Here is a 72,089-nt window from a genome sequence, read left to right on the forward strand (position 1 = left end):
TGCTACGAAGACCACATTTTCACTAGGTCTGTAGAACAAGTATCCAAAGAAATTCTGTGGATAGCCGATGAAAATACATTGCTCACTTCTAGGTTCAAGCTTTGCGTGAGTCTCTCGTCTAACAAAAGCTTCACAACCCCAAACCTTGATATGTGCCAACGAGGGAACCTTCCATGTCCACATCTCGTGAGGTGTTTTGGCAACCTTCTTTGTTGGGACTTGGTTAAGAATATGGGCGGCAGTATCTACGACATACCTCCAGAATGATATCGGAAGCAAACCTCAACTCATCATGGAACGAACCATGTCCACCAAGGTTCGATTATGCCTCTCAGCCGCACCATTAAGTTGTGGTGTCCTTGGAGATGTCAATTGTGAAACAAATCCACATTCCCTGAGGTAGTCGTGGAACTCGATTCTAAGATACTCACCACCCTATCGGATATGAGCATCTTGATCTTCTTGCCCAATTGATTTTCGACTTCATGTTTGAATTCTTGAACTTTTCAAAGGTCTCTGACTTATGCTTGATTAAGTAGATATATCCATATCTACTATAATCATCGGTAAAAGTCACATAAAATCGATTTGCATTCCTTGTGGTGGATCTGAAGGGCCTACACATATCTGTATGTATGAGATCCAACACTCCTTCACCTCTTTCACAAGAACCAGTGAAAGGTGATTTAGTCATCTTTTCAAGCAAACAAGACTTGCATGTTTCATCTGACCTTAAGTCAAATGATTCCAACACTCCATTCTTTTGGAGTTGGGCAATGTGTTTCTTGTTGACATTTCCAAAACGACAATGCCACAAGCATGCTTTGTCTAAACCATTAGACGCATCAATTTGTAACACACTATTTTCTAAATTGTCTAGAAGCATCACCCATTTTCATATACACCATCACAAGGTAATGCTTCAAAGTAAAATACACCATTATAATAAGAATTAATAGAACCATTCTCATTATTACAATAATATCTAAAACCTTGTATGTACAAACCATGAAATGAAATAATATTCCTTAACATTTCTGACGAGTAGCAATAATTATAAAAATCTAAACTTAACCTACTACGAAGCCCTAAAGAGTAAATCCCAATCTTGGTAACAGGTGACGATCTCCTATTTCCCATAATCAGGTTCATCTTCCCATGCTCCACATCCTCACTTCTACTTAGCCCCTGCAAGTCAAAACAAATGTGAAAACCACATCCTGTATCAAGGACCCAAGAATTAGAATGCGATGAGTTTTTAGATTGAATAGTGTAAATACCTGTCGAGGTTGGCTCGATCTTGCCATCCTTTATATCTTGCAAGTACTTGGGGCAACATCTCTTCTAGTGCCCCTTTTCATGGCAGTAGAAGCAGGTAGCCTCTTTAGGATCAGAGTTAGGGGGAGCTTCAGAACTAGATTTTCTTTTAGGGTCATTACTAGACGACCCGACTTGAGACATTCCCTTCCAGTTTTGTTTTAAGGGAGCTTTCCTCTTCTTCCCCTTCCCCTGCCCAATGTCCAGGACGGAGTAGTAGCAGCAACAGCAGGAGTGGAGGCAATACTTTTTCCCTTCATTCCAATCTCAGTGGTTCTCAGCAAGCTTTGGAGTTGACTGGATGTGACTTCATCCTTGTTCCGATGATAAGCTATCACAAACTGATCACAACAGGAAGGCAATGAGCGCAAGACTATGTCAATAGCCAATTCCTCATCAAAGTTCACATTGAGCTTCAAGAGACAATCCACATATCGTTGCATACGTTGCAAGTGGGTCGTGACAGACTCTCCGTCCTTCGTCTTGCTGGTTTTGAGGGACTTCACAATTTAATACATCTCTTGAAGAGCTCGTTGATGGTACTTTTCCATTAAGTCCTTGTTCATCTCATATGACCAATAGTCCACATAGAAACTCTGAAGCTCGAGAGTCATAGTGGCAACCATGATTCACGACACTTTGGTCGTATCGTTGCAATGTCTCCTATTCTCAGCAATTTCTTCAGGGGTAGCTTTTGTTTCATCGATCTTGTTCAGTTCTTTTTCAAGAATATATTCCTTGTCCTCGAATCTCAAATCTATATTGATGTTGTGAATCCAATCATTATAATTGGATCCATCAAAGATGACTTTTGAGCAGATGCTCAAGAGCGAGAAGTGGTTGGAATTATTGTTGGAAGAGCCAGAAGCGTTATTGGAAGTAGACATCTACAAAAGAAAGACAAAATTTTGATTAGATTAGGAAATCCTCAATATAAAACCCAAATGAAATATTAAGGCTAGGATCCAACTAAATAATTCACAATTCAGAAGAGGGATGTCATAATCCAATTACAAATTATTTAAAGGTAGGTAAATGACGATTTGCCAATTTCACCACGAAAAACGAAATTTAAACGAATTAGGTTTTTAAAAGAAATTACTAAATCTTTTGAGATTCAATGAACTATTCAATGGCATGTTTAATCTCGATTATGCCCTTTCCATTTGTGACTGGGATACCGAGGATCAGAAACAAGGTGTAAATAACCATGCAAATTAGCTTCGTACTCTCGATGTCATTTATCACCTAATTAATGGGTCGGTTAACCACACACGCTCCATTAACCATGATAATTTTGAGCTACCCATTGCTACCCTTTATTAGTCTATATTAGTGTGTCGGTTAACCACATACACTCCACTAACGTCTTTTATAAAGTTCAATTTGCAATTTCATGGATTAGCATCAAATTCACATTTTACTAAAGTAACTAAGATTGGGAATTTTATGAAAACATTTGTTAACTTTATTTATTTCATTATACTTATTAATGACAGTTTAGTGTCCTATCAAACCCGTTTGGTTAACGACCCTCCACCAATCAAGGGAACGGTAGGTGAGAGTGGACATGTAACACTCATAAACTACGGTCCAAAATTTTCATTTTTAAATCATTAAATAAACCATAGTTGATAAAATCATCTTATCAAAATAGAAACCATAATATCTCAAAATGTCATAATCGGTATATCCATATCAAAACACATGCCAAATCTATATCAAAGTAACATCCCAAGCTAAACATCATGGTGTGTGTAATGCAATCATCCTGAGCTCTTTCCTCTGATACCGCAAGTACCTGAAACCAAAACTGAAAACTGTAAGTACGAAGCTTAGTGAGTCTCCCCAAACTACCACATACCATACACATAACATACAACTAAAAGATATGGGCCCTGCCCACACTCAAAGAGATATGGGTCCCACCCATTCTCGGATAACAGGCCCCACCCTAAGAAGTACGGGCCCCACCCACGCTTAGTAAGATACGGGCCCCGCCTACACTTAGCTATCTAGGAGATACGGACCCCGTCCACACTCGGCTGTCTAAGAGATACGGGCCCCGCCCACACTCAGCTAACTGAGAACACATAAAAGTATCACACAGACAACAAGTATAACCCAATCTACCAATCCATTCCATATACATACTCAAATAATGCTAAGATATGGGCCCTACCCACACTTAGCTACTAATCAGCACACTTAGCATACACGGGCCATCATTAGTGCCTTCCACCCATTAAACCCAGAAGGAAAACTCACCTCAAATGTCGGATGATAGCTGAGATTTCTTTGTCCCGAAATCAGCTCTACTCAATCCCTGAACCAAGTGATCCATCCATCAAAATCCCAAAATACCCAAAATGCCCTCAGAAGTCAAACTTGGTCAACCATGGTCAAAGTCAAGGGAAACAATCCATGTCTTCAGAATAACGAGAAAACCCTAGCCAACTCATCGAGTCATCTCAACAACTCGCCGAGTTCGCTTAGTAATCAGAAAGGTCGAGGACCACGATCCAACTCGTCGAGTTGGATAAGCAACTCGTCGATTTTTCCTAGTCTTAACTCATTCAGTCACTTCCAAGCTAGTCTAATGCCTCCAAACCATAGATATGGTTCCCTAGGGCTGAGATACCACGTAAAGTTGCTAACTTTACGTCCATGCATGGTATCAAGAGGCCAAAAACACTAAAACTAAGCTTCATAAGGGTCCTATAGTATGGAGGAGGGCCAAGACTTGATAAAGGTGGCAACTTTAAGTCTCAAAAGGCCATGAATGTCTAGATATGAAGTCATAACTTCAAGATATGCTCAAATCCAAGAATAACTCTAAAATAAGCTACTAAAGGCCATAAACTTCTAAATGAATAGATATATCAAATAAATGGTCAAGGTATCGACTTTATACCTTAATATGGCTGTCAAAACAGAGAAATTCCTGGATCCAAATCTTCTCCCTTCAACTAAGCAACACCAACTTCAAGCTCCTTCAAGAAAGCACCAAAGAAAACACTCTTTACTCTCACACACACTCAAAATTATAGAAGGCACGAATTAGGGTTTTACTGGATGGAGGGAATGATGAGGGAGGCCACAATGAAACATTAAGGCCTTTAAATATGGTACAAAACCCTGAAAATTAGGGTTTCATTTCTGCTAGCCTACTCATCGAGTTGAGGCCTCCTAACTCGTCAAGTAGGTATCTTAACCCGCGTCCCAAATCATCTCTACTCGACGAGTCTGGGGCTCCCAACTCATCGAGTTTCTCTACAAAAGTGAATAAAGTATGATTTTAAATACATACCAGGAACCAGGTGTTATAATTCTCCCCCACTTTTCTCAGACTTCGTCCTCGAAGTCTTCTGTCTCTAATAATTCTGGATAATGCTCCCTTATCTCCTCCTCGGGCTCCCATGTCCACTCTGACCCCTTGTGGTGCAACCGTTACACCTTCACTAACTGCACAACCTCGTTCCTTAGGGTTTTCGTCTTTTGGTCTAAGATCGCCACTAGTCTCTTAATGTAGTTCAGGCGGTCATGCATCTGAATATTCTTTAAAGGCACAACTGCAGAATCGTCCACTAAGCATGTCCGTAGCTGAGAGACATGAAAGGTGTTGTGGATCTGACTAAGCTCGGCTGGCAGATCCAGTCGATATGCAATGCGACCCACCCGAGCCAAAACCCTAAACAGACCGATGTACTTGGGACCCAGCTTGCCCTGCTTCATGAATCGGATGAAACCTTTCCAAGGTGACACCTTCAGGAGAACCATATCCCCCACCTGGAACTTTAAATCTGATCGGCGCTTGTCGGCATAGCTCTTTTGCCGACTCTGAGCAGTCTGGAGTCTGCTCCGGACCTACTGGATCATCTCAGTGGTCTTGAGTACCACCTCAATACTCCCCATGACTCTCTAACTGACCTCACCGCAACAAATTAAGGTCCTACACTTCCTCCCATAGAGCATCACGAAGGGAGGTCGATCTTGATGGGTTTTGGCCATAAGAACATCCTATGTGCTCATACAAACCCTAATGCTTGGATCTAGGTTTCTCTATTGTACATGCAAGTTATCCAAGACTATAAACCCTAATTCTAGCATACAAGTAATCATATTAACATAAGAATGGGTTTAAGATATTACCTTGATTGTTATGTAGCAATAACAATCACAATTCCTCCTTGTGATGACTTTAGAAAGCTTAGAGTCACAAATGTCACTCCTCTAATGGTTCACAAACACCAAGAGCAATAGGATGAAGAGGAGAAGATAAGGAGGCTGCCTAAAACATGTGGAAACCCTAGAAGGAAGCTTGTCCACTTTTTTGAGCCTTAAGGGTTCTATATATAGTGAGGCTATTAGGGTTATCTAACAAGGAAACCCTAATTTGGATGCTTAAGCCCTAAGCAACCCATGGACTCCATTCCTTAAAGGCATTGGACAATTTCTAATGGGTTTCCCCATAGAATTCGTCCACTCCTTAATATAAGGCAATCCATAGCCCAAATTAAAATTATCTTATAATTAAAATTCCAGTCCCTTATGTTTAATTAATCTCTTTTAGTCACAAAATTAATTACCAATTAATTATTGACTAATATTAATTAAACAATATGATTTCTCCTTTAATATATTATTCTCGTAATATATTAATAAATCATATTTAATCCTTTTTCTCCATAATTCATCCTATCAAGTTGCTTTGGTGAAGGCAACCCAAAAGGACCATGCACCATCGGGTCAAGTACATAGCAAAATAGTTATGGACTTAGACACTAATCCAACAGTCTCCCACTTGGATAAGTCTAATAACTATTATGCGTATGACTTCAGATCCTGATCTGCAATCGTAGCTTTCCAAAGCCGCTGTCAACTCTGATCCTATCAGATACGCGTGTCCTTTAGATAAGGGATCATATATTCCTCCATTCTAGATATCGTATAAGACATGATTTCTAATCATTCTCTCTGTACTATTTCTCGACTTCCGATTTATGACGACTGGCTAATTGAACAAATCAAATTAGCCCTAGCCCAGCTGAGCATTTACGTTTGTCATCACTAAATCATCGAGGGGCCCAAAGATATCGCTTTTATCCTACTTTGGATAAAAGGAACGGATAAATTTTAATACAATGCTTGCTTGCACTCACTCACCGAGTTACACACAACAATATGTTTTATAACACCAAGTTACTGGTGCGTTTACATATTATCAATGTGCAACCGATTTGCAAGATACAACTCACACATCTCGGTTTCAAGAATATAAAATGTTATCGTCTCACCAATCACTCGTGACACAATCCATGGAGTGATCCAAGTGAGCTTGGGTTTAATCCAATGCTCAAATTCATATTCATAATCACTCATGAACGTTGCAGCAAACATTTGCTTATGTCTAATACTCTTTTAGACATTCCACAAACCAATTCATGACAGTCTTCATTCATACCTACTTCTAACATATGAACGACTGTGGCCCGTTCGAATAATTTGATTGTTCTTAACCAATTAAATTATTCAGGAAGTCAAAACATGCAAAGTAAAACACAAGAATAATACTAATCTCATATGACCTCAAACCTTTGAGCATAAATAAAACACCTTTTATTTATCACCATATCGATTACTCATTATTTTTCGTTTCGGGTAATCAACTTCTTACTTGAATTATTACACTTGTCCCATGCTCCTAGCATGGACACAATGTTTACCTATGGTTCTTACTTTGTGAAATAGATCACATTGACATTTCCAATCATACTCATTTCACAACTCCAAATCCTTTTTCATAAGTGAAAGAATATCAAATTCTTGCCACTTATAGAATATGCTAGATTCTAACATTTTATGCAATGATCCTTTCGTATCACTGCACCAAAGTCACAAAGACTATTGCCAATGATATTACAAAGTTCTCTATCGGAGATTGTTACAATACAATTTCTTAGATATGATGTCTCTCACTCAAAGAACATTCCTTTGAACATCCTTTTGCATAAAAGTTTCTAATCTACACATAGATTTTCAATATTCAATTCTCAATATGGACACGTTTCCATATTTTCCATATGACAACTCATTCTTAATAGAATCTTATCTATTCATAATAATGTCGATATGGTTAATCCAATATCATACTTCCAACTACTCACAAGCGACCAATCCTCGGTGAACTTTGGATTGTCCTTTGATAGTTGTTTAATTATCTTAGTCAAAACCGATTCTTGTCCTTTTTCCCTCTAAATGCGCTAGACATTTGGAAAATTTTAGAATGATCAAATATTATAGCCTACACAATCGATCCTATACCCAAAGCGTATGGGACACAATGCATAATGTCTTACATAAAGATTTGATACTTCATCAATCTTCTGCCATAATATTTTATTTGCTATGTTCTCAAAATTCGAATTGTGAAGAGGAATGCCGTAATCATAATCGAAATTTTAAGAACACACTATGTACCCTTGACTAAATTTATTAACATTCCACAACCTAAGCCTTTAGATTTGAAATGAAGCATAATATTCTCTCCCATAATTATAGCAAAACAACTTTACAACTCTTGCGACTTTGCAAAGTATAACTCTTGTTTTCTATAATTAATATTGCCAACTTGCAATACTTTCCTTAATAATCATACAATCATAACATTTATGCTCCCACTATCATGATGATTATTATAAACATAACGCTTATGCTCCCACTAGCTTTGACATGTATTCAGAAACCAGTTTAACTTCCAGAAAAACAATACTCATTGAATTTCTTAAGTTCTTGTTTCTAATACCTAATACTTTGATAATCCTTTATCTAAGCTTATACACCTTTCCCTTAGATAGCTCATATGTGTGTCTAAACAATTAAGACTAATTGTCAAATCTCACAATGCAAATTATGGAGAGGGATACCGTAACCATAATCGAATTCGAGAATACAATTTCACAATTACTATCTTCTAAAAATCTTTCTTAATGAAAGTATTTCCTCACAGTCATTTTCATGAAGGATGAACTCTTATGACACTTAGATTTTAATGGTGTATGTGTTCCTATCCATGTGAATTTGTCAAAACCAAAGTTTACGACAAATTCAAACTCATATGGACCGAACTTTCTTAATCTTGACTTCTTTCCTTATGGTAGCACAATTGCACACCATGTCTTCCAAGTAGTTAAGCAGCTCAACTTTTCCTATCAATGTACTTTCTATTGATCAAGGTGCATGCCTTTTATGCATTCAAATGAGAACTCATAGAACTCATATGCATAATTAACTCAACTGGAACAGCACAGAAACAAAATAGTGTCAACACGATAGGTTGTAAACCTCAACTCGTGTGCTAGTGATGATCGATAAGGTTTATTTTGATTTGTTCTTGAAACCTTTCAAGACTAATTAAAACTCCCCCTGACTCCTTGACATATAAGATTCTCTTGTCAATAAACATTTCTTGACAAACAAATATTCAAGAGTTAGTGTAGTTTTTATCAAAACACTTCATAAATTGGTCCTAGTTGGTCTTTGTCTTATCCAAGACATCACAACTTTCCGCATTTGATGAATGTTATAAACCTTCTTAATACTTATCACTCAATGTCACAATCTTAACTCTAAGACTTGTTTTGGAATGAAGTATGATTGACTTCTTGATTTAACCATTTCTTCAATTCTTGAATCCTCTTCTTAGACATGCAATTGTACTAAGACTCTCTTAGAGGATCAATTGAGATATGGTTCTTAATCATTAAGACCTATCATAAAGCATAAAAGGTACTCTCCCTTCTTCTTAGAATGGAGAAACTTTTATCTTTCTGCCTACTTGATTCTTCTTATTCGTTCTGCTATTGATTTAAACTTTTTCAATCAATTCAGAATTACACTTAATCTTGTAAGTATAATCATATTTACTAAACCTTTAGTAAATCATGACGAATATTTTTGTTATTCTTATGGTGGACTTGATCAACACGCAACTTTGTGTACTCGATCTCCTAGTCCTTCACTTGACACTTTGTCAATGAATTAGTCTAATTTCCAAATATGAAATTTCTCATTCATCGTGCAACCAAGTTGCATGATTCCAAGTTTCTGTCCAATTGAAACTTGGGCGATGAGAAACTCTCCCTATTTGGTAAATTCTCGACTTTCCATAAACATCATAAACAAGAATCATATCCACTTGTTGTAGAAATATGCAAACATCAATTTTCATAACGATTTCATTGCAAGGAAATAAACAAATAAATAAATAAGTCAAACCAAAATTTATTTTATTTATAAAAGCAACGGAAAACATTTGTCCTTACAATGCAAAATCCATTGAAAACTATGTAGTCAAATATTCCTAACAATATCCTATCATAACTATCTAAGCTCAAAATCTAATCTTCAAGTCCATGCGATCGAGATCCATTTCTTTGTGATTAGATTCATCTTGCTCTTTCACCAAGCTTCCTTTCTTTTCACCGATCCTGCAAAACATTCAAATGCAATCTTATCACATCATGTATTAAGAATCAATGAATAGGAACTTAACGGAGTTAGATAGTGGATTTTACCTGAAGCGCAGCCATACTCTTTGACTCTCCCATCTTCTGGACTCTTCAGGCTCTTTGGGCAGACTTGTATCCAACGCCCTTTCTCTTGGCAGCATACGCAGGTCGGTTCTCCTAGAACGTACTCGGAAGCATGGTCGGTTGACTCTCCCAACAAATACGCTCCATTGCTTTGCCAAATCATTTCTGATCCAGCAGCAATGAGCATATACGTTAGGTCAATGAGGTTGTCGTCATGATCCATCATATAATACTTTCTTTTGAACTCATTATATGATTCAGGAAGTGACTGCAAAACCCAGTTCACAGCCAACTCATCCGGGAATGACACACCCAACATTATCAACCTATCAATGTGTGATTTCATTCCTAGAACGTGGGCACACACGGGTTTACCATCTTCATGTTTCATTTCCAATAGGGATTTAGTGATATTGAACCTTTCAATTCTTCGATCTTGTGGGTTAGGGAGAACAATTGGAGGAGGTGGAGGAAGTGAAGCATGATTTCTTGTTCCTCGATCGAATTGTGGAATACCATCTTCATGTGGAATGCTTGTTCCACGGGATTTAAGAAGACCATAGTTGTCAAACCTTGACATCTACAAAACGGGAGAAAACGAATTCAAGTTAGTTGATTGATTGAGTCCTTAGTAAATCACCCAAATGAGATACTAAGGCTAGGACCCAACACAATATTCTACAACTCGGGAGAGGGATGCCGTAACCCAAATTGCAGAACATTTGAAGGTAAGTGAATGACGATTCACTAATTTCCACCATGATAAACGAAAAAAAGAAATTTAAGTTTTAAATCTATGAAAACTCCTAGATCTTATGAGATTCATTGAACATTTTAATGGCATGTTTAAATCTCGATATGCCCCTCTTGTTTGTGACTGGGATGCCGAGGATCACAAAGCGGGTGTGAATAACCACGCAAACTACATGGTGCCCCCACATGTTACAGTCACCTATTCGATGTGCCGGTAAACCACGCACGCTGCACCGAACTATGACAAACATTGAGTCACCCTTTTCTACCTTTGCTTAGAACCATTTAGTGTTCCGATAAACCACACACGCTCCACTAACGTCTTCGCAAGGGCACAAAGTGTAATTTCATGGAATTGCATCAATTCACTTTTGCCTAAGTAACTAAGATTGGGAATTTGTAAAACATTTAGTTACTTTTGTAATTCATTATACTTATAATGGAAGGTTTCGTCCTATCCTACCCGTTCGTCTAATGACCCTCCACTAGTCAAGAGTGCGGTGGGTAAGAGTGGATACCCATTCAATCGCCATTTTATAGGCAAATTCCTTAAACACCCCTCATAGACCAGCTTCATGAATGAGGCCTACTAACAGTAAGACTGACTTTTACTCATACATATATATAATGTTAGACTTTTAATTTAATATATAGTATAGGGTGTATTTTATACTTTTTAAAATACTAGGTGGTCTAATTTAACAATTATACTTTTAATTCAATTAAATTGTAAACCAAAACTTTTATGGATTTATTAAACCTCTTTTAATTATACACCTTAATTAATTAATAAAACCATAAGGGTGTGATTTGAACTTTTCAAAACAATATTAGGGTTTTAGAATTTAACATTCCTAAATTAAACCTTTAATCAACTTTTGAATTCCAAAACTTGAGGACAAGTTTTGAAACATTTCAAAACATTAGGGTTTAGAATTTAAATACACATCAAAATTTAACTTTTAATCAAAATTTAAATTCCAAAACTTGAGGGCAAGTTTTAAACATTTCAAAACATTAGAGTTTAGAATTTAAATATGCATCCAAATTAAACTATTAATCAAAATTTAAATTCCAAAACTTGAGGGCAAGTTTTGAAACCTTTTTCAAAACATTAGGGTTTCAACTATTTAAATTTCAAAACTAAACTTTTGAGTTCAAATTTAAACTATAAAACCTAAAGGGGAAAATATTAAACTTTTCATAACACAAGGATCAAATAACAAATAATCTTAATTAACATTTAATCACATAATTATCCATATTTGATTTATTTAATGATTTCTTGCAAAACAATCTACCAATTTAATCAAAATAATTAATCAATTATCACATAAGGAAACAAATATTTTATTAATTGATAAATATCTTCAATTAGATCAAGAATATAGTCATATATATTATAAAATTGGATTTATATTGATCTAATATGATAAAGGCAAGTATCTCAAAGATAAACAGCAAGAAATCCCGAAAATAGCTCCATCTGACGCTCGAACTCGCCGAGTACCCCCATGGACTCGCCGAGTAGGGGGCAACTCGCCGAGTCCATAGTGGGACTCGCCGAGTCCATCATTCAGGACCACAAAAATCGAATTTTTTTCAACATACAAGGCATCAATACAATAGAAACCAATCTAGGCTCTGATACCACTGATGGGTTTTGGCCATAAGAACATCCTATGTGCTCCTACAAACCCTAATGCTTGGATCTAGGTTTATCTATTGTACATGCAAGTTATCCAAGACTATAAACCCTAATTCTAGCATACAAGTAATCATATTAACATAAGAATGGGTTTAAGATATTACCTTGATTGTTATGTAGCAATAACAATCACAATTTCTCCTTGTGATGACTTTAGAAAGCTTAGAGTCACAAATGTCACTCCTCTAATGGTTCACAAACACCAAGAGCAAGAGGATGAAGAGAAGAAGATAAGGAGGCTGCCCAAAACATGTGGAAACCCTAGAAGGAAGCTTGTCCACGTTTTTTAGCCTTAAGGGTTCTATATATAGTGAGGCTATTAGGGTTATCTAACAAGGAAACCCTAATTTGGATGCTTAATCCCTAAGCAACCCATGGACTCCTTTCCTTAAAGGCCTTGGACGATTTCTAATGGGTTTCCCCCATAGAATTCGTCCACTCCTTAATATAAGGCAATCCATAGCCCAAATTGCAATTATCTTATAATTACAATTTCAGTCCCTTATGTTTAATTAATCTCTTTTAGTCACAAAATTAATTACCAATTAATTATTGACTAATATTAATTAAACAATATGATTTCTCCTTTAATATATTATTCTCATAATATATTAATAAATCATATTTAATCCTTTTTCTCCATAATTTATCCTATCAAGTTGCTTTGGTGAAGGCAACCCAAAAGGACCATGCACCATCGGGTCAAGTACATACCAAAATAGTTATGGACACAGACACTAATCCAACAGATCTATGCTAGCATGATAACTGTTGTTATACGGAAATTTCGCTAACAAAAGATACGTATCCCAACTCCCACCAAAATCTAATACGCACGCACGCGGCATATCCTATAGAGTCTAAATCATCCTCTCACTCTGACCATCTGTCTGAGGGTGGAAATTTATACTGAAGTGAAGACGAGTACCCATCTCGTCATGAAACCGCATCCAAAATCTGGAAGTGAAACTAACATCTCGGTCTGATACAACCAAAACCGGCACTGTATGACGTGCCACCACCTTGCGCACATAGATCTCGGCTAGCTTGTCAGCCGATATACTCTCGTGGATCGGGATGAAATATGCACTATTGGTCAACTGATCCATAATGACCCAAATCGATTCTACTTCACGTGCAGTCTTGGGAAGCTTTGTGATGAAATCCATGGTGATGTCTTCCCATTTCCACACGGGAATCTCCAACGAATGCATATTGCCGTGAGGTCGCTGGTGCTCGGCCTTGACTTTCCTGCAAGTTAAGCATCTCTCTACATACCAAGCTATGTACCACTTCATGCAGGGCCACCAATAATCAGAGCGAAGATCCTGATACATCTTCATCACCCCTTGATGAATGGAGAATCTCGACTTGTAAGCCTCCTCCATCAGAACTTGGCGCACACCACCCTAGTAAGGAACCCAAACCCTACAATGCAGGGTCAACAACCAACGGCTGTCATAATCGAAAGAAGCCACTTGGCATACAATCCGCTCACACTTTAGGTGCTCTTCCTTAATACCCTCAACCTGAGCCTCCCGAATCCATTCCAGCAACGAAGTAATCACTGTCATCCTCTGACATATATCTCGAATCGGAGATGCAACCGCCTTATGGCAGAGACCATCGGCCACCACATTGGCCTTCCCCGGGTGGTAGAGGATCTCACAATCATAGTCCTTCACCACATCTAACCACCTACGTTGTCTCATGTGCATATTCGACTGGTCCATCAGATACCTCATGTTCTTGTGGTCCGTGTAAATGGTACAACAAACCCCATAGAGATAGTGCACTAAATCTTGAGGGAGAAAACCACAGCCCCCAGCTCCAGATCATGCGTTGGATAGTTCGCCTTATGAGGCTTCATCTGCCTCGACGCATATGCAATCACGCGACCCCGCTGCATCAGCACTGCACCCATACCCGTGATCAAAGCGTCACAGTAAACCACGAAATCGTCAACGCCTTCCGGAAAAGTCAGAATCGGTGCCTCACACAACCGCTGTCTGAGAGTCTCGAAAGCTTCTTGCTGCTCTGGCCTCCATTGGAATGTCATTGACCTCTTGGTCAGTCGGGTCAAAGGAATAACAATCTTGGAGAAATCCTAGATGAATCTCCGATAATAACCCGCTAGACCAAGAAAACTCCAAATCTCAGATAGAGACCTTGGAACCTCCCACTGCATCATGACCTCTACCTTGTCCGGATCGACCAGAATGCCCTTCTGGTGGACAAGGTTTCCCAGAAACTACACCTCTCACAAACAAAATTCACACTTAGAGAACTTTGCGAAAAGTCTCTCCCTCGTCAATGTGTCCAGCACCTCCTTCAGGTGCTCCTCATGCTGCTCCTGAGTCTTGGAGTAAACCAAGATATCATCAATGAAGACTATCATAGACCGGTACAACATCGGTCTGCACACGTGGTTTATGAGATCCATGAATGCAACAAGAGCATTGGTGATCCCAAACGGCATCACCACGAACTCGTAATGACCATAGAAAGTCCGAAAGGTTGTCTTCAACACATCATCATCCCTAACTCACATCTGGTGATACCCCGATCGCAGATCAATCTGGAGAACCAAGATGCACCCTGTAGCTGGTCAAATAAGTCATCATTCCTCGGGAGGGGATACGGTTCTTCACCGTTACCTTATTCAACTCCCGGTAATCTATACACATTTGATGTGACCCGTCCTTCTTCTTCACAAACAGGATCGGGGCTCCTCATGGCAAACTGCTCGGCCTGATAAGTCCTTTGTCTAACAGCTACTAAAGCTATGTAGACAACTCCTGCATCTCGGGAGGAGACAACCGATATGGTGCCTTGGCTATCGGAGCCACACCAGGAACTAGGTCAATCCTGAACTCTACCTGCCTCTCCGGAGGTACCCCAGTCAAATCCTCCAGGAACACGTTCGGGTACTCCCGTACGACTGGTACATCATGCACAGTCGCCTTACCCTTCTCCAGGGTATCCATGACATAGGCGACATAACCTGCACAACCATGTTGAAGGTAGCATCTCGCCCTCGCTGCCGAACACAAAGTCGGCCCACAGTACGGCCTCTCGCCCTGAATCACTAACCCTCCCCCACTTGGGGTCCTAACTCGTACTAGTTGTTGCTCGCAGTTGATCACTGCCCCATTGGGGCTCAACCAGTACATACCCATGATAACCTTATTCCCTCACAGGGGAATAGTGACCAAATCCATGGAATACTGCTCATCGAACAACTGCAGTGTACATCCCTTGCTACCCGAACGGTCCTATCATCCGCAATATCTACATCAAGGGGACAGTCCAACTCCCGTGGAGCTCCAATTAATCACTTGCTAAGTGCAAGTGATACAAAGGATTGGGTAGCCCCGAATCGAACAATACCAGAGCAGAAGTACCTGAAACATAAACTGAAAATCGTAAGCACAAAGCTTAGTGAGTTCCCCAAGATACCACATGCCACAGATACATGAATCACATATTGGGACCCCCCGCCCTCCATCGGTCCTCGCCCGATATCGATTCCCACTCAGCCTCAGGCCTCGCCCGGCATCGAGCCCCTTTTGGATTATAGATTTGTCATTCTCCAAGCCTCATCTGACATTGGGCCCCGCCCGATACTCACATAATCATATAACTATATAATCATATAAACATATAACCTACTAACACATGCAATAATCACAAAGACTATAGCATACCATATAATCATATCAAGCCTCGCTTGGCATTGGGCCTCAATCGATAAGCATAAAAACGGGTACTAATAACTAGCATACGATATAGTCATCAGTCCCCACCTGGCATCGGGCCTTGCTTGGTAACCATACCATCATACAACTAGACCTGGCAATGGGGCGGGTTTGGAGAAAATCGACCTTGATCCAAACCCATTTAACAAATTTCAAAATCTGATCAAAACCTGCTCCGTAACCCGCAGGGTTTTGAATAATCAAACATATACCCTTATCCACCGAATCAGTATATATCCAAACCCGCCCCGTAACCCGTAGGTTTTTTGAATAATCAAACACATTTTACTTAAATCATAAAATCACATTTATTAAATAAAACTAAGTTTTGATTTAGAAAACACATTATGTACTCGAGGGCTTTCTATTGGAATTAAAATCATTATTTTAGTTACTTCCGATTGGTTTTTGACCGTCGATTGCATTGATAGAGAATAGCAATTACATACTTTCTTCCGATTGATAAATGACCTTATTGATTTATAAATGAAATTGGTGATTACATGATGAAATATAAATGAAATGAAATCATGACTCTTGGGAGAAGACTGGAAGTCTAGAAGTTGAGTCCTCGAGTCCTATGTAAAAACAATTTAGTCTTCGGCCTTTTCTCTTTGGACTTCTAATTGGAATTTAATGTAAACTTTAGGCAATATAAAATATAAATTTATATTTCTAAAACTTATATGGGGCGGGTTATAAACGGAGCGGATCGGTGATGATCCATACCCGACCCTTTTAATAAAAGGGTTAGCGGGTACGGGTCGTTAACGGGTAAACGGATTAAAAACTATGCTCCAAATCTGTATACTTATTATGGGTTTGGATCGGATCAGGGTCAAAACCTGCTCCATTGCCAGGCCTACATACAACACATGCAAGAGTCACGCAGACAACTAGCATCCTAAGATATAAATCGTGGGCTGGCATTGTTGCCTTCGACCCATTAAACCCAGTGAGGAGACTCACCTCGCACTGCTGAAACACTCAGATAATCCTTGGCTGCTGGCAGACAGATCCCCGAACTGTCAATATCAAAAAAATACCCAATCAACACTTGGGTCCCAAACCATAACCATAATTCCATTATTATGATAAATAACCAATCTAACCCTGACCTAATTTGGACCAAGACTTAGGCCCAAACGTAACATCCAAAAAGGCCCAAATACAAAAAACCACCAAGGCCCAATCCATGGCCCAATTTTCCAAATTGGGCCCAAACCCATTATAGGCCTTCTCAACATAATTATTAGTCCAAAACGTAATGGCCCAACAGAGCCCAAGACAACTAAGCCCAAAAGATGGCCCAAACCGAAGCCCAACATGTATAATCCTTCCTGACGGAGTACGCAGGGCGTACCCATCTGTACGCTAAGTGTACTCTTTGTTTGGCTTGTATGCTGCATGTACAAACTTGTACGCTCACCATACTCCTCCATTAAGCCAAACCCTCCATTAATCTCTTAATGCCTAAGTCTAGAAGTCCAAATCATAGATCCAAGTCCAAACAAGTGTCTAGAACCATAAAGTCACTCACTTGGTGACTTTGCATGCCCCAAGAAGACCCAAACTCAAAATATAGCATTCTACTATCATGAAAAGGATCCAAACTCATGCATGGGTGGATTTAAACCTTAAAGGTGCCAACTTTATGGACATTGAACCTCAGAAACACCAAGAGGGGCAACTCAAAACTCCTGGAGTGGCATCAAACCAATAGATCATATCCATGGGGCCAAAAAGGAACCAAAAATCATAAATGATAGATCTAAGACATCCATGATCAATATCAAAGCTTTTTACCTCAAACAAGTTGTAAATAAAGCACATAATCCAGAACTATAAGCTCTTCTATGATCCACAACCTTGCACCAAACTCCATCTTCTTGGAAATGGCCCAAAAACACCAAAATGCACACCTTGAGCACAAAATCACAACGATGGAGGCTTAGATATGATTTCTAGGGTTTTGGGAACTTGGAGGCTGGTAAAGAGGCCAACCCTAAAGACTTAATGAGTTTATATAGGGTACACCTTCAAGATTTAGGGTTTTCACTTAACCCCTCGTACACTCCACATACTCCTCGTACGCCTAGCGTACGAGATATCGCACCCCCGATCAAACCCTCGCAGTATGCTAAGCGTACACCACATTACGCCCAACATAATACCCTTCACACCAACACGCCCGGCGTACTAGGGTTCCCACTTAAACCCTTAAGCACTCTGAAGGCCATAACTTCTTCGATATAAACCTGATTTCGACGATCCATATATCCATGAAAAAGGTAACACTAAGCTCTACACTCTAGTAAAATCATACCTACCTTACCATATCCCGATTAAACACCCATTTTCCATAGAATCTCGAGATGACATATTACCAAAATACCCTTGGTTCCAAAGCACAAGCCGAATACCCGGACCATCCAAAATACATCTTTCATCCCAAAATGATTCCAAATTACAATTCTTCAAGAGCCCTAAGTTTGCTAATACCTAATATTTGATCACCACCCCAAAATGGGAAACAATTCGAAATAGTGCGTTACACTTTTTCTCCATTAACAGAACTTTATGACCACAAAAGTCCCATAATAAGCTCTAGAGTTTCTCCAAACTCCAAGAGCTTCCAAGAAGGGACCAAAACCACTCATTTGAGACCTTAAACATGAATCTTGAAAGAACAAGGCCAAGGTGAAAGCTTTTTACCTCCAAAGTACATAAGCTTGAAGAAGATGATGGATTTAATCTTGCTCAATGCTTCGTTTCACCAAGAAGGAGTTCCTTTCTTCACAAGCTTCATTAAGACAAGAGGAACCCCTTCAAAATCAAGTCACCAAGCTCATAACCATGGAAAAGGGGCTACGTTTTCGTTTTGGGGAGATGGAGGCTAAAGAGGATGCCCTAAAGTGTGAGTTAAGGTGCTTAAATATGGGATAAACCCTAAAAGTCCATGGGCTTGGGTTTCAACGCTCGCCACGCCGTGGCCATTCTCTTACCACGTCATGACACTCACCCAAAACACACATTTCATAAAATACATGCCACATCATGCCACTCCATGTGTCACGTAGTGGCATATGGTTTTCCTCAAAAACCATGCCTTAGACTCCTTTATGGTTTCCCAAAAACCTTACCTTGATCCTTCTAAACCCTCAATCGATCTATTCACGAAAACTTGTGTGTACATATATATATATATATATATATATATATATATATATATATATATATATATATATATATATATATATATATATTATCGTTATATATAAATATATATAAACACGTATAAGCATCGAATGATAAGAATCCTAATATTTTTTGCAGGGTATCTTTGGTAACCTCACCGCTTATGCAAAGATGGTGCTTCAAAGGAGGTCGTGAAAGCATGTATGATGGAAAATGAGACATCTCAATTTACAACTTTAAAGTGAGAGATTCGTGAACAATGGTTTTGTAAATCCTGGACTTGGGACTTATACATGTCGGAAATGGAGAAGTTAGGGTATACTCTACCTCCTCCACATAAATAGGAAATACCAAACGAACTGATGATCATGTTACTCCCTTTGTAATTGTATAATTTATGTTTGAATTTGCCATTCTAAAAAAATTATAATTACTTCTTAATAATGTATACAATCGAGTTTACTGTTTTTATGATAAAACAAAAACATTACATATTCGAAATATGAGACATTTTTAAGAATATTCCAAGTGCTTCGTATGCAAAGTCCTTCAAGTCACTTTGGAATTTGTATTGCTCCTTAGCCGCCTTGAAAATATCATCTTTATCATTATCTAGATATGCATTTTCAATTTTGTGATAAATGCATGTAAACATCGTCCCCTTTCCTTTTTAATCCATAAATTTTATGTTGAGTTGGTAATGTGTACGATAGTGTTCATGACCCATTTCATTATGAAACATATGTGTAGTTCGCATCCAAAACGATCTTACTAGCCAACATATGAGAACGATGATATTATCTTCCATAACCATATTCCAACAACATACCAATTCAAGCTCCTTCCTTCATAGTCTATGGAAGTGGTATAGTTTTTGTCATTTTCCGTGAAAAGGAGGAATGAAATTTAGGATAGACTAAAGACATTTTGAGTTGAATACATGAAGAAGATGTAAAAAAAATAGTAAAGGCTAATGGGTATTTATAAGAGATAAAAAGTAGAAACTCACTTGCCACTTACCACATACCAACTTCAATTCACCATTTATAACCTTCAATATACCACATACCACCTTATTTGTGTAGTATATAAAGTGGTAATTATAAGAGACTCTTATATACTTTAATATGAGTTTATATAAATTTGGTGTTTGGCTTTGTGAAAGTGAAGATTGTTATGTTTTATCCCATATTAACCAATTTTGTGAAGGCTCGAATGAACAACTACCAAATAATATGCATGATGATATTTATGAAGCAATGCCCCGAATAAGCCAACCAAAGGGACATAGAAATGAATTTGATACTTAACTACCGTTCAGACATTTTTTCAGTGTATGTGAAAGAAAGGGAAAACTAGGTAGCTAAAACTAAGAAAACAAAGTAAAAGTGGTTTGTGGTGTTGATACAAAGATTGATAGACATTAAGTAAAACATGACTATCGTGCAGATGTTGTTAGAATTAAAGGATGTTTTATTGACCACAAACAAGCAATGCATCCCTTATAATTTCCAAATGTGTGACCCGAAATTTAAGTTTGTAATGAATGGATTGACAATGTAATAACTTTCTAAGGTTCTCTTAACTAATGAAAGCAAAAGGTATTGTTATTCATGAAAATCATAACAAGTTACATATTATTGTTTAAAATCACTTTAAGTTTTCTTTGTATGTGATACCCATGATTAATTGGGACTTGTATACGGTGAAAACAAGCGATGTCTATATGAACTTCAAACAACTGCATGTAGCTTTCAGTTAAGCCGAATGTAATATTGATCATTTCAACCCACTCCTCAAATGTTGCATTCTCCCCATGTGCTTCTTAGATTCTTTGCATCAACTTGAGAATATCTTGTATATCTTCATAAATTGTAATCATGATCATTTACATATTATAGAAAGCGCTAACTTTATGCACTTCTTAGTTTCTGAAGGTCGGGATGAGATTTGAAGCACTAACAATTGCGCTTGCGCATAGTGAAAATCACAAATAAATTATAATACAGTCTTATCAGCAAGCCTCCCATTGTCTAAACTCAACACGTATCACTTTATATTCCATTAGCGGAGGTGGTGTAGCAATGTATGTTGTGAATAAAAGGTATAATTCTTTAAAACAATCATATGGTTCCAAAAAAAATTAAGATTATAAAATAGTAACGTCCTTTCCCCTACTTTTCCCATGTTGATGAAATCTTAAATTTTGTTGCTAGTTTGGGGTATTGCCCAAAGAAAAATCAAGTTCCCATGTCTATAATCTATGGGGTTTTTTTGGTTTATTTGAAGGCTATAAACGATAAGGTTTTCGAGAAAATTTATTCATTCTCCTATGAAAATCATCTCTAATAAATGAAGATAATTTTGTCATATGTCAATCTCTAATGATTTTGACACTTGTCATTTTGTGATATTTTTTAAATAAATAACATCCACATGTCAATTTATGTTTTTTTTTTAATTTTTAAAATTAAAAAGCCACATAATCTTATATATATATATATATATATATATATATATATATATATATATATATAACGGTAACTAGTTCGTGGAGTTATGGACATCCAAAAAAACATGCTACATTAGTATAAAATAATAGCCTTCTTAATGATTAACCCACTCCTCTCTTTAAGAGTTTTATCTGCTTTCAATTTAGCTTTAACACTCTTCGATGTCATTTTTACTTTCACGATTGACTTTGGTGGGTGTGGCTTTTTTTATTGCCACATCTGATGTTTGTCTCTACAAATAAAAATGTATATTTTTAGTATTATGAAATACGAATATAATAGAAGTATTCAAATTTGGACTTACCTTAAACGGATATAATTATGAAAGTTTTTGTAGGTGTGTCGGCCATGACTAGTGCTACGGTTGTTGCTCGATGTGGCAATATGAAGAATGGTCGGAGAGGAGGTGTTGTCGATGTGAGCCGAAACAAATGGAGGGAGAGAGACATTGCTCTTTTAGCATTAACATTAAACGTGTCTCGACAAAAGAAGGAAATGGAGACCGGTGTCGACTGATGGTAGCAAGGTGATCATATTTTGCCGATAATCCATTAATGGTGTAGATGATCAAGTATTTGTCTGGAACTTTGAAATTAACATCAAGATTTTGTGATGCTCCAGAGCTTGGTATCTAATCATCAATTGAGCTTCCTTCTTATCGCGAAACTACTTCTCTAATTCAATCCGAACATCGCGAGCAAGGGATTTCTCATTGATGACCATATGTAGAAGAGATTGAGACAACATAGATAATATCCACATTTTAACAAAAGCATCAATCTTTTCCAATTGGGGTCGGTGGGTTTGGCAGTCTGTGCATCGTATGTGGAGTCGATAGTGTCATAAGCTTCACAGTGAGTTAACACACAGAGCCCTCCACGAGTCATAGTTCAAGCGTTATGAGTTAAGTACAAGAGGTATATGAGACTTGATATTAGTAAGGGTAAAAGCTTTATGAATGAGAGGTGGTGCTTTGTCCATAACAAAAAGAAAAAAGTGAAAGAATTTAGGTTTTAATGAGGATAAGGAGTAGCAACAGATGGTAAGTAAGGGAATTATCGAGAGGAAACGAGAATATGAGGTTAGGTTGATATCATATTAACGAATATTAGGGAAAAAATTTATTGCCTCATACAAAGGTATATATACAATATTATATGGGTCGAGTATACAAGATACAAACATGGGTTAAACCTACATAATATAATACAAACAGTAGGTTCACATTTATATATGACCGGACCAAACAAGCGTGCTTGACTTGTTTTTATTAGGTCTAAAAATACCATATTCTAGACAAGCTGGTTAGTTTTAATTGTTTTTTAATGTTATTTTAAGTTTTAGATTAAAAAGTTGTTAATTTAATCAAATATCCCTTATAGAGTTTATAAAATAGGGTGAAGGTATTTTTTTAACAGCAAATATAAATATATAATTTATTCCTAAACTAACACCTAAGTTCACGACAAGACTTGAACCCTTGACCTCAAAGAGAGAGGACATTATCTGATATCGCTAGGCTAGAAGCCCTTTGATAGATGAAAGTGTTAAAATGAACATTTGGATTATATAGTGGTCTCAATTAAAAGGTTATTAGTTTAGTCTCAATTAAAACAAAAATAATGGTTAAAAACAAAAAAAGTAACTATTCTTTTGGTGTTAGTAGGGATGAGCATTTGGACCGGAGAACCGGCCGAAACAAATACCGGTACCGGTACCGGAAATGGAACTGGATAGAACCGATCGGGCTGGGACCGGGACGATATTCTTGTGGATTTTTGGAACCGGAAACTGATAGGAAACGGAATTGGTAGAACCGACAAAAACCGGAACCATATATTGTTATTTCTTAAGAACCGGTTCCAACATTGAAGACACGACAAGAACCGGTAAGAAACCGGAACCGATAGAATCGGCGGTTCAGTTCGGTTCCTATTTTAATTATTTCTAAAAATGGTTCGTGTGTTAAACAAAATTATAATAACATTATGATACTTAAAATTTATAATAACATAGTTTAATAGTTTAATGAATGTACACAATTTAAATATTTATACACATTAAAAAGTATATTTTAGATTCTAAATTTATTATTATTATTATTATTATTATTATTATTATTATTATTATTATTATTATTATATTTTTTAATTTATGAATTTTTATTTGCGATTAAAAGATAATCAGAACGCCATGTTTCGCACCTTCAAGCCGTTGTGCCTAAAAACCACGCAGCTTCTTGTGACGCTTCCTGCGTAAAAGAGCAGAGCAGAGCAGAGTACACCACTGTCGATGGCGGCGAATGGCGTGAAATCGGCGGTAACATCTCAGGCATACCTGGAGGGATCTCAGGTCAAACAAACTAAATCACTCATCTCTGAGCTATGCCGGCTGTTTTACAACCTAGGTTGGGTCTCCGGCACCGGCGGAAGTATCACCGCCAAGGTCCACGACGACTCCGTTCCCAAATCAGAGCAACTCATAATCATGTCCCCCTCCGGTATCTATTTATTTTTTAATCCGGTTATACTTCCATGAAAAACATCTGTATGCTGATTATCTAATTGAAGATTTCAAATTCATTGAACTTTGATATAACAAACTCGAACAAAAGATGAACTTCGGGGAATTTATGATAGGTGTGCAAAAGGAAAGGATGGTAGAAGAAGACATGTATGTATTATCATCAACTGGTGATATTTTGTTTTCTCCATCGCCGAAGCCTTACCCTCATAAACCTCCCAAATGTTCAGATTGTGCACCTCTTTTCATGAAGGTACTTCCTATTCCTAATTCAAACGAATGATTCTCAAATTATCGTTTCCGAATCTCAATTTTGACTTTTGTAACACATGTTCTTGTTCTTGTATCTCCCAGGCTTATGATAAGCGTAATGCTGGTGCAGTCATTCATAGTCACGGAATGGAATCTTGTCTTGTAACTATGATGGATCCATTGGCGAAAGAATTTAGGGTAATACTTAACAAAAATAACATTTCATGCCATGATTGCATCACCGAGCTTTTATTTTAATCTTTCAGATCACTCATATGGAGATGATTAAAGGAATACAAGGCCATGGTTACTATGATGAACTTGTGGTTCCTATAATAGAAAACACAGCTCAAGAAAGAGAGTTAACAGAATCTCTTGCTGCAGCAGTATGCTCTTTCTTTCTTTCTTTCACCTTGTTTAATCACTTCAATCTTCAAGTCTTTATATTTGATTTTCAATTTTTCCTTAATGATCAAACAGATTGAAGCATACCCAAAGACAACTGCTGTTCTTGTCAGAAACCATGGTATTTATGTATGGGGAGATTCCTGGATTAGTGCCAAAACTCAATCTGAATGCTACCATTATCTCTTTGAAGCTGCGATTAAGCTTCATCAACTAGGCCTTGACTGGTCAACTCCAAGTCATGGTCCTAAACCACTTTTATGTGGTCAAAGTCAAACTACAAACCCATCTCATCGTTGTGTTGTTCTTGATATTGAAGGGACAACAACGCCTATATCTTTTGTCACTGATGTTCTTTTTCCATATGCACGTGACAATGTGCAAAAACACCTGGAAGAAACATATGACACTGATGCCACTCAAGATGATATTAAATTGTTACGTTCTCAAGTAAGCTTTTCATAATTATCATCTTTTTAGTAAATTGTATTTAACTATTTATATAAATTTGTAATTTTTAGATTCGTGTTTCAGGTAGAAGATGATTTAAAAAATGGGGTTGCAAATGCTGTTATAATTCCATCTGATGAGGCTGGAAAACAGGAAGTGATTGCTGCTTTGGTTGCTAATGTTGAAGGGATGATAAAATCTGATAGGAAAATTACTTCTTTAAAACAATTACAAGTAAAGCTTATATATTATTATTGTTTTTATCAAGAAAATCTTTTTCAATTTATACAAAGTTGCTGAATCTTTGAGCTTACAGGGTCACATATGGCAAACTGGATTTGAAAAAAATGAACTCAAAGGAGTTGTTTTTGATGATGTTCCTGTTTCTCTTCAAAAGTGGCATTCTTCTGGTATAAAAGTAAGCTCCCATTCATATATGAATATGAGATTTCACTTTTCAGCCTATGATTAAAAGTTTGAGTAAATTACATTTTGGGTCCCTAAATTTTATCTCTTTTGCAAATTTGTTCCTCATTTGAGATTCTTATAACATTTTTGGTCCATATTCCTACTTCAAATAGGGACAAAAACCTAAACTAAGGTCCAAAATTGCAAAAGAAAACTTGTTAGGGACCAAATTTGAAAAAATTAACAATACCCAGGGACTAAAAATGTAATTAACTTTGTTTATAAACAGGTGTATATATATTCAAGTGGTAGCAGATTGGCGCAAAGGCTATTATTTGGATACTCAAATCACGGGGACTTGAGAACATATTTAAGTGGATTTTTCGACACCACAGTGGGGTAATTTGGTCATTTTGCATATGTTTTTCGAGTATTTTGTATTTGTTTTCATGAACGAATCTTTAATTCATATTGTAAATGACAGGAACAAGAAGGAGAGAAAAAGTTATGTTGAAATTTGTGAATCAGTTGGAGTTCATAAGCCTTCAGATGTCTTATTTGTTACAGATGTTTTTCAAGAAGCTGTAGCTGCAAAGGCAGCTGGTAGATAACACAAACCATATACTTGATTTATGTTAACTTTGTTTCAATGCATTGTTGGGTTGTACTTTTATGTACAACCCTACATTGCATCAAACCACTAATTCGTTGAAATTTTGTACTATTTTTGTGTCAGGTTTGGAGGTGATAATATCTGTTCGGCCTGGAAACGGGCAGCTGCCCGAGAACCATGGATTCAAAACGGTCAAGTCTTTTTCGGAGATATAAGGGTGATTTTGGTAATTTGCTTGTTCTTGAATGGAATGTATTATATTTGTAGTGGTAAAAAAAATTTGTCATTTGTGACATGGTTATATGATATGTGCACCAAATAAAAAAATTGTCACTTTTCAGCTTAAGTTTATGAGTTTCACTCTTTTGACCCTTACATAATTTAAATTGGTCTATTTAGTAACTTTTCTATACTTTTAAATTTTAATGTCTACAAACTACGAATTAAGTATCATGTAGTTGCAAAACAAGATGGAAATGTGATACAAAAGCAAAAATCTAGTTTGAAATACAAAGAACTTGTCCAAAATGAAATATTTTTGTATCAAAATAAGTATGTCGTGTGTGTTTTGTAGTAGTTGGGTTATAGTGGTCGTGGTTATCTTTAGAGGTAGATATTATTTAGTTACAAAAAACAGGTCCGAAATGAAAATCTTAACACGAAATGTAACTAACGAATCCGAAATGGTGTAACTTTTGCATTAGAATAAGGATTTCACTATTAAGTTGTTACACTGTATTTGTCACGTCACAATCATAACAACCCACTTCTCGATTATGAATATTTGCAAGGTTGTTTTTGTAACTTAGAGATCTCATTAACACATAGAAACCAAGAACATCCGACAATTAGTCATTTGGCATATGTCACGGGTCTTGATTAATATGTCTAACAATATTAAAAGTTCATATATGTAATGAAAACAACTTAAGTAACACATTTGTCAACTCCACCTTTAAAAGAGCAAATTATATTGACCGATAATGTCACGAACTTAATTGGAAGTTACATAGAACTGTTTTATGTTCACTATGAGACCATATTGATATACTTTTATCATTTTCGTCAAGTTCAAACTTTTATTACATTAATATACTTGGTAATTATGTAACTGTTGAGAAATATGATTATTTCTTCACATTCGTCAATCATAAACTTGGAATGGATAAATTTGATTGTCTATTTTAGTATATTTGGTGGTGTAAAGTCAAACTAAAAAAATGTAGATGAAAGCTATTGAAGGGTTGTTATGTAGTTAAATGTTTTTGAAGGGATAAAGAGACATGCTAGATTTTTACAAGGACAAAGGTGGAGATACTTAAAAAAGTTACGTACTGAAGATTGTAGCTGGTTGTGACATATTCAACAAACTTGGAGAGTAATGGTGCCATATGTGAAAGTTGGAGATTATCGGAGTAACTACTCATACTTCAAGGACTAGTTGTGTAATATATATATATATATATATATATATATATATATATATATATATATATATATATATAGAGAGAGAGAGAGAGAGAGAGAGAGAGAGAGACACTATAGAGAACTAGGGTTTGTGTCGAAGAGAACTCATCTACAAACCCTATCTACCACAAAGTGTGTGTGTATATATATATATATATATATATATATATATATATATACACTTTGTGGTAGATAGGGTTTGTAGATGAGTTCTCTTCGACACAAACCCTAGTTCTCTATAGTTTCTTACATCTTGTTTGTATATGTAATCTATTATTTTACATACTTTTGTTCTGATTTCTTGTATGTGTCAAATACATAAATCATTCTTCTTTTGTAGATATTGAGAGTTATGTTAGTGGTTTTATGTATATGTTTTGTAGATATTGAGAGTTATGTTAGTGGTTTTATGTATATGTTTAGAGTGAGGTTTCTTATTTGTAAGTAATATGAATTGGTTCTCTAATTATTAAGGGAACTCTTCTTCATTCTATCGTATTTTTAAGATGTATGGTGTATTTTTGGTAAGACATTATACAATGGCAAACAATATATATATATATATATATATATATATATATATATATATATATATATATATATATATATATATATTCAGGTTCATTTGAGACCATTTTAATTTTGTGAGACCGTTAGACCAAATCTAAAAATAATTTTAAAATGCAAAATAAATGGAAAAATCCAAAAATTCTTTTTTTAAATATTATTTTCGGAACTTGAATTAACTAAAAAAAATTAAAAAAAAATATCGTTTTTTTTTTAAAAATACGTGAAATATTCTAAATAGAGTATTACACTGACATATTCTAAAAAATAATTTTAAAATACAAAATAATGGAAAAATCTAAAAATTCTTTTTTTAAATATTATTTTCGGAACTTGAATTAACTAAAAAAAATTCTATTTTTCTTGAAAAATACGTGAAATATTCTAAATAGAATATTACACTGTACATATTCTAAAAATAATTTTAAAATGCAAAATAAATGGAAAAATCAAAAAATTCTTTTTTTAAATGTTATTTTCGGAACTTGAATTAACTAAAAAAAATTCTATTTTTCTTGAAAAATACGTGAAATATTCTAAATAGAATATTACACTGTACATATTCTAAAAATAATTTTAAAATGCAAAATAAATGGAAAAATCAAAAAATTCTTTTTTTAAATATTATTTTCGGAACTTGAATTAACTAAAAAAATAAAAATAAAATAAAAAGATAAAAAAAATGCGTCTTTGGTTTGACATTTCAAAGATTTATGTGGATTTGGTGGAAGTTGGTATCGGTCTCAAGGATCTATTCTCGAGGAAGGTTGGAAATATGGCAAATATAATGTTTTAGAAAGATAAATGGTGGACATTGTGGCTCCAAAATATATGTTTCCTTGACTCTATAAGTTGGAGGCGGAAAAAACTGTATGATCTTGTATAAACATTGTTGGTAATTTTAGTATTATCAACATATTTTAGTATAGTTAGTATTACTATTGAGACAAGTTGAGTTCATTTTACTATTCGAGACTGGAGGTGTAGAGTGCACACTCAAAGTGATAGATATGAACTTATGAACTCATGAATAGGGGTCCGGTGGCAGTGCTCTTAGTGTAGTCCAAGGGGCAGAGCCCGTAGCGAGGGTCATGCTGATTAGAAATGGTCCAAACATATTCTTTCTGCCAAAAACCTATTGATGACACCATGATGACGCATGTTGCTGTTTTTTCTTTGTAACTGCTATTAATCACCCTTAACCTTCATCTTCCATATATAAAAAAGAGGATGGACTTTGCATGAAAAGGTTACAAATTTCATATAAGTGAAAACTGATTCTTTGTATCTCTTTATCTCTCTAAAACATAAAACAACATGTATACTTTATGTTTTATATTTAGAAGAAGCCTGAATTCCAAAACGATTGTTCTTGGATTATCCCAAATAAGATTTACTGATGCCCCAGGTAATAAGGTTGAAATCATAGATTTTGGAAAGTGTATATATAAAACACGATCATTGAATTATGCAAGTTATTATTGATATTATTAAACCCAAAATCTAATAAGCGTATTATCTTGGGACAGTATTCGGTTGCTAGGACATGGAATTGGAAAAATATACTTTGAAAAGGGACGAAAGAAGTTGGATTTTCTTCCCTTATTTCACTTCTTCATGGTCTATGTCCTCACTCTAATCTTGATGATTTGTGGGTTTGGTCTAAAGCCCCAAATGTTGTTTTCTCGGTTATATTGATACACGGTTTAATTGCAACAACGAAATATGCGTACGAACCACCAACTTTAAATTGGAATGGGTGCCTAAAAAGGTTAACTGTTTTGTTTGTAGATTTTGCTTGGACCATATTCCATTATCTACTCTCTTAAGCTCTTGGCTCAAAGAGGTGTGCAAGTTCACAGTCGATCCTTTCATTTATGTTCAAATAGTATTGAGGATATCGACCACCTTTTTTATTGTTGTATATTATAACATTCGATTTGGGATGCTATATTTCATCAAATTGCTCTTGATCTTGGGCCTCCAAAGTCATTAAACCTAATCAATCTGTCTCACTCGATGTCCTCTTCTCACCCCTAAAAAGAAGTTTGTTGGTGCTATTATAGGTGTGGTTGTTTTTGGTATTTATGGAAAGCCAGAATAGAGTGTATATTCAGGAAGGCCAAGATCAATGTTAATGAATTAGTGGAAGTTATTGAACTCTATCTCTTTTCGTGTGTCAAGTATCAGGGACAATTTTGGAATCCTGATTGGATAATTGTTGGCTTTTCTCCTTTTGCGGATTGTCATTTGTAATACTTTTACTTTGTAATTGCAATTTCTTGCTAGCCCATTTCAATGAATGAATTATCCGTCATTCTAAAAAAAACTAAAAACGATATACCATAATTGCTTGTTTTAATTGATTTTCGAACACAATATTCAAAATAACATAGTTGGGGACCTATCCTACATGACACTATTTTGAACAACTTATACAATCAGGATTAGCATGGAGAAAACACTAATAGAAGTTGTTTGAATTTTTGTAGCTTTTTGTATAATTAGTGTTTGTTATGACTTTTGATCTTTTCCCCACGTTGGATTTTTATAATGTATATATAATTGGAATCTATGGACTTGTTTCAATTGACATGAGATTAGTGCTACTAATGTATATCTTTTCTACTAATTCCCAATGTTGAAATAATGGGGTGTTACACCTAGCTTGAATGCCTCTGTTCCAAAAAAAAAAATCTATGGAAAGGCTGACTTCTTTGTCTATTAACGTAACTTTGTGAGCCTAACCCCCTTAACTGAGAGTCCGTAGTCATTCCAATTTTGAAAGAGTGATCCACAAAAATGGCTTTCCATGAAAATGTACTCCTGAATCCGAAATTTGAAATACTTGACATGAAATTCCAGACTACATGGTGATTTTAGAAAATAAGTTAAAAGTTTTTTATATTTAGATATCTTGTTGTTTATGATGGTCATTTTATGATTATCCCTTTCTTTGGAATGACCATAGTTTCTTAAAACTAGCGAGGTGCTAGAAATGGAACATGCTACAAAATAGACATTGCCAATCTAGAATTCTAAAGCAAACCCACACACTTTTCATCACAAATCCAAAAATAAGATTGAGAGACCACATTATCAAATATTTTCGACTTTCTATGCTTAGCCGTTCTAAAAACAGTGTTTTTACGAATATTCTAAAGAACTGCATTAAATTCAATTTTTTCTGATCAAAATATCAAATTAACATAGTAACCAAAGGAAAATCAAGAACTCGCCGCCTAGCAATCGAGAACCAAGTAATATATTACATGCCAATCGAGCAACTAACAAATAGACGATTAACCTTCTTAAAGGATAAATTGCACATGAAACAAACAAAATAAGCTCAAAACTTGTATTTTTTTGAACGGTAGAAAATATTATTAAAAGACTAACAAAGAGCTAGACAAATTTTATTACAACAAAATAGAGGCTAAAGCCGAGTTATAGAGCCAAGGGGTTTTACCAAAACAAGGTTTTAAAATAAACAATGTCAAATGTCCATAACGTTAGTGGCTTGGTGTTCGTAGAAAGCTTTGTAAAAAAAGTTATTTCGAAATCATAAATATAGAAGAATTTGATATGTTTGACAAAATGAAAGAAGCAGATTATACGAGGACCCAGGCCCATATTCCACTTGCTAAGCATTTACTTTCTTTGAAGTTTGAACTTTGAAGAAGTAATGAATCCAATCAACTTTCCACTACTCTCCTACAAATCGCTTTTAATCCAAGGATATAAGGTTCTTGTCTTTTTAGGGTCGAAAGTTTAAGTGCATGTTTAAAACATAAATGAAATTAAAAGTAGCTACATAAAAAAACATAAAATTTGTTGATTCCAAAAAAAATCCTACTCTCCTTTATTTCATCAAATATGTCCGGAGCACCACTAAACCTAGAAATCAAATCAATTGTGTGATAGTATTAATTTTTTTAAGGAATCCAATCTTTAAACCTTCTTTTTCTTCAAAAAATCGATCCAAAATCGTCAACTTGTCTTATATCTTTTTCTTTTTTCTTTTCTTTTTGTCAAATGATAGTAGATGTTCATGGGCAACTATAATGAATATTTGACCATACAGTTGCCATCAATATCGTTGACCCCACTTTTTTAATTTGAACTTCCTTTTGACTATATAAAATATCCAACTCTTTAGACTTTAAACCATTTCAACAATCATTAACCAATTAATCTTTCTTTTGCACCTTGTACATTTGATAAATGAATTTGATCATTTTTTTCATTGTTATTAGAGCCTCTCGTTGTGAAGATTATTCTTTTGTGTAACCAATAGTCCAATATTTGGTGAAAGATTTTATAATTTATATGTTGGATATTCAAATTGTAAAAAAGAATAATTTACTACCTAAATTTATAAAAATAAGATAATTAATTATCATATAACCGACCATTTAGAAAACATGACACTTGAAGAAACTAGTGACACTATTTTAAATTTCAAAAGGAATCGAAATGTGATCAAATTACATTCACTTTTTTTTTTTTTTTGAAAATTCAAGATTTTAGTTTTAATCCAAAGATTAAATGAGGAATTAGTGCAAATTAATTGGATGATTAATTAAATTATTATTTTAATTTCGATTGAAATAGAGAGATCCAAATTGTACAATTGAAGCAAAAGATCTCTAACATTAATCGTGATTAAGCCATTATCTAAATCGACGACTCCGATACCCGCGGCGAGGTCAACGGAAAAAGAGGCAGCAGCTGTGGCTCCGTCGTCCCATGTGGCGTCGCCGCCCTAGGCGACGGATGCAAATAAAATCCTTTTGCCGCAATTACCCTCTCTTCTTCCGACGAGTTCCCAATCGAAGGTGACGATTTATTAAACCGGTCTTCGATCAATGGCGTCACCGGACTAAGAACAAGCGCCGGAAAATCAAGAATGCTTGGAGAGAGCATTTCATGGAGTCGCGGCGATAACCCATGACCATGGAGCTTCGGCACCGATGCGTTGATCATCAGCCCGTTTTTCAGGCTGTTCCGACGCTCGTAGAGCTTGAATCCTTGTTTCTTCTGTTGACCGGTTTTGATCGGCGGTATGGATGTCCTCGTCGGCGCCGGATCTGGTTGGTGGGTCGGTTTTGATGATCCGGTTAGCATCTGGACTACTTGTTTGAAGGAAGTTGTGTCTGCTTGGACGAAGGTTGTTGGGTATGAATTTGGTTCGGATCTTGAAACGGGTCTTGGAGTTAGTGGTGGTGTTTGGACGGCGCCACCGCCGGCGGTATGTCCATTGCTGTTGCTACTGCTGCCATGGCTGGACGGAGAGTTCGTCGGAGATGGGTTTTCTCTTTCGTGTTGTTGTCTTGATACGATCTCCATTGATGGATTTTTGTACTACTTCGATTTGAAGATGAAATCGATGGGGGAAAAATAAAGTGAAAAACAAGAGAATTTGAAGAGATTGAGGTTTTGTTGGGGTGTCTGTGGACTACAGTATCCAACTTTGTGTCATCTTAGGGTTAATATTACATATTATCCACATGAATTTTGGTGTTCAATGCATTTAGCTCCTTCGTCTTTTCATGTATGTATAAAGGTGTCAACTTGATAATTAATTTACTTTTAGTTTTTTTTTTGGACAAAAAGTCTATAGAATTTCGAGAATCTTATAAACGTCAACAACAACAAAATTGATTTTTAAGAGAATGTAAAAGTTCTTAAATAGTAATTATCAAGTTAAAAACTTATCTCAGTAAGTTAGGTGTTTAGTTTTTAGTAAATAGTTTATAAAAATTCAATAAAATACCTAACGTTTTTATTACCGGAACATAAGCTTATAGGATGCTTGTTTTTACTAAAAAAATCAAACTTTGATTTTCAAGAATAAGCTTATAGGATGTTTGTTTTTACTAAAGAAATTCAATAAAATACCTAACGTTTTTATTAAGTAAAATATAATTTGTTGCTAAAACAAACATATGTTTTTATATGTTAGTTTAGTTAGATGAAATTCAAAAGATTCCGAGAAGAATTGATCCAAAATTCTCTTAGATCCAAAATGAAAGTTAGTCGCTTTAGGTATTGAGCATATGTATCAATATGTACTAAAGTGAAAAATATTTTATATATAGTGAGGTGTTGTGACAACTTTACCAAAGTTAATGGGTGGTGAAGCACAAGTGAATTTTGGTGGTATTGTTTTTGTGGGTTACAAATGAAATAAAGAATAGTCATAGGGGACAATGAAAAAGAGAGATTGACCTGTCAACTATTTTCATTGTTATTAATGAGACTCATGTCTAAGGACGGAAGTGGATCCAAATTCGGTCCGGATAGACCTATATCCGGATAATTTGGGAATCGATTAACGGAATTTTATAGGACCGGAAACTGGACCAGTATATAGAAATCGATTTCGGTTCAATTCCGGGTAAAATGAGTTTAAAACCAGAATACCTGAAAAAATCAAAGAGGGTCAGTTGAAATCGGTTAAATTAGGTTTAGAACCGTGAAAACCTAGGAAAAATCAAAAAATTTCAGTAATTACTTAATGTGTTGACCTTTGAAAATTTTCAGCTTTTATATCTCGACATCATGAGACTCTAATTCATTGCAAATAAAACATTATAACAAGAAAAAAAAAACAATAAAATAATAAAAATAAATTTGATATGTCCTATAATGAATTATATAAAAAAGCTAAGCTCTTTTTAGCTTTATAAATTGATAGGGTATAATAAAAATGCTCACCTAATGAGTTCTACTATTATAAATGTTTAAAAAAAAAAAAAAAAAAAAAAAAAAAAAAAAAAAAAAAAAAACTATATATGATTGAAGATGCTCCAAGCTTAAAAAACATGGTCGTAGTCGTGATCGGTGGGAAATGCTCATAAATGGTGTTTACCAACAAATATAAATAACGGCAAGTTTGATGTGTATTTAATGACAGTTTTAAGATTTGAAGTTTTACTTTGCTACAATAAGCATCATTATCATTATCATTATATACTTATAAAAAAAACATTTTTCCAAGCACCACATTCATTTGAAACCCTCATATCATTTTTTCTTTCACCACATTCATTTAAAACTCTCATGACTTTTCAATTTCTTTATAATAATAATTATAATTTGGTTAATTATGTTAAATAAATATCAAGTCTAAAGTCTAATTGTAGATGTAAAATTGTAAAAGTCGAATATAGTGTATTGTATAGTTTCGCATTTTATGTTATTTTACTAAGTCATCTGTTTTGCGAAGTGAAAACTAGACTTAGTATATTTTTTGTACACTCATGTTCACTATAAATAGGGACTGAGGTTAGAAGTAGAAAGAGACTTTTCGTAACAGATATCTCTTCTCTGCTTATTTTGTAATCAGTCTTTATCAATATGCGATTTGATTAATATTTACTCTTCGTGTTCTTAATCTTCAATCACTCAAATCTAACTTTGCTTTCTCAAATCTCGATAACAATTCTCATCACTAATCATATATAAACAAAATTTTAATATTAAAATAATATCTTTACTTCTACTTATAAAGTTATGTTTTTAACTTTTAACATATTATATTTAATTTATTAGTTTTAATATATTGTTGAATGTAAACCATTATCATTTTAAAGATACAATTTTGGAACAATTTGTATAAAAATAAATTATTAATTTAAATATAACATTACTAAATCAACTTAAATATCAGTTTTAGTTTAACTTAAACAACCCAAATAATATTTTGTACATACTTAAAAGTGATAAATTATAGTGTCTTTCTAATAATGATTAATAAGGTTAAATAAATATCAAACCTAAAGTGTTATCATTAATAAACTAAATTTCAAAATTTTAAAATAATATCTGTACTTCTAATTATAAACTTATGTCTTTAACTTTTAACATAATATACTTAATTTATTAGATTTAAAATGTTGTTTTATGCAAAACATTATCCGTTTAAAACTACAACTTTTGAACAGTTTTGACAAAATACTTAAATTGTTAATTTAAATATACCATTACAGTGTCAACTTAAATATAAATTTTAGTTCCACTTCAAAAACCAAAGAATATTTTGTAAATAGTTAAAAGTGATAAATTGTAGTGATAAATGCAAAAACTAAATTCTAATCTCAACTTAATTAAAATATTTCCTAAAGATATTTTTATAATCAGTAAAGGTTTCAAATAAGTAGCTTAAAATAACTTACAATAACAATAGTTATAAATACCTCTATATTAATGATTATATTGTTACCTTTAAAATCAAAAAACAATGTTTGATGTTTTAAATAATTATAATTAGAAATTAAAACATTAAGAAAATAAATTTTAAAAAATTAATTAACAATAACAACAACTATAAATAACATTAAACCATATATTATATTTAATTTTATTTATGTCTAACCCACGGGTAGAAGTCATTCAAACGATTGAGATTATGAAGTTATAATAGATACATATTATTGCATAATTGAAAATAATCAATATATTATATCAATTTAGTATACGAATTATTATATCAAATTTAACAACGACGTTACTGTTATATTTAAAATATATATATTTGTAAAGACTCCAACTATATAGGTGTTTCTGCATATTACAATGTGAATTTAAATATAAATTTCAGTTCCAATTAAAAAACGAAAGAATATTTTGTAAATAGTTAAAAGTGATAAATGGTAGTGATGAATGCAAAAACTAAATTATAATATCAATTTAAGTAAAATATTTCCTAAATATATTTTTATAATCTTTAAAAGTTTCTAAATAAGTAGCTTAAAATAACTTACAATAACAATAGTTAAAAATAACTTTATATAAATGATTATGTTGTTACCTTTAAAATCAAAGGTAATGTTTGATGTTTTAAATAATCAATAATGATAGATTAAAACATTAAAAAATTTTAAAAAATTAATTAACAATAACAACAATTATAAATAATATTAAACAATATATTATATTTAATTTTATTCATGTATAACTCGCAGGTAGAAATCATTCAAATGATTGAGATTCTGAAGTTATGATAGATGTATATATTATCATATAATTCAAAATAATCAATATATTATATCAATTTAGTATACAAATTATTATATCAAATTTAACAACATCGTTATCGTTATATTTAAAAAAAAACATATATTTGTAAAGACTTCAACTATATAGGTGTTTCTACGCAACGCACGGGCATTCGCCTAGTTTCATATGATTTGTGTGCGACCTTGTTTATACCATTGATTTTTATTAGGACAAAATTGCCAAAATGGTCCGTGTGGTATGCATTTTTTAGGGTTTTAGTCAAAACCATGACTTTTTTGGATTAGTGGTCCTTTTGGACTAGTTTGTATGTAAAAATGGTCCCTGTGAAAATTGAAATGACTAAACTGCCCTCTTGATATATTTTTATATTTCTTTTTATTTCATTTAATGTTTTATTAATAATAAAATGGGGTCTCTCTCTCTCTCACCTTGTGAAAGTCAACTTTCCCCATTGAAGTGGTACAGAAAATCCTTTCCCTATGAACTAAATTGCATCGTTCCCTCACCATTGTAAGACAGAAACCTCACCACCTCACCTCCTTTTCCCTCCCTCTCACTAAATTAATGTCAAGGATCGAAGAGGGAATCAAGAGCAGTCAAGGACTGCCACCCTCGACCACCCACTACCACCATGAACCACCACAACTCCACCATCCAATAACCACTGTTTTGGACAAGAGAACCCACCCAAACACCTCCTCCGACTTGCCTTGCTCATTTGGTGCTCGTCGGAACAGGAAGGAAAAACGGCAGAAGAGCAGCCATCGCCGCCCATCGTCACCACCTTCACCTAGTTTTCGTCACTGCTACTGTGTGACGTCCGACCCACCACCACCGATACCCACCTCATACCTCTCTCTCTCTCTCTCTATTAAAAATCACCACCGAACATATTTCTCATTCCTCCCTACCCTCCCTCATGTCGAGCTCACTGGAAAAGGGAGAAAACGAAGCAACGGAAGCCGCCAGAGCAGCCCCTGCCACCATCGTCGACGTTGCTGTGAACCATCGTCGTCGTCAGCTGCTGCTTCCAACGGTCATCTCCGGCCAGCCCCGTCACCTCTTGCGACTCCTATAAGTCCGATTCTCCCCCTCATTATTGTCGTTTTCCTTTTCAATCGATCAACAGTCTTGGATAAGGAAGAATCGGTCTTTGATTTTGATTCTACCTCCTTTTCTGCTTGTGTTATTGTTGTTAGGCCACTTTGTGAGGACTCAATTTTGCCTTCGTTATGTATACATAACAAAGTTTTGGGGCTGCAATCATGTTCTTTGGTTGGAGAATATGAACTGGGAAATGGCTTCGGGGAGAGAGGGAGAGAGAGAGAGAGAGAGAGAGAGAGAGAGAGAGGTCCTTTATTATTTTTTAATTGTTAAAATAAATAAATAAATATTAAATTTTAAAATAATGAAAGAAAAATAAAAAATAAATACCCCAAGGGTATTATAGTCATTTCAATTTTCACAGGGACCATTTTCACATACAAACTAGTCCAAAAGGACCACTAATCCAAAAAAGTCGGGGTTTGGACTAAAATCCCAAAAAAATGCATACCACAGGGACCATTTTTGCAGTTTTGTCTTTTATAAGCTTACAATTAGATACTTTAATTACAACCAGTTTAAGTTTTATTTTTTAGTAATTAATTATCAGCTTATACAATTATATTTTTAGGATTCTTTTTTGAAAAAAAAAACCAATATTAATTTTTGGCTGAAAAGCTAGGTAGTAGCTGATAAACTAGCTTATGAGTTAAAAGTATAGGACATGTGACCATTTTGTCCAGTTATTGTCGACGTGGTGCGGTTCTTAACAGCGTGGTGACGCTTGAAACACCACCCCATTGTGGTGTTATGGTGTCCGGCGTTGCCACGGTAACGGCTTGCAACACGTGTTTTGTCCAACGAATTTGAACTTCTTTGACCGATTAACGGTCACTTTAATTAATAAAAAAATAATTAATTTTTATTTACCTATAAATATACCATCTATATCAAAATCATTCACATCATTTTTCTCTTTCTCTATATTTTATAAAATTTCAATACTTCCCAAAAAATGGATCTATCGACCAGTCCAACAATGATGATGATGATACATTCGTCAGTGCGATGTACGAGTATTGCAGGAACGTGCTACTATAATTAGATCAAACTCTTTACTAACAAGGCGTACGATGTTAAACAAAAATCGCGAAGAAGAACACGAACATCTAGTTCACGGCTATTTTGCGGACAATTATGTCTACCAGCCAAACGATTTCAAAAGAATGTTTCGTTTGCGAAAAATTGTGTTGTACGGATAGACAACGCCTTAGAAAGCAGATATCGTTTCTTTCAATTTTTGTATATTTTATATGTAGCTTTTAGATAAAATATACTACATTTTTTTACCTATTAAATATATGTTTAGTTATAGGTTTTTCCAAATGAGTTACCATGCTAGAGGTATGCGAGGATTCACAAGGTTGCAGAAATATGCTACAAACAATTAAACTGATGGCTATAGGGGAGTCGTCTGATTTTATTAACGATTGTATGATAATGTATGAGAGAACTGCGATAGAAAGTTCGTATAGAATGGCAAGAGGTGTTGTTGAAACATTTAGTGACGTTTATTTGCGGAAACCTTCGTTGAATGATATGCAACAACTATATGTGGCACATGAAGAAAGACATGGTTTTCTGGGTATGCTTGGAAGCATTGATTGCATACACTAGAAATGGAGAAATTGTCTCGTGGCGTGGAAAGGTCAGTATGCAAGTGGTGTTAGGGTGCAAAGTCATGCTTGGATGTAATGTTTTAGGCTTTCCTCTTTGTATGTGTAAATGAGTTGAGTCTTTTCCTATAAATAGGAAGTGAGTGACTCCCATTATGTAAGGAATCATTTGGAGTGTTAGACTAGAGAGAGAAATTGTATACAAATCCATTTGTATAATCTTTCTAGATCTAATAAGAGCTTACAAAGATTTATTTACTCCTTGTGTTCTTGAATTTACATGATGAATCACTAGATCTTTCTAATTCCGCACATGCCATCAGAATCATCACCACTACAATTGGTATCAGAGCGGGTGTTCTTGATTTTCATCAAGAATTGATCCTTGATGGCTATTTTTGATTTGGTGATTCTTATTGTTCATTGATCTTCGTGTTTAGAGAGTGTTTTTGTGTTCTTGAAGTCGAATTTTTCTTTGATTTGATCCATAATTCGACTTTCTCTCTCTAGAATACTTGTTTGTATCACTTTCTCTTTCTAGAAAACCCATTCAAAATCAATTTCTCTCTAAAAAAAAATCAAGTTCTTGTAATCATGGAGAAATGGATGATTCGTAGTGAAGATGTTCAATATGAATGCTCATTTGAATATCTTCTTAAGAGCTTAACTGTTGGATTGATAAGTGAATATGATATTATTGTAAATGGAGAAACGAATGAAGTTGGAGAATTAATTAGTTGTCCAATTTTTCAAAACAAACATTTGTTTGATCGATTGATTACAACATATCAAAAGAGACGAAGAAATAGAAGAGATGGAGAAGTCATAAAAGGAATTTCTCGTGCTGAATGTAAATATGGAAGAAATAAACTTGAATATTATGTAGATTGTCGTGAAGCTCGGGATGGTGTTCTTGATGATGATGATGTTCAAGAAAAAGGAGTTTAAGTTGATTTTCAAGATGAAAAAGTTTTTTGCTCAATTGGAGTTCAAACCGATGATATTTTGTGTTCTTGTGATTCGTTTGAAGGAATGATTCCTTATCGGAAGCCGGTGGTTCAAGAAATTCACAAATATCAAACTCCAAAAGATTTGATTCAAACTCAAAATGTTCATGTTGTTGAAAGTGGGTTTGTTCATGAAGTCAAGTCTTCAAGATGCAAAAAGATGAGAAAGAAAAAGAAGAAGAAGATGAATCGGAAGAATAAGCGGGTTTACTCACAAAAATCGTCATATGTTGTGAAGCCGAAATTCGTGAAGCAAATTTGGGTTCCAAAGCAACAATCTCCAAGTGTTGAATTGAATTTGAAGTCAAAACCCAAAAGTGTTGGTGGTTCTTTTGAAGATGTTCTTGGTTTGACTGTTTACTAAAGGGGAGAATGTAGATGTAAAATTGTAAAAGTCGAATATAGTGTATTGTATAGTTTCGCATTTTATGTTATTTTACTAAGTCATCTGTTTTGCGAAGTGAAAATGTCTAGACTTAGTATATTTTTTGTACACTCATGTTCCCTATAAATAGGGACTGAGGTTAGAAGTAGAAAGAGACTTTTCGTAACAGATATCTCTTCTCTGCTTATTTTGTAATCACTCTTTATCAATATGAGATCTGATTAATATTTACTCTTCGTGTACTTAATCTTCAATCACTCAAATCTAACTTTGCTTTCTCAAATCTCGATAACAATTCTCATCAAGTGGTCATCATGAAGCGTCTTCGTTGGTATTAGAGGTTGTTGTATCCCAAGATTTATAGTTTTGGTGTGCTTATTTCAGGGTTGCAGGTTCCAACAACGATGTCAACGTTCCTGATCAGTCACCATTATCATATTTTGTTAGGAAAGGCACCATATGCTACTTTCACAATGAATGGAAATTAATATAAGTTTAGGTACTACCTTATGGATGAAATATATCTTGCATATTGCACATTCGTGAAGGCATTTCGACACCCAATATAACCAAGAGACAATTTTTTTAAGATGAGACAAGAAGGAGCACATAAGGATGTGAAACATGCTTTTGGAGTTCTAAAGTCGAAATGGCACATACTTGAAAATGTGACACGACTATACGAGATATGAACTCTACAAGATATCATGTATTCATGTATCATAATGTATAATATGGTGATCGATGATAAAAAAAGGAAATATACAGAGTATATGCCTATCGAACCCAGACACGTGCAATTTTAACCAAGGACAACGAAATATTTACATAGAGTCGTTGATATTGAAGACGCACCAAAACACAGGTAGCTTTGAGAAGACTTGGTGAATTATATGTATGATGGTAACGAAGATAAAGAATAGTGAATTTTAGGAAAAAATCGTCTTGTAATATCTTTCTTTTTTTTTAATTTTTAAATGTTATTTTTTATTTCTTGTAATTTTTTCTAGTTTTTAAATGTTATGTTTAAGTAAAAATTAAGTTTTATTTAAATAACACTTGTTTTATAAATATTAAAAAATAAATCGAAAAAAAAATGATGACATGAAAATTAATGGGTGTTATAACATGTTGGCCAATTCTTAATTGGTGGTATAACACCAAGGTTTATGTGATATGTGAGGTGACATCAAAGTTGTGTTATAACATGCATTAACATGTTGTCTATGTCTGGTAGTCTAATAGTATTTAACAAAATTACATTTGTTTTTATAAATATTAAAAAATAAATCGAAAAAAATAAAAAATAAATGACGATATAGAAATTAGTGGGTGTTATAACATGTTATAAAATATTGACCATTTTTCAATTGATGTTATAACACCAAGAGTGATGTAACATGTAAGATGACATCAAAATAATGGTATAATATAGCTTAATATGTTGTCCATATCTGGTAGTCTAGTAGTATTTAATAAAAAAAAATAACTTATAAATTAGATTATAATATATAATAACATAAGTAGAAATTTAGATATATAACTAAAAGAAAAAAAACAATATATATAAAATTAAAGACATACTTGAAATATTTTGAAAAAGCTTTATAAACTTATCAAAAATTATCTTAAAATAGTTTATCAAAAGCTAATTAATAAACTAAAATAAATAGGAAGTGATATTTCCACTTAATAAATTAATTATCCACTTGAAATGTATGTTTTACTAATTTGTATAATAGTTGCAAATGTGTTGTACCTCATGTGGATGGATCAAATTATTAAGTAGAAATATCACTTCAAATAATTTTTATGATTTTACTAAACAATAAATTATACTAAAATAGCTTATTATTGCCAAAATAAAACATATAACTTTGTTGGTATAAAAGAAAGATATGGAGTTGCTATAGGAGGTGTCTTATAGGACGATTTGAATCGTTGGTTCCTATATTATTTTAAGTAGGGACGAGCAAAAATCGCATCACAACTAAAACTAATCGCAATTGATAAACCGCAACAACAATAAAAACCAATAGTGAGGTTAATGTTTATCAAAAATCGTAAATTTGTGATGCGGTACGATTATTAGTTTTCAAAAATAAAAAAAATAAAAAAAATAAAAAAAATAAAAAAATAAAAAAAACCGTATCGCACCGTATATATTATATACAAATTTTTTATTAGTTATTAATATATTAAATATTAAAATTAAGTGTAACATCCCATTTAAATATAATAATTAAATAATAAGCCCGAGAACCCGAAGAGTAATTTGTTGTTATTTTATATTATTGTAGCCCAAAAATCAAATAATAATTATCAGGTTGTTAGTTTCGGGGGGTTAAAGTGTAATTAAGGGACTTATTTTGAAAAGGTTTTGTTAGAAGAGGGGCCATTTGGTATCATTTGGACCTAATATAAAAGAATTAATGGAAGCAGGGGCTGATTGGTAAGATTTCAGACTTAAGTTGTAAAGAATTTTAGGAGGTAGGGTGTAAATGGTAAATTATGGATTTGCTTTGAAAGAAAAGAGAGATAGAGGGACCTTGTGCAGTCGTCACCTTCACTCCCACTCCCTTCGCCGCTGCTCTCTCGCCGCCGCCCTCTCATTCCGTTTTCCCGATCAGCAAGGCTGCTAGCGACGTTTTCTACGACCGGACTTCGAGGGCTGCCGGGAAACCAACGAAGCATGACTGTTGCTGCTGCCGTTCATGGTTAGAGAAGAACCATCCCACCTCCTTCTTCATTTGCATCCTGGTGCTACCTCGCTGTTGTGACTTCGACGAACGGACTAAACCGATGTTACGACAGTCATGTTGTTCTAAACCGCCTCCCTTCATCCTTCTTCTTCTGTTCGTCGGTACCCCGCCGCCAAGAAGCTACCGTCGTGGCTCCTGCCGTCTGATATGCCTCGATGCTCCTCTCACTGGTGAAGTCGAAGTTGAAGCCAAATATACGACGTCTGGCAGTTGGAAGAGCGATTGTGGTGTCGTTGTTGTTGTGAAACGTCGTCAACCGCTGCCTACTGCCACCTCCGACCACCGCCTGCCTCCATAGGATGGCTGTGTGTGTGCGTGTGTTTTTAGTGTATGTGGTTATATTAGTGTGTGTGTGTGTGTGTGTTTTGGATGGTGCTGTAATTGTAATCATGTCGGAATACTCAATAGAACACTTGTAACCACCACCGAGAGGTGGTGGCTGCCACCACCGGCTGCCGTGTCGGGTGGCGGTGTGCTTGCCTTGTTATGTTTGACTCGTTTGGGGGATGCTTGGTCAAAGTGGGTCCAATGAAGCCCTAATGGGCCCAAGAAACCCTACTGACCTAATAAAACTCTAATGGGCCTAATGAGGCCCAAAATGACTTAAAAGCCCAACCAATTGGCTAATGGGCTAGTATTGTGTAGGAAACCCTAATTAGGGTTTGGAAAACCCCAATGGCTTAAAACCCTAATTTTGGGAATTGATCGGGTCACGAACGGTAATTATTTAGTAAAGTTAAAATATTAATTAATAATCATTAGAAAAATTAACCTAAGGCAATATTGGACTTAATGGATTAAGTCCTTAATGGGTTAAGTAAGAAACACTTAACCCTAATCATCATTTCATGTGAAAACCCTAATCTCACCCGAGCCTCGAATTGGGCCTTCCTAGTGGGCTTTGGTGATTGGACTATTTAATGGGCTTCCAAGAGTAAGCAAATGGACTAAATAATTATATGGGTTTTAGGATAAGGCCCATGTGAGAGTCTTGGGCCTAATTTGGAAAATTGGGCCATTGATGGGCCATAATTAGGCATTTATGATTATGTAATATTTTACCGTGGGAATTGGATTGGAATAATTGGATAGGCCTTAAGGAAAGACCATGTAGAGGTCTGGGCCCAATTTGGAAAATTGGGTCATATGTTGGGCTTTGGCCCATTATTAGACTTTGGGCTTGTGTAGCGTGAGTTGGACCTTGGGCTTGGAACCCAATTATTAACTGGGTATTGTTTGATGTTGACAGTTCAAGGATTTGTCAACCAACAGCTGGAGTTTTATTTGTGGGACTTCAACGGTGCCAGGTGAGTTATCCTCACTATACTCAAGGGTTTAAGGCACCAAGGCCGACCCTTTGGATTGTTATCTGGTTAAGATATGCTAGTATGACCTGTTAGATCGATATCCTAGAGGGTAGGATAATATTATGTGGTATGTGGTATGATCTGTTAGTTCGGTATCCTAGATGGTAGGATAATATTATATGTTATGTGAGTATAATCTGTTAGATCGGTATCCTAGAGGGTAGGATAATATTATGTGGTATGTGGCATGATCCGCTAGATCAGTTGTTGTCTATAGACTGCAATGTGATTATCTGTTATATATGCACATGTTTGTTTGGCGGTTAAGGCTTATCTGCTTTGTGCGAAAGCCAATAGACCTGGGCATTCCAACCTGTTGGTTGTGGGCCGTGAGTATTTCATCCCGAGGATGATTGGACTCATAGTATATGGGCATCCAACCTGTTGGTTTTGGGCCTGGGGTATTCCAACCTGATGGTTGATTGGACCCATAGTGTGTTGGCATTCCAACATGTTGGTTGAGGGCCTGGGGTATTCCAACCTGATGGTTGATTGGACCCATAGTGTGTTGGCATTCCAATATGTTGGTTGAGGGCCTAGGGTATTCTAACCTGATGGTTGATTGGACCCATAGCGTGTTGGCATTCTAACCTGTTGGTTGAGGGCCTGGGGTATTCCAACCCGATGGTTGATTGGAACCGTAGTATGCTGTTATGGTTATATGTGTATTTTTGTGTGTATGGGTATTTTGGGGGAGCTCACTAAACTTTGTGCTTACAGTTTCAGTTTATTGTTTCAGGTGCTTCATATGGCTTGGCAAGGCGAAGGCATGACCGTACACATCCTCGTGTTTTGGACTTATGGTTTCTGGGATACTCTGATATTAGATAATTTTGAGAACATTTTGTAATAACTAATGGCTTTTGGATGTTTGAAAAAGTTTTAAATTTACCTGATTTTATGGGTGTTACAATAAGACAAGTTTCATGGATGAAAGAAAGATAAAATTTTAAATGAAAAAAGTGTTAGTTTTTTGTTATGTTTAACTTTGAAAAATGGTGAAATTTGACAATTTTAAGATATTTATTATTAATTACTAATGATTTGATGTTTTTTAAGATATTAGTTGTTTGTGATTTAAGTTAATTGTCTCATATCTTATGATTTTTTTATTATTACAAGTAATATGTTTGAACTCTTAATTGCGGTTAAAAACCACACAAAATCCATGCGGTTAATAACCGAAACACAAAAAAATAAAACCGCACCACAAAAATAACCGTCTATCCGCACCACAAAAATAACCGCATCAAACGGTTTTGAAAATAGATTAACCGCATTTGCGGTTAGTGGTGAAGTTTTGGCCAATAATCGTATTGAACATCACCGTGTTCACCCCTAATTTTAAGTGTAAGTGTGTGTGTGTGTGTGTATATATATATATATATATATATATATATATATATATATATATATATATATATAAGTTTGTAAATTCACATATTATAACATCGAATTCCCATATTAAAACATCGGATGCATATATCTAAGATGATCTAAGATTCTCACATCAATTTTCAAGATTCTCGCCCTATATGTTTCTCATTTGAGTCCAAATTTTTGTAAATATGTAACTAGATTTAATTGAGTTTGTGCATGAATATGCAGATATTATTGTTGACATCGAATTTCTAGGTTCATGTATAAATATGCAGGAGGTAATCTATGTTAAGCAGTGATTTTATATTTGTGAAGGCATGTCTTCCGAAATCTACCTCCGCGACTATCCCATTAAAATTGTAGCCTTGTAGGATCTGTTGTTGTTGTTGTTTAAGGGAGTTTGCTTAAAATAAATCTCAAATCTCAAATCTGAATATAATATATGTATAAAAAATAGAAAGAATCAATGATTCATAAGATGAGAACAAAAGCCATGTGAGCATCCTAGATCGTTCTTTGTATGATTGTTTTGTTTATAATATTCATTCACAAACTTAAAACTCACAAGTCAATCGATATACTCATCTCCATACTCCATCCAACAATTTCCCATCTTGTATACTCAATAAATGTTCATAGACAAAAGCAAAAGAATAAAGTGTCATTTTCTTGGATCAAATTATTAATTTTCCCTATTCTATCCCTTTATTTTCACCAAAACATCTTGACAACAATGACTTTCACCCCGGCCCAAAGTTTTAGGGTACCTCCAAACTTAAGGTGCTATCATTAGAATTTAGAACTACAAGTTGGAAGGAGGCAGAAATGACCAAGTGATGGTATCCAATAAAGGGTCATGTCAAGGGTAGTATTGTAAATTCACATGTGAAAGTACTAGCATGACAAAGATGAAAAGGTCCCATGTCTATCCATGTTCCATTAACAAATACTGATTAGTCAAAGGAAAAGAAAAAGGGAAGGAGATGAGGAAAAGAAGAGGAAAAGGCTGGCTATTTGGCTTTTTCTGTACCCACACATCTTTAGCTTAAAATATATAGGAGTTACTAAAATGATGCTTTGTTTCATTCTTTAAAAAAAACTATTTGTTTTAATAGTTTGTGAAGTGACTGTTGACATGTACTTTTTTTTATATTTAAATAGTATTAGATGTGATGTGAACGAATGGTGTGAAATATTTAAGGCATCTATAAAAAGCGAGACAATGGGATCAATTATTGGAGCAAATCAATCAAAGGTTTCATAGATTGATTAGTTTAATCTTTCGAGAAAGAGAAATATGCCATCCTGAAATTAAGGGGAAAAAAACATGTTTTGCTCATGAGAAACAAACGATATGATTGGTTTTTTTTTGACATAGAAAGGTGAGTGCTAATACAATGTATGTCAATTACCATGGCTTTCTTTAATAAACATGAACCTCAACAACACCTACAGAAGTGTGCATCTTCTTCTTCGCTTTCTTCTCCTTCTCCTGTAACAATAAAAATATATCACTCCATTATTCAATCAAAAACACATGAATCCATAAAATATATTAGGTTTTTTTTGTTGGGATTTAAAAAACAATTTCCGTAACAAAAAGATGTTTTATAGTGCAAAAATAAAGTATTAGATTGACAGATTTAAAAAAAAAAATGGTGTAAAAAGAGGACAATCTAAAACATGGGACTATTTGGCAGCAAATAGTAATTCGGAGTGGTCCCATTGTGAAATCGGTGTTTATTTATGATTTTTTGTAAATGGTTATTTTTTTTGAAACGCCCTCCCTAATACAACTAATTTTGTCATTTCCAATAATAATAATAATAATAATAATAATAATAATATACCAAGGAAATTTAGTAAACTAACCTTTATAAAGATGGTTTTTAATAACCATTGTTTTTCAGTTTTTGAAAAATGATCATTTTCACCTAAACGTCTCATTCTGGACTATTGTTCATATTCCGGACCACTTTTCAATTTTTTTTCAAAGAATACTCCCTTCTGAAATGTTTCATTTCGGGTTTGATCTTCAAATTCCGTAAATTTTTTTTGGTTTTTTATCATTTTTTTTTGAAAAATATTCTCATTTATGTCAAAAATGTTAATTTCTAAGTATTAATATCACCGTTTTTCAATAAAATGTATGATTTTATGTACTAATATAATATATATAGTTCACATTTACTATATTTGTTTAACTTTTTGTAAAAAGCAAAAACAAATTTTTTCTTAAAATTTCAGCATTGTTCTTCGGATTTCAGACTTGAGATTTTTTTTTCAAAATTCAAAATTTTAGTCAAGAATCCGGAATGTCATTCTGTAGTTAATCAAAAACCCATTTTTTCTTAGTCCTGAATGCCCCATTCCAAACAAAAGTGGTCATTTTTGCAAAAAAAATGTTATTTTTTTCAAATATACATTAAAGAGCGGTTATATTACTCAATCTCCTGTAATAATATATTTTAAGCTTCTTCTCGGCTTCCTTCTGAGCTTTTATCTTGGTTTTCACTACAGCCTTTTCCGCTAGCTTCATCTTTGCCACATCAGCTTCTTTCATTCCAAGGGCATTTTTGTCCACGCAAAAACTTCTTCTCATAATCTTCCCTGAAAGATTTACTATTTTGCCATTGGGACATATACTTGGTGACCTCTCTAAGACTCTTAACAAAAACATCTTCTTCACACCCATGTTTCTTGCCTCATTTATAACCAACTGGTTTTGGTAATAAAAACTATTATGAAAAAAACATTAAACATGTTAAAAACAAGAATTTATATATAGTCATAATAAGTAGTAAAAGTAAGAAAATGTCAAATTACCAACATACCCCCTCTTCTCGTTTATTTCTTAATTCACGAATCTTTTCATAAACTTTGTCACTTTTTTCTGTCACCAAACGATTCCTCCTCAAAAGAATCGAGTCAAGTATTAAGAGGATGTTATCAGTTTCTTTTTCTTACCCTTTTAGCCCTCAACTTTTCAGTAATTGGATTCCTAAACTGATTAAGCTTTGTAAGCTCTTTATCGGATTGATCTAATTTGGATTTTAGTGCATCCTTTGGAAAGTTGATCTCTAGAATTTGACATTTTTCCTATACAACTGAAGATGGGGATTTGTTTATTATGCAATACAACCAAAAGTAGGAATTCAATTCCCATATTTGATTTATGACTCAATTGATGTTGTAACATCTAGCTACTGTTACAATTTCATCCAAATGCAATAAGACACTTTCTCAAGTCACGTATTTTCTACAATTTCAAAAGAGTAAACATCCAAGTCGATTTTCTTTTATGAAGTCACATTATGATTAACTTTTCAAATTTCAAGAATTTTTCTGCAATAGTGGTTTATTGTGTTTCTTTAGAGGATCATGTTTGTGTTTTTAACTTGTCGTTATGATATGACCTTAAATGACCCATTAAGAACAAACCCATTATACTTTTTCATCATCTTCATCTTCATGTGTATCCAATTCCATTCTAATCTAAAAAAAAAAACAAACAAGAATATAGCAAACAATGTGCATGCTTAGTTTGAAAGGTAAAAACAAAAGTTGCAAAAATATACATTTTCCTTCCTCTTGTTTGTCCCACTAAATTCTTTATCTACATTACAACACAAAGTAAGTGCATGCATGCATACTCAAAATCAAAATTTCTGTCCCTATACACCTTTGATTTGCTTTATATTATATTATATTATATGTTTTTAGGTAGAAAGAAATTTAAATTTTAAAGCATCTCCAAAAGCTTGATATTCCCCATGGAATTTGCAGCAACCAAAGTGGAAGACTGACTTCTCCAACACACAGATGAAATGAATTGTTCAGAGTCGTCCACTTCATCTCCTGATATTGGATCTGTGGTGTTGAATTTGTACGAAAATGCTGGCATTGGAAATGCCTTATGGTACACAAATACCTACAAAACCACCAACATTTTTTTATTATTATTTTTTTTAAACAATAAATCAAATTCAATTCTCTAAAAATCTAACACCAAAAAAAGTTTGCTACCTCATTTGTTTCTGAACCAGTCGCAATGTAACCATCAGATACCGATAATCCAACAAAGTTCTGAAAAACAAATCAAAAAAACATATCGCTTAGTTTAATTTCCGACTAAGTTACATTTCTGGTCCCTCGGTATAGCTGACTTTTGCAATTTTGGTCCCAGAACCCTTTCTCTATCAAATTTAGTACTTATTCTCATGTTTTCCTTTCCTAATGCTTTCGTATATAGGTGCATGAGCATTTTTATTTGCTTAATTTATTTTTAAATGACGATTTTGCCCTTGGATCAAATCTGAAAAGAACAGTAATGAAGTAAACAAATTACAGGGACAAATAATCGTTGTACCTTTAGGTTCATATGGCCTGTGAAGGACTGAATGGGGGAATCAAGAAGTTGAGAAGTGCATTCTGATAAATCCCAAAGCTTCATTGTGTTATCAGTGGATGAAGATACAAGAGTCATGGAATCTAAAAATTTCACATAGCTCACAGTTTTGTTGTGTCCAACTAATGTAAAAAGTGGCATACTTGGATTCCTCAAATCATAGTAATAAATCCTATGATCAGCTGAACCAAATGCTAAACTACTCCCAGAATCACTTGGAAACTGAACACAACAAACATTTGCCTTCGTTTTAATGGTCCCCACACTCGCTTCCTGCATAGACAACCAATGTAAGAAAAAACAACTTATTTACACAATTTTCAATTTTTTTTTCTTTTACTTTTTTACAATTAAATATATCTGCAGTACGTTTAGTTTTCAAAGCTGAATTGCCTGATTGATATTCCAGAGCTTCACGGATCCGTCATCACTCCCGCTCGCTATCATTGTCGGATTCGCGGTTGAAAAGTCAACCGACCACACACGTTTCTCGTGCTCTTTCAACTCCATAAACACTTGGTTCCGCGTCACATCCCATATCTGAAAAAAAAAATTAAATGACTGATTAATATTTAGGGTTAATGTCAGAAACAGGTAACCAACTATTTAAAGTGTTCAAAAAACATCCCTGAACAAAGAAAATGTTATCAAAAAGCAAGTTACTGCTACTACATTTGTTCAGAAGATATCATGACGACCTACTAATTTCCTATTATATCAGGCAAATTGAAGGGCTAATGTCGTAAATGGGTAACAAACTATCTAAACTGTTCAAAAAACACTCCCGCCCACTTCAAACACCATTCACCACCACCCATTTAAGACATTAACCCTTCAATTTACCTAATAAACAGGTTATAATAGGAGGTCAGTAGGTCGCCATGGTATCTTTTGAACAAATGTAGTAGCAGTAACTTGCCTTTTGATAACATTTTTTTTTTGTTCATGGACACTTTAAACAGTTGGTTACCCGTTTCTAACATTAACTTTCACTATCTAATAAAAGAAAATTGAATTTTTTTTTTTTATATATTTATACCTGTACTACACCTTCAAAATTACTTGAAGCAATTTGGGATTTGATGTAGCCATTCCAACAAATACTGCTTAATTTGGATCTACTCGACAATTCAACAACAGGGTAATGAATGTCACGATTTTCGTTTAGAATCGAATCGTATTCGAATACTTTTATTTTCTTGTTGACGCCAGCTGTCGCGAAGAATTCACCATCGCGATCGAATCCAAGAGAGCATACGAGGTTTGAAGAGTTTAACAAATCGCCTTGTTTTAAATCTGCTTTGACTCTTAACTTCCTAAAAGTCAAATACTTAGATAATCCATCCAAAAAGGAATTAATCCATCCGCTTTGTTTACCTTCAAAATTATTCACAGAACTTCTCTCTGTAAGAACACTACTCATTGGTGCATTTGCATTTCTTCCCACTTGTTTGAAAGCTCTGCGTCTTGTTAAAAAGTAAGCTGATTCTAGTTTCTTGAAGTTTCTCATCAACCGAGAGCTTCTAGAAGGTTGTTCATCTTGGAAACTACCGGATGTTTCCGGAATTTGGGTTTGGGTTTGGGTCATGGATCGGATCCGTTTTCTGGATCCTGAGCTGGCAGAATCATCATTGGTAAATGGGAAATCTCCAAGGTTTGAAGTTAAGTCTCCTTTTTCACGAATGGACATCTGTAATTTTGTAACTTCTTGTAAATCAGAAGATATAAAAGAAACAGTTCTTCTCAAATTGTCTGCAGATTCCTGCTTTTTCTGTTGCAGCATTAAAAGAAATTCTAGTAACAATTCCTGTTCTTCAATCTTTTCTTTGAGCTCAATTGCTGCTTCACGTTCGAGTATATTGTCTCTAGGTTCATTAAGAAATTCACTTTGTAGCACTTCACTAATAACAAAAAATACAAAATTAGAACAAGATTATGATATAAATAAGTAATTAACAAATTGTCAAATACCCAGATTGCCCTTTAAAGGAAACTCAAAACTCACTCCATTTTTGGCCGACTAGCAGGCTCTGGATGCAGTAACCATAAGCAAAATAACGCTTCTTTTGGCCATTTTAGTAATAATTGAGGAGGAAAGACACGGTGTCTCAAGCTAGACATGGTGGCGTTCTTTTCTTTTGGTGAGTTACTTGTGCAATATAACTGTAAATCGAAGTAGATGATTGAATTCGAGTGATTCAGGTTATGAGAAAGAAGTGGATGAAAAAAAATACCTCAAAGAGAAGAACTCCAAGTCGATAAACATCAGAAGCGGCGGAGCTTTGACCACCGGCGGCCTCCTCCGGGCTTGTGTACCAGTGACTTTCCATTTGCAGGATTTGTTTCATCGGGAAACGGTCTTTCTTTTCTTCCGCTTGGTCAACGTTACTGGTGTTTAGATTCTCTGAACCGGATTGCAACCAGGAGGTTTGGTTTTCCCGATCGGGACCCGAAGATGAACACAATCCACCCATGAAATCAGCTGTTTGATTGTTGTTGTTTGATTCATCCTCGCATGAATCAGAACCTGAATCTGAACAAGATACAGATTCTATGAAGGAGACACGGTTAAACGACGACATGACAAAGCAGGAAGGTCGAACATTATGAACCACAAACCCTTGTGAATGTGCGAGGTTCACGATTTCAACGATCTGTGTAAATATATGCAAGCATTCGAGAGCATCGACGACTCGTTCTGTGTTATCTAACCACTGTCGTAAGCTAACGTCCTTCGCTTCGACTGGCCGGATAACAGCTCCGTCGTCTTCCCTGAAGTAACCGAACTGAGTTCCAGCTCCGAGTCGGTTAGATTGAGGCAAGACGGAAGCAGTGGTTTTTTCTCTTCTTCTTCTCCCTGGTATGATTCCGGAATCATGATCCGTGTCACCGGAGAATCTGAAAGTTCCTGTAGGAATTATCCTAGGGTTTCTGTTCGAAACTCCTGAAGAGTTCAACCCACGCGAGCTGCCGGACCTCTGCCAACCGGATTCCGACGAGTTCTCCATTATCATCCGCCTATAGCTTTATAACGATCAGACCAAATGCATACAGTAGTAAAAAATTCTCTCGCCATCGCGAATCAGCAAAGCATTTTAGCTCCACAAACGATACAAGCAACACGTTCTGACCTGAAATTGTTTTAACATTCAAACAAGCTTTAAGAACCACACGATCACAAATCAAAATTCATGGATGTAGTTGGATAAGCAACAAATCATCAAAGAGAAAACGAAAAGCATGCAAATTTTGAGTACCAGTTACGAATTATGACGATGAGAGAAGCTTAATTGGGAGGTAGTTGTTGAGCTTCAGCCGACGGGAACCGCAAAAATCAAATCGTTTCTTTAAGAGCAGTGACCTTTTGTCCACAGCCACATAAAATGGAAAACTATTTCCCTGTCAACACACAGTGTAAGAGAGAGAGAGAGAGAGAGAGAGAGAGAGAGAGAGAGAGAGAGAGAGAGAGAGGGGGGGAGAATGAATAAAAAACAATAGTTTTCTCTTTTTGGAATGATGAAAAATCATATGTTGATAATACTTTGCAGTTTTCTATTTGAAACCCTAGACTCACCCATCATCTCCAATCCACATCTTTTCTACATGGACTACGTGGCACTTTCAGGTCCTCTAAAAACTCATAAACTTCCAAACTGCAATCTACTATAATTATATAAATTGCAGGCCTCTGAGGATGCAATAAAATATAGATTAAAGTTTGGAGGAACAGGATCTTTGATTTTGTGAGGGGCCACACCACGTGATTAGGTGATTATTGGAAGATTAGTCAACTAACATAATCTTATTAATAAACTAATCACTAACAACTAGTTAGGGTTTCCAATGAGGATATGAACAATTCACAAACCTCATCGACATCTCCGTGAAGATCCATGGGAAAATGATTTAAAAGTCCAACGAAGTTTCCAAACCATTCAAAAAACTTCAATTATGTTTTGTCTGTTCAAAAAAACTCAACGAACTTAACATTTTGTCTAAAAAGTCCAACAAAGTTCCAAACCGTTCAGAAAATTCCAATTTTGTTTTGTTTAAGTTCGTTTGGTTTTTTTTAATAGTTAAAACATGATTGGAGTTTTTTAAACGTTTTGAAAACTTCGTTGGTCTAACAAGTCATTTTATCGATATGGTAATAAGTCATGTCATCTGTTTCTCTTATTTGACTTTCAGGAAAGTGTAACTTAGTTGGGTTTTTTAGACAAAATGTTAAGTTTATTGGGTTTTTTCGAACAAACAAAACATAATTGGGGTTTTTTGAACGGTTTGGAAACTTCGTTGGACTTTTAAGTCATTTTTCCAAGATCCATAATCGGAAGAAAGCTTAATTCAACGAACGAATAAAGTTACTGATCCGAGTTTCCACGGAAGTGAGTGTAGATGGCCTGAATCGGAACATACTATTAGAGCATATGGTATGAGCAACTTGAAGTGGTGTTATGACAAGAAGCAACAAGAAGAGGGGGTGGTGTTCATGGTGTTATAACACCATGTTAAGAGGAGAGAGATAGATAAATAGAGAGAGAGAGAGAGAGAGAGAATTTGGGCAACCAATAGAAAATCACGTTGCATCATGGCCACAACAACAAGCAACACAACTAGATACAACAAGAAAGGGGGGGGGGGGTGTTGATGCATCTTAACGGTGTTGAGGATGCTCCACCTCAGCAACAACGAGATGCAACATGATTCATACATTATACTCTTACTCTCATAGATTTCTTGTTAAACCCTCTTTCATTTTTTTTAGTACCAAGTAAGTTTTTTCTTTACTCTTCTTTTCCTTACAGAAAATGGTCACATTTAACTACATTTCATTTTTATTTTATTTTTAAATATAAATAGTTGATTTATTTAAAAATAATTTCCTCGCAAAAAGAAAATGCAATGCCTTTTGAAGAATTTCTTCATCTTCTTGATTGCTCATCCTTTGAGTTTTTAGGTTGTTGTACAATCCGTTTATTTTTTAAACGACTTTCGCTATTTCTCGAAACTTTGAATTCAGTTGGTGTTTGGTACGGTACTCTTCATCTCCTTTTCCCAACTTCGTGCGAAATCTACCAAGAATGCGAATTCAAAAATGATCTTTCGGTTATGCATTTCCCTTCACCGAATCCTCATAAATGTCAACCCAAGCTTTGTCAATACTAGCTCTTCTTGGGGAGTCCATGTTATCGACCTTTGTCTTTTAGTCTCTTGCACCAATTGTTTTCCTTTGCGGCGTGGTGGGGGTTGAGCTTCTTGTACAATTTTGTCCTCTAACTCATCGATGCTTTAGTATTGTGGTTAAGAGTGAGAGGGTGGTGTTTGACTTTGGGTTTGAGATTGATGGAGTGGGGCTTAGCTTTGGTGTTGATTTGATCGGCAAAAACAACAAATTTTATGAACATATCTGGAGTAACATTTGGCACTTGCATAGGGTGAAATTGTCTGACATTTTGGTATTGAAATTATGAAGGAGATTGAATGAGAGCATCAAGTTAGGGACGATAAAACCCTTGGGATGGATCGAGAGACAAAATATTTTGAATTGAGGTGCTTGAACTTGAAACATTGGGTTTTTTCTTCTATTGGGATGTTAGGGTTAGATTGTTGGGATTCATTTTTTAAAGAAAAATAAAGAGAAACTGATATAAGACGGTGTGAATTTGAAGGTGAAAGTAGCGATGTATTTATAGATGTGTCAAATGATAAACACACACATACATACACACACACACACACACACACACATATATATATATATATATATATATATATATATATATTCGTTAGTAAGAAACAAATATTAATTTTTTTACTTTTTTCGCCCGTTGCAACGGCTAGAAGGATAAACAAATAAATAAATAATCTTTTTTTACCAATCACCAGCAAGAGAGAGGAAGCGGGGATTTAGAATCAGATGGTTGGCAATCTAGTATAGGGATCACTCAAATGTTAATCACTCTTAATCCACATAATGTAACATCCTAAAATTTAAGACCAAAAATTTCATTTTCAATTGAGTAATTTATAAAAACCAAGAGTCTGAAAGCATCAATAGTGTCATCCCATATCATAATCAAATCAGTATGTCAATCATCAAAACATGTCATAAAAGATAATATCATAGTACAACTCCTAAAGATCTAGTCATGCGGAAAATCATAGTGTGATGTGTTGCGATCATGCAGACTCCTTTCCTTTTGAAGAAGAAGTACCTGAAACCAAAACTGTAAACCGTAAGCACGAAGCTTAGTGAGTTCCCCCATCATACCACATACTAAACATACTACCAAGCATATCTGGGTGCAGGCCTCCCCTTCCGGTCTTATTAATGGGATACTGCCGAGCATATCTGGGTGTTGGCCTCCCCTTCGGTCTTATCAACCGGATACTGTTGAGCATATCTGGGTGTTGGCATCCCCTTTGGTATTATCAACCGGTTACTGCCGAGCATATCTGGGTGATGGCCTTGTTGGATAAGGTATCTAAGTCCATAACTATTTATGGTATGTACTTGACCCGGCTTGGTATGGTCCATTTGGGTTGCATAGCACCATGCATTTGGATAAACTAAATGAGAGAAATAACACTTATGGTTATTAATATATTAGAAGTTCTAATATATTAATAATATTATTTAATTAGTTTGATCAATAATTAATTTAGAATTAATTAAGTGATCAAAAGATAACTAATTAAATATATGGGTTGATTATGTAAATCATTCATAACTTATATAGTGGGCTAAGAGGCTCCATGGATTATCAAGTTGGGTTTGACCCATAGGATGCTCCATGGAGTTAACCCATGGATCATGGAAATGAAGAGTCATGATACATTAGGGTTTACATGGTGTAACCCTAATGCAACACACTATATAAAGCTCATGTTCTCCCAAAAATCGACACACATGCATACTTGAGGGCTAGAGCCGATTTTTGAATGTTAAGATTCTCTCCAAGTTTACTCCATAGCATTTGGTGTTGTGTGAAGCATTTGAGGCATCACACTTGGGGTGCTAAGCTCACAAGGTTTCAAGGAATCAAAAGCAACAACAAGGTATGTTATTCTATCTTACATTTAAGTTATAAATGTTCCCCATGTATGCTAGATAGGATCAAGAACCTTGGAAATCAACTTTGCATGAATTTTAGACAAACATAGATCCAAGGTTATTAGGGTTGCATGTACACTTAGGAAGTGTTAGAATGCTCAAAACTCATCAGTGGTATCAAAGCCTAGGCTTGTTTGTTTGTTATTTGTGCAAAAAAAATTGTGTTAAAAATCGAAACAACATGTTGTCTGATCAGTGTTAAAGAGAAGGAAGTCGGCAATAGCACGATAGCAAAGAGCAAAGAAAGCTAAGCGTGCAGAGAGAGTAGCATATAGCGCAAAAGAGTCCAAATACAAGAAAGGCAGAGCGCGAAGCTTGTGGTCCGTTCCTTTCCCAACTATAGTGGAACTTGCCCGAAGGCCGTCTAAAAAAAATAGAAGAGAGAAAGTCTAATTCCACATCTATTAGGGGCACTGAGTATATGGTGTAAGTCCTTGTTGTGTTAGCTAGGCCACCTGCCTGAAGCGTTGAAGATAGAAAATTATGGTTGCTTGTTGATTGATTCGGCGTAACGCTCGCCGAGTCCAAGTGAAAACTCATACTACTCGTCGAGTAGGTTCATGCACTCGACGAGTAAGAGGCCCTGACAGCAGATTTTCGACTTTTGTTGCTAGAAATGGACTAGAAACATTACCCTAAACTGTTTTGGTACTTGAAAACCTGTTTTAGATGGTGTAATGTTTATGCTAATCCATTTACAATGGCAATTATCAAATAATTATAAGTTTTAAGAGTAATTTATGATTCTTGAAATGTTCATATTCATGTTCTTGAACTTATGAAGATTAGATGATCATAGGAATTGTTTGTAACCTACTTGGTAGTTTAATTCATGATCATAATGTGTTTTAATGGAGTCCATAACTTGTCCTCAAGTTATGGAAAACCAAAGGTCACACTTTAATAAAATCCATTAAAAGAACACAAGAGTTATAAAATGAAGAGTCTTCATTTTTAATGCTCAAATCAACCATAAGTTATGAGAAATGAAAAGTTTTGAAAGTTATCAAAACTTGCCCTCAAGATTTGGAACAAGTAAAGTAATGATTAAAACTTTAGTTCCAACCCTTAGAATTTAAAAAAAAAGTTAAAATTCAACCCTTATACTTTATAATATTATAAGTTAATAATATATATATATATATATATATATATATATATATATATATATGTATGTATGTATGTATAAGATCATGTCGTCTTACCGCTAGTATGCCTCATTCACGAAGCCGGTCTATAAGGGGGGGGGGGGGGTATAAGGTTGTTGCCTATAAAATGGCAACTTAATGGGTGTCCACTCTCACCCACCGCTTCCTTGATCGGTGGAGGGTCATTAGCCGAACGGGTAGGACAAGGACTTATAAACTTTCATTAAAAGTATAATGAATATTATAAAGTAACTAAATGTTTTAATTAAATTCTCAGTCTTAGTTACTTCAGGAAAATGTGAATAAGGTGCTAATCCATGAAATTACACTTTACACTTTGTTTAATTCGTTAGTGGAGCGTGTGTGGTTAACTGCACACTAACTTGGACTTAACAAGGTAGGTAAAGGGTGACTTAAAGTTTATCATAGTATTGTATGGAGCGTGTGTGGTTAACCGACACATCGATTGAGTGATAAACATTATGGGTACCAAGTGATTTGCATGGTTACTTCACACCTCGTTTTGTGATCCTCTGTATCCCAGTCACAAAACTTGGAGGGCACACTCGAGATTGAAACATGCCTTTGAAAAGTTCATTGAATCTCAAAAGAATCTAGGAATTTCTAAGAACCAAATTAAAAACTTAATATTTTAATATTTCGTTTTTGGTGGAAATTGGTGAATCGTCATTCACCTACCTTTCAAATATGTTATTACTTAGATTACGACATACCTCTTCTAAGTATAATATATTATGATTAGGTCCTAACCTTAATATTACATTTGGGTGTTTTATTACGGACTATATCTATATCTAAACTAATCTATTCTTTCTTATCACTCAGATGTCTTTAAATAATGCTGCTTCTGGCTCTAATCCTAATGGATCCTTTACCCTTATGAACTTGTGTGGGAAAGTCACTTTTGATGGATCCAACTTCAATGAATGGATAAGAAACATCAGGATGATTACCCGCTACGAGGACAAAGAATATGTCCTCGATAAGGAGCTTAAGGAGATTGATGAGACCACTGCAACTCCCCAGGAGATCGCTGACTTCCGGGCACATGAAAGGGATGCTACCATAGTGGCATGCATCATGTTGGCCACCATGATAACAGAACTCCAAAAGTCCTATGAGGACTTCTACCCTTTTGAAATGCACCAAGATTTGATGGAAATATACCATCAAAGTGCACGAAAAAAGAGGTATGAAATCATCTCCTCCATGATAACAACCTGAATGAAGGATGGTGAACCCATCACGGGCGACATGTAGAAAATGCAAAGATTTGTGGACCGTTTGCTGAAGCTTAATGTGAACTTCCCCGAGGAGCTTGCAATAGATATCATTTCGTACTATTTACCCTCGTGCTATGATCAATTCCGTGTGACATATCACATGAATAAGGAAGACGTCACACTCAGCAAACTTCAAGGACTCATAAAGACCGCGGAAGGTGGTCTTAAGGGTAAGTCGGGTGTTACTCCTACTCTTACCAACTCCGCCCCTGTCTTGGCAATCGGGAAAGGGAAGGGTAAGAAGAGGAAGACCCCCTCGAAGGGTACCAAGGGTAAGACCCTTGAATGCTCCTCTTCAAATGGAACCAAGAAAGGTTTTGTTACTCCTTCTACTGACCCAAAGGAGGCTGAATACTTCTATTGCCATGAAAAGGCACATTGGAAGCGAAACTGCCCAAAGTACCAGCAAGATGTGAAGGATGGGAAAGTTAAACCCATCCATGCAGGTATTTACACTATCTTATCTAATAACTCACCCTAATCAAACTCTTGGGTCCTTGATACCGGTTGTGGTATTCATATATGTTCTGATTTGTAGGGACTAAGAAGAAGTGAGAATGTGGAGCAAGGAAGAATAAACTGATGGGTTTTGAGCATTCTAACACTTCCTAAGTGTACATGCAACCCTAATAAACCTTGGATCTATGTTTATCTAAGATACATGCAAATAATTATTTTTCCAAGGTTCATATCCTAACTAGCATGGCATGGGGAACATGAATCAAATAAAGCTAGTAGAAATACTTACCTTGTAGTAGTAGTTGATTGCTTGGAGTTTTAGAGCCTAGCACCAATAGTGTGGATGCCTCAAATGGAAATCACAAATCACCACAAACTTGGAACTTTGAGAGAATAGTCACTACTATCTTGAAATCGGCCCTCACCTCAACAAGTGTCAACTAGTGTGATTTCAAGAACCAAAGCCTCCTTTATATATTGTGGTGGATTAGGGTTACATCCATGTAAACCCTAATACCCATGTCTCTTCATTTCCATGAGATCCATGGGTTAAAGCTCCATGGAGTATCCATGGACTTTTCCATGCAAGCCTAGCCCATTCCAAATAAGCATTAGCCCACACTATATAAATATAGAAGCCCATATTTAATTAGTAATATCTTTGATCTCTAAATTAATCCTAGATTAATTATAGATCAATACTAATTAAATAATATGATCTTATATTAATATATTAGAACTTATAACATATTAATCAATCATAACTTGTACTATTCTCAAAAGATTATCCATAAATTGTTCGGGTGCAGTGCAACCAAAATGGACCATGCCGGGTCGTGTCAAGTACATACCAAATATAGTTATGGACTTAGACACTATATCCAACATAAACTTGATCATGGGGAATAGGAAAGTTTCACCTGTCACCAAGATTGGAGTTTATACTTTATCGCTAAGTGTGTGACAACCCAAAACTTTCCATTCCGTTCAACCATCCACTTCAATATGAGTTAAAACCATTTCTTCTAACTTTCAAACTTTTTGGAATAAGTTTGAGTGTTTTAAAGTTAGTGCTTCAGAAGATATCAGGAGAGTGGATACTCTAGGGTGTATTATGTAGCAATAAGTGCCCAAAACTTCAAGAGTTTTGAGTTTACGGTCCAAAATGGTATTGGGACCGTAAACCCAAAAGACTATATAAGTGAGACTTAGAAATTTTAATCACTTTTTCACATTTCCAAAGACTAGGGCCATTTCTCTCTCAAGTATCATCCCGTTTTTCTTCAAGATCTTCATCTAGTAAGTGTTTCTAGCCCTATTATGATTAGATCAAGTGTTAAACATCAAGTAATCATCAAAATACCCCAAGGACAAGGTGTTCACGGCCCAAGAAGATCTTCTTGGACCGTGAACACTAAAAGAGTGGCTTAAATGTGCCCTTTGTCCCTTTAGACCTTGGAAACAAGCATAGAAACAACCCTTGACATGTTTAAACCTTAAGAGCATCAAGAAAACACCCAAAATCACAAAGGATAAGGTGTTTACGGTCCAAGAATCTCCTTGGACCGTAAACCCTAAAAAGAGTGCTTAAAGTGTGCCAAAGTGCCCTTAAACTCATACCAAACCTTAGGAGCAAACATAGAACCTTCCTTGGATGTTTTTAGCACAAGAAAACCACAAAAATGTCCCATGTTTAGGTGTTTACGGTTTGGGGAGCTCCCAAAACCGTAAACACCCCAATGAGGGTTTTAATGCCCCATATTTCTTCCTTAAGCCAAGAAACTAGCCTAGACCTTTACCTAGAAGTGTTTAGGACTTGAAAACTTCATTTGACCATAAACCATATGGGTTTACTACCGTAAACCCAAGGACATATGGTCCAAAAACCGTAAACCCTATAAAGGGGTGATATGTTGCCCTAATCACTTCCTAAGGCTATGACTTGAAGTTAGGATGCTTCAAAAGGACTTCTAGGACTTCAAACCACCAAATGGTCAAAGTACCATGAGCTTATGACCGTAAACTCATGGGTTTACCACCGTAAACTCAAGTGGAGTTGGTCAGAAAACCGTAAACACAAATTAGTGCCATTTCACTTCCCTTTGTTGAATCACTTGTGATTCCAACACCTAGCCAAGGTGTTTCCTAGTCCCGGAAGGTGTTATCTTTCATATAGTTGTTTATAAACACTATATTCATGTCAATATGTGTCCTTATATATCATTTAGGACTTATTGTGTCTCGGGACTTCATTCGTGGAACTTCTCATCCGTACGCGCATACCTGTTTGAATCACCCACATCAGGTGAGTTCATACCCCGTAATGAATCTTTTTAAACTATTTTAACTGTTTTAAGGGGGGGGGGGAATACAAGTTGAACACAATGATAATTGTGTAAATTTTTGTTATAAACATCTTTCAAAATGTTACTTATGTCATTTATAAGTTGTCAATACATTTCAAAACTCTTTTAAAGGTTGTGTTACTTTATAGTTGTACAAAACTCCGTTTTTAAAGTATAAGCATAACTTGGTAGATAAATGAGTCTTTTCAGTAACAGTACAGTTAGAACATTTGTAAAATATTATAGGTATAGTTTAGGAGAATTCCATTCATTACTTCTAGTACAATGAAGCACACAAAGAGTCAGTTCAGTTCACAAGTCTATACAAATACAATACGCTTACATAGGATACAGTTACATAAATGCGATATCAATACATGATAACAGAACAAAACATAATAAGGTGCTATAGCATGGATTGTTTTCAGGATCTAACTATACCAATGAATCACTTCTACATTTGTGATAGTTATGTTGGGTATACATGATCGTAGTAATGTGGATGTTTGCGACTTGCACTCATGCAGGGGTCGCGTGAAGTTCCTAGAATCTCTTGACAAGGGAGCGTCTAGCATAGGATCTAGCCATCACATTATGCCTTAAACGTCAAATAAGGCACAATAGTACTTAAAGTAGTCACTTGTTACAAATACTACAGTACTTACACTGTCATCACGACAATTACAGAAGGATATAAAATTCCAGTTACAATATTATTAATACCTTTACCGTGTGTCTTATTCACATAATCGATAAGGTAAATTAGATTTAGTTAATAATAGTCGTACAGTCAAGTCTTGGTAGAAGACTACTTTCAAAACAGTCGAGTCTTAGTAGAAGACTACTTTCAAAACAGTCGAGTCTTGGTAGAAGGCTACTTTCAAAACAGTCGAGTCTTGGTAGAAGGCTACTTTTAAAAGTTAGGACCATGATGCTAACTTTATGATTCCTTAATGTATACACTATAGGATACATATATACTAAGTAGATTCCGACAGCTAATAGGATGTGTGCTCTTCGCTGTACGTCCTGTTCCCGTTGGATGTGGGCTTACACCGAGGTCACCCAATCTATTATCTACCCGAATATATATATATATATATATATATATATATATATATATATATATATGCTTAGTATACATTAAGTCATCATAAGGGTACCAGGTATAGATCAGGTCATAGGACACAGAGTCAACGCATAGTTATTCTAGTACAAAACTTACTTTTCAAAGTCAGTACTTTCGGTATACAAAACTAGCGATTTCCCAGTTAAGGGCTTAATTCATTTTATTAAGCCAATAAAGTTTTAATGACTTTAAGTGAGTTAACTCTATAACACCTTAGTTTATACACCATGTTTATATATAAAACTAATATCCGACAGATAGCTAAACTTTCACGTATGGGTGGTCGAAATTTCGTAGAAACAACCGGAGATGGTTGGTCGAAGGTTTGCAGGCGTGGTATGCACAGACAGAGGTGAGACATCTCTACGTTTTACATCGCAGGTTTTCCAGACGGGACATGTAAACTGGATCTACATGGGGTTTTTGACGCATTCGGGCAAGTATCGGACATCTATATTGGGGGGAAGAAGAACCGACGCAACCAAAACTTTGCTTTTATTCGGTATGCAGGTGTGAAGGATATACAAGATATGGAAAAGAAGATGAATGGTATTAGATGTCGTGGTGTATTCCTAATCGCTAACCTTGCAAAATACCAAGCGGAGAATCCTGACACTGGACGAACTACCAGTGGCAAATCAAAGGTCTCGGTCCCCAAACCGGGGATCAAAATTGGAAGTAGGGATTCAAGGACCTATGCGCAGGCGGTTGCTGGAACAAATGCAGATCGAAGCGGTAATTCCCCCCCTATTCCACTTAATGCAAAGACTGCCATGTGTGAATGGATCAAGAAGACCCTACTGATTGGCGAAGCCCACAGCCTTGATCACATAGCAAACTTGCCAAACCATACTTTCACGCATGAAAACACTAGATATCTCGGTGGTCTTAAGCTTGGTATTAAATTTGGTTCGTCAAAGGAGGCCAGAGAATTCTTAGAAGACAGACCAAGGTGGCATGAATGGTTCATGTAACGCCCGTAGATCAGGGCTAGTCAATTTAGAAGCAATAAGAGTCAAAAATGACTTTTGATAGAAGATTATTTAGGGTGAATAATCCTAACTAAGTTGTAGTATATGTTACAAGGTTTCCGTGCATATAAAGAACGCCAAAATCTGAGTTATAACGAAGAAGTTATGACATGTCGAAGTTTCGCGACAGAACCGGCACGACACAGCGCGACGTAAAAAGTGAATTTACGTTAGAGCGATATTTAGCCTTAGCAATCTAAACGAGAATCGGAGATCTCGTTGTTGGTATCGAAGCGATAAAAAGTTAGGCGAGAACGGACGTCAAACGAAGAAGTTATGAATTTATAACGAAAGTTTATGTCGCGGCCTATTAAAAATAATTAATAAAAATAAAGTCAAAATTAGCCGACGGAGTCTAAACGAAAGTTGTAGAGCGTAGTCTCACCTTCGCGTGGATATAAAGAACGTCGAAAACGGAGTTCGTATGAAGAAGATATGAATTTCCGAAGATTATTAAATAATTTGTATTTATTTTTAATCTTTAATTCGGAAGCATTATCCGAAGGAGTCACCGGTCTGATCCGAGGTACGCGCCGCGTACTCGAGTACGCCCCGCGTACTCCGAAGTGTCGACATTCGCAGCAAGTGGCTTCGGATGACGCACGCAGTGACGTTTTTCGGACCAGTACGCCCCGCGTACGTGCGAGGCTCAGCCTCTATAAAAGGAATCCGAAGGCAGCCGGTAGTTTTGCCAATTTCTCCTCTTCTTTCTCCCATTTTGCATCGGTTTGCGTGCCAGAAATACCCCGAAGCCCCGGTATTGTTCTCAAGCCCCGAAGCAAGTCCCGAGATCCCGAAGATCCCGAGAAGTGCGGTTCCCGAGCCGAAGCTCTGCCCGCGAGAAGTTCGATTTTTGAAGAGATCTTCCAGATCTGCTGAGGATTTCTACTTCTATAAGCCGTAGTGCTGTCGGATCGTCTTCTGATCAAGTGAGTGTATACTACCTTTCATAAACACGATAATAATACAAGTATGGTTTGAGTGTATTAAGTATATTGTTGTTTATATGTGTGGGTGTGTAGTTGCTTTCTTCTAACACATCAATATGAAGTATTTGTTATGAAATACGTGCTATGTGTTTATATGTTATTTGTCTATTTGAGATGGACATGGAAATTGGAGTTTTATACAGGTGTTAAATGATTTAAACTGTGTAAGTATTTTTATCTACTAATATTGTTGGGTAGAACATGGGTAGATGGGTTAGTTGGTGACTATGGAGTTAGCGCCTGCTGTTAGATAAACCTTGGTGACTATGGAGTTAGCGCCTGCTGTTAGATAAACCTTGGTGACTATGGAGTTAGCGCCTGCTGTTAGATAAACCTTGGTGACTATGGAGTTAGCGCCTGCTGTTAGATAAACCTTGGTGACTATGGAGTTAGCGCCTATTATTAGGTAAACCTTGGTGACTATGGAGTTAGCGCCTTTTGTATAAAACTTGGTGACTATGGAGTTAGCGCCTATTGCATAAACCTTGGCGACGATGTGACTTCGTGCCTATTTGATGAACCTTGGCGACTATGGAGTTAGCGCTTGTTAAGTAAACCTTGGCGACTATGGAGTTAGCGCTTGTTAAGTAAACCTTGATGACTATGGAGTTAGCATCGCTTGAGTAAACCCCGACGACTATGGAGTTAGCGTCTTATAACTATGGATTTAGTACTCGATAGATAAACTTTGGCAGCAATGGATTTCGTGCCGATTCCTTAGGAATAAGTGAATGAAAGATAGTTGGTTCTTAGGGGGAAACCTTAAGAAGATGATGGAGATGGGTATTTGAGTTGATTGTTTGATAATTGAATGTAATAAATGTATTATTGTGGGTTGAAAACCCTATATGCTCACCAGGCTCCCAAGCCTGACCCACTCAGTTTTCTTTTCATTACAGGTAATGACACAAGAGTATAAGTCGGCGGACTTGACGAGAGATTTTGGATTATAGATCAGTAGTTGAATAACTATTGTAAGGTCTATTTTATGTTGTTTATGCTTTTGGTCTGTAACGAACATGACATCCCGAGGTTTTATTATTTAATAAAAATACATTCTTTTCGAGAAATGTTTTGATAAAATGGTTATCATATTTTATTTTGGGAACAAATTCCGCAACCGTTTTCTTTAAACGATCACTCTGATTTTGAAAACAAAGCATAAACAAATCGGTCTTTTCTGGCCGTGAAATTGGGGATGTCATAGTTGGTATCAGAGCATTAGTTTAAGCGAACTAGGAATTTGTAGGATTTCTAGACTTAAACTTAGAATGCTAAGCAATGATTGCGAGTTGAGTGTGTCCATTATATTTTAGGTAGTACACCTAAATTGACACAGGCACTATTTTATTTTAGGAAAATTGCCTAAAAAACTTTTACGTGCTTAATGTTTTGTGTGATAGCTATATTGATGCTATTATTTGTTCGGATCTATGGTCTGTTGCCGACCGGATCTGGAAACCTTATGTGTTTAGGATTCTAAGCGTATGGCTACGATATTAGAACTAGCATGTAAACGTTTCGGAGTGATAAGGAGATTTATACGTTTATTGTAATTAAAGCTTTCTTATCTTAAAATTCTCGCTTTGTACACCAAATGTCTGGTTGGATGTACAAGAAGTCATGGTGAAGACTTGTAGAGAATTGAGTAAATGGAGGAAATGAATAAGGCTTATGATAGTGGATGACACCTATCAAAAGATATCGTAAGAGTGGTATCTTGCCTTTAGAGTATGTCTTATGAAATAACAGTACGTTTAGAGGAGTATGGTACGTCTGAAGTACACCTTCGATTGGCAGGATGATGGAACGATTGATGAAATTCTTGAAGTTGTCTCATCGTCTGATATTTTCATCACCAATCGAGTTGAAGTAGAGTTGATGATTGAAGATTGAGCAATGAAGAAGTCCTAGTAGAGTCTAGGGAAATTGCTTAGGATTATTTGGACACATTCGTACGTGTTAAATTGTTTTGTGATTTTCTTGTTTGGTGAATTGGTCGACTGCGGGACAACACTTGGGACGAGTATGAGTAGGTGTGAAAGGTAGTAGATGCATATACTACCGGAAGCACAGGACTCGCACTTGGATCAGGGAAAGTCGCAAGGTTACCAAGAAACTAGTGATTGATTCCATTTTATTCTGGTATGTCATTACCATTGTTTCGGTGATGACTAGTAAGATGGTTCTTGTTCCGACCCTAGTGGTCATGTTTAATTTGAGTTCGACGGCGAGGAGTATGTACGTGGTCTAGAGGACCGAGTTAGATGTAACATCTGACTTAAGTCAGAAGGTTGAAGTTAATGCGATTGATAGTGTCGCTCTCGTTGTTAAAAGAAGTTTGTAGGTAGAAATGCTACATGCTGAAATGTGATTATATCACATTAGAATATGAAGGAAGGTATATTCCATTCTGGAATTTAACTTTATTAAAGACCGAGTCTAAGCGTCGCATCGTGCGATGAGAGGTCGATAGAGCACGACCCATCGGTTTGTTACATTGGATAAAGGAATATATTTATCCTAAGAAGAAGAAAGAGTTCGCAATAAGGACTTATTTTGTAACTCGAAGGTTATGATTGAAAGTCCAAGATAGTACGAAGAGCAGATGCAGGATTGAGCATCAAGGTTATTACTTAGAATGGAAAGATAACTTATGGAGTCAGTATGCGAATCCTATTTCGTTGATGATTCCGGGACGTAATCATCCTAAGGGGGAGATAATTGTAACGCCCGTAGATCAGGGCTAGTCAATTTAGAAGCAATAAGAGTCAAAAATGACTTTTGATAGAAGATTATTTAGGGTGAATAATCCTAACTAAGTTGTAGTATATGTTACAAGGTTTCCGTGCATATAAAGAACGCCAAAATCCGAGTTATAACGAAGAAGTTATGACATGTCGAAGTTTCGCGACAGAACCGGCACGACACAGCGCGACGTAAAAAGTGAATTTACGTTAGAGCGATATTTAGCCTTAGCAATCTAAACGAGAATCGGAGATCTCGTTGTTGGTATCGAAGCGATAAAAAGTTAGGCGAGAACGGACGTCAAACGAAGAAGTTATGAATTTATAACGAAAGTTTATGTCGCGGCCTATTAAAAATAATTAATAAAAATAAAGTCAAAATTAGCCGACGGAGTCTAAACGAAAGTTGTAGAGCGTAGTCTCACCTTCGCGTGGATATAAAGAACGTCGAAAACGGAGTTCGTATGAAGAAGATATGAATTTCCGAAGATTATTAAATAATTTGTATTTATTTTTAATCTTTAATTCGGAAGCATTATCCGAAGGAGTCGCCGGTCTGATCCGAGGTACGCGCCGCGTACTCGAGTACGCCCCGCGTACTCCGAAGTGTCGACATTCGCAGCAAGTGGCTTCGGATGACGCACGCAGTGACGTTTTTCGGACCAGTACGCCCCGCGTACGTGCGAGGCTCAGCCTCTATAAAAGGAATCCGAAGGCAGCCGGTAGTTTTGCCAATTTCTCCTCTTCTTTCTCCCATTTTGCATCGGTTTGCGTGCCAGAAATACCCCGAAGCCCCGGTATTGTTCTCAAGCCCCGAAGCAAGTCCCGAGATCCCGAAGATCCCGAGAAGTGCGGTTCCCGAGCCGAAGCTCTGCCCGCGAGAAGTTCGATTTTTGAAGAGATCTTCCAGATCTGCTGAGGATTTCTACTTCTATAAGCCGTAGTGCTGTCGGATCGTCTTCTGATCAAGTGAGTGTATACTACCTTTCATAAACACGATAATAATACAAGTATGGTTTGAGTGTATTAAGTATATTGTTGTTTATATGTGTGGGTGTGTAGTTGCTTTCTTCTAACACATCAATATGAAGTATTTGTTATGAAATACGTGCTATGTGTTTATATGTTATTTGTCTATTTGAGATGGACATGGAAATTGGAGTTTTATACAGGTGTTAAATGATTTAAACTGTGTAAGTATTTTTATCTACTAATATTGTTGGGTAGAACATGGGTAGATGGGTTAGTTGGTGACTATGGAGTTAGCGCCTGCTGTTAGATAAACCTTGGTGACTATGGAGTTAGCGCCTGCTGTTAGATAAACCTTGGTGACTATGGAGTTAGCGCCTGCTGTTAGATAAACCTTGGTGACTATGGAGTTAGCGCCTGCTGTTAGATAAACCTTGGTGACTATGGAGTTAGCGCCTTTTGTATAAAACTTGGTGACTATGGAGTTAGCGCCTATTATTAGGTAAACCTTGGTGACTATGGAGTTAGCGCCTTTTGTATAAAACTTGGTGACTATGGAGTTAGCGCCTATTGCATAAACCTTGGCGACGATGTGACTTCGTGCCTATTTGATGAACCTTGGCGACTATGGAGTTAGCGCTTGTTAAGTAAACCTTGGCGACTATGGAGTTAGCGCTTGTTAAGTAAACCTTGATGACTATGGAGTTAGCATCGCTTGAGTAAACCCCGACGACTATGGAGTTAGCGTCTTATAACTATGGATTTAGTACTCGATAGATAAACTTTGGCAGCAATGGATTTCGTGTCGATTCCTTAGGAATAAGTGAATGAAAGATAGTTGGTTCTTAGGGGGAAACCTTAAGAAGATGATGGAGATGGGTATTTGAGTTGATTGTTTGATAATTGAATGTAATAAATGTATTATTGTGGGTTGAAAACCCTATATGCTCACCAGGCTCCCAAGCCTGACCCACTCAGTTTTCTTTTCATTACAGGTAATGACACAAGAGTATAAGTCGGCGGACTTGACGAGAGATTTTGGATTATAGATCAGTAGTTGAATAACTATTGTAAGGTCTATTTTATGTTGTTTATGCTTTTGGTCTGTAACGAACATGACATCCCGAGGTTTTATTATTTAATAAAAATACATTCTTTTCGAGAAATGTTTTGATAAAATGGTTATCATATTTTATTTTGGGAACAAATTCCGCAACCGTTTTCTTTAAACGATCACTCTGATTTTGAAAACAAAGCATAAACAAATCGGTCTTT

At 35.6% G+C, this 72,089-nt stretch overlaps 2 protein-coding genes and 1 pseudogene across 3 annotated transcripts; 1 reads left to right on the forward strand and 2 right to left on the reverse strand.

Moving 5' to 3' along the window:
- The first annotated feature begins 24,035 nt into the window (after window positions 1–24,035).
- LOC145062362 (putative bifunctional methylthioribulose-1-phosphate dehydratase/enolase-phosphatase E1 1) lies at window positions 24,036–26,838 on the forward strand. The gene is made up of 10 exons (XM_079009975.1): window positions 24,036–24,341; window positions 24,481–24,617; window positions 24,719–24,814; window positions 24,883–25,002; window positions 25,097–25,471; window positions 25,556–25,705; window positions 25,788–25,889; window positions 26,169–26,278; window positions 26,364–26,482; window positions 26,616–26,838. The coding sequence occupies exons 1-10, from the start codon at window positions 24,134–24,136 to the stop codon at window positions 26,705–26,707; spliced, it is 1,509 nt and encodes a 502-aa protein (XP_078866101.1). The 5' UTR covers window positions 24,036–24,133; the 3' UTR covers window positions 26,708–26,838.
- Window positions 26,839–33,096: 6,258 nt separating this feature from the next.
- Window positions 33,097–34,046, reverse strand: LOC145063433 (VQ motif-containing protein 4 pseudogene; annotated as a pseudogene).
- A 16,645-nt stretch (window positions 34,047–50,691) lies between these two features.
- LOC145064994 (protein SPA1-RELATED 4-like) lies at window positions 50,692–55,057 on the reverse strand. 2 transcript variants are annotated; one of them, XM_079012341.1, is made up of 8 exons: window positions 54,837–55,056; window positions 53,814–54,710; window positions 53,585–53,742; window positions 52,619–53,480; window positions 51,973–52,119; window positions 51,541–51,852; window positions 51,198–51,257; window positions 50,692–51,102 (listed from the first exon to the last, which is right to left on the reverse strand). In XM_079012341.1, the coding sequence occupies exons 2-8, from the start codon at window positions 54,591–54,593 to the stop codon at window positions 50,914–50,916; spliced, it is 2,508 nt and encodes an 835-aa protein (XP_078868467.1). In that variant the 5' UTR covers window positions 54,594–54,710; window positions 54,837–55,056; the 3' UTR covers window positions 50,692–50,913. The 2 variants fall into 2 exon arrangements, with proteins under 2 accessions (XP_078868467.1, XP_078868468.1); XM_079012342.1 differs by lacking the exons at window positions 50,692–51,102; window positions 51,198–51,257 and having other exon boundaries at window positions 51,545–51,852; window positions 51,949–52,119; window positions 54,837–55,057.
- Window positions 55,058–72,089: the final 17,032 nt, after the last annotated feature.

Source organism: Lactuca serriola, chromosome 7 (genome assembly GCF_051521515.1).
Source record: "Lactuca serriola cultivar US96UC23 chromosome 7, Lser_US96UC23_V15, whole genome shotgun sequence".
NCBI classification, from domain to species: Eukaryota; Viridiplantae; Streptophyta; class Magnoliopsida; order Asterales; family Asteraceae; genus Lactuca; species Lactuca serriola.

What these genes read in the sequence shown, in the direction of transcription:
- LOC145064994 (XM_079012341.1), bottom strand. Translation starts at nt 54,593, where the DNA reads ATGATAATGGAGAACTCGTCGGAATCCGGTTGGCAGAGGTCCGGCAGC. An exon ending in TTGGAGTTCTTCTCTTTGAG is followed by an intron (nt 53,743 to 53,813) that starts GTATTTTTTTTC and finishes TTCGATTTACAG; the next exon opens with TTATATTGCACAAGTAACTC. An exon ending in AGCTCTGGAATATCAATCAG is followed by an intron (nt 51,853 to 51,972) that starts GCAATTCAGCTT and finishes TTGTCTATGCAG; the next exon opens with GAAGCGAGTGTGGGGACCAT.
- LOC145062362 (XM_079009975.1), top strand. Translation starts at nt 24,134, where the DNA reads ATGGCGGCGAATGGCGTGAAATCGGCGGTAACATCTCAGGCATACCTG. An exon ending in CATTGGCGAAAGAATTTAGG is followed by an intron (nt 24,815 to 24,882) that starts GTAATACTTAAC and finishes TTAATCTTTCAG; the next exon opens with ATCACTCATATGGAGATGAT. An exon ending in TTTTTCGACACCACAGTGGG is followed by an intron (nt 26,279 to 26,363) that starts GTAATTTGGTCA and finishes TGTAAATGACAG; the next exon opens with GAACAAGAAGGAGAGAAAAA.